Below are 60,948 nucleotides of genomic sequence, written 5' to 3'. Positions count from 1 at the left end.
ATGTCATTAATATCTGATTGAGTTATATCACTTTTGTGCTTTAGAATTTGAATTTATTGCCCCAGCTCTGTGGGGCTCCCTCTTTGATATTAAAGAGCAGCTCTCCTGAGTCATCAAATAGAAACAAGACCCCCTATTCTCCCACCTCCCAACATGTGCTGGTTTGAGGTTGAAGCTGTAAGAACCATCCTCGCCCATGAATCCTAATACTGAAACAAGGAAACCATTCAATCATTCACTCCATCATTCCCCACACAACACCATGACCACATGGTTTAACCTTTTCCATGAGACTGCACCAGATGGCAATGTGGCCGTAAAGTATCATTTTATGCAATGTGGCCTGTTTAGACTCTAACTCTTTTCCTACACATTGTGTTGTCATTAGGAATATCACATACTTCACAAAAAGAATGGCACTTGAAATAGTTTTTTTATTTATTGATACCAAACATAATACTTTTAAAAACAATTAATTCATTTTTCATTAGTTTATAAAAACATACATAGTGATCAGGACATATATCCTGAGGACATGCAGCTTGTTTAATACAGCACATACAGAGAATACTTTACATATTGTGCCTGAAGGGCCAGTTGTTCAGGAGCAGCAGCTACATTTGTCGGAGGTTTTCCCTTTGCACACACAGCTATTGGCGCAGTTAGTGCATCCGGCAGGACAGCAAGAGCAGCAACCTGAGAGAGGAGAGGGAAAAGGCAGAAATCAGTAACAATGAATCATTCACTGAAACACCCCAGACCCTCCCATTACAGCACTGAGCTCCTCCCTAATAAACTAATCTGTGTTACATCTCCAAATAACCCATCTGAAAATGCCCCACCTCAGAAGCCCTACCTGTCAGTCTGTCAGCTGCTGTATTTGTGGTAAGATTTGGGACCTTGTGATATCAGCAGTTTGTCCCACCCACTTTCAGTGATCAACTCTTCAGGGTAGAACTTGCAACCCACGAGTTTCACATGTACCCCATTCCTGTGAGCTCTATTAAGACGCTGTTGGTCCTATGTTCAGTATGCGCCCTCCCTTTCTCCGCTGTGAAGCACCTTGAGATATATTTCTACATTAATAGGTGCTGTATAAATGCAAGCTGCAGTTCCTGCTGTAAATCCTGGGTAAAAATAGCACCGACAGCAATGTAGCAGCAGCAGGGTAAGCGCTGGTAGGTGAAGAGGTTCTGTCCTTATCCAATAAGGGTTTAATCAGAAGCGAAACCGTGACTTTAAGGATTAATTCGTTCAGTGGGGGGAAATATGGGGCACCTCAGTTCCTGCACTGTCCACTGGAACAGCCTGAAGATCGGACAAATAACCCATCCGGGCTCACTGGGGCTCCATCAGTCCAGTGGGCATTTCTTATGTTAGGATTAGAGTTATAGTTAGAACTTCAGTTTGGGTTAGAGTTACAGTTAGGGTTGGGGTAGAGTCAGAGTTGGGGTTAAATTAAGTCCCGACACTGCAGCCAAACTGATTTGAATGAAAACTCGGACACCTTGTAATTTTCCATTCTGTTCCAGTCTGAGTCCTGCCCAGAACCATCAGTCACATAAATACAATGTGAGGGGTTTTAAACAGTCCCACAGTTACTCACTTTTCTGGCAGCGTCCAGCTTTGCTGGTGGGACATCGGCAGTCGGAGCACCTGCAGGTGTTTTCACAGGAGCAGGATCCTGAAAACAGGGAAAACAAACAAATATAAAGACACAGAGTTGGGATTTAAACCCTGAGAAATCCCCACCGTGTGGAGGAGCCCCGGCTCTTTGTCACCCTCTGATCTCCAGTTAATTTAATAAACAGCCTCCCCTCCAATCCTGCTCCACCTCAGTGACACTGAGCGGGGACACTGAGCTGAAAGGACTGACTAGTCTCCACTCACCATCCAGGCAGACACAGGCCTTAGAGTCAGACATTTCACTAACTTCCTCTTCAGTTTGGAGCCGTCACCGAATCAGCGTTTCTCGATCTTGTGCCGTTTGCTGCATCGGAGCCGAATTTTATGGGTTGTGATCGGCGGGGAATCGGGTGCAAAACCGGGGAAGGGGCGGGTCGGTCCGGGCAGAATGCACACGGAGCACCGAAGTGAATCAGCGGCTGAAGGTTGAAATTGCACCCGTCTCCTTCACTCTGAACACGAACCCAAAATATTCCTCAATAACAGCAATTTCCCAACATTTCCTGTGCGATCACCGTGAGTCTGAGCGTCTGCAGCACGTTTCACACCCACGGTCTGGGGGGTCCAGGACTGCATCTTCTGTTTTAGGTTTTATTTACCGTTTGACTCTGGATATCTTTTAGTTCCTGTGTTTAAGATTGCTCTCCCAGGTCAGCCCCAGCTCCCTGTGTCCCAGAGAATTTTTCCAGATGCCTTGATATCAACAACAAGAGTTTGCATTGATATAACGTTTTCAACGTAGAAAAATATTCCCGAGGTTAATAAAAGAATGAGCCCCCAGAGAAGGAAGGAGATATTAGGAGGGCTAACCAAAAGCAAAAATGTAGTCAAAAGTAGGTTTTCTGGAGGGACTTAAAGGAAAGTGTGGTGGAGGGTTTTAGGGAGGTAATTGTCGAGCGTGGGCCATAGATGGCTGAAGGCCGCCAATCGATGAGAAAAGGGACGGGAGATGCACAAGAATCAGAGTCAGAGGATCGGAGAGTTTTTTGGAGGGGATAGGGGGTGTATTAGGACTCGAGGAGATTGTAGCGATATGGAAAGGTGAGGCCATAAAGTGATTTAAACATGAGGATTTTAAATTTGAAGCACTGGGGACCGTGAGCCAATGCAAGTCAGCAAGTGATGAGGACCAGGACCTGGGGCAGGATAGGATACAGGCAGCAGAGTTTTGGAAGAGTTGACATTTACAAAGGATGAAGAATGGGAGACCAGCTGTTAGAGCATTGGAATTGTAGAGTCTCAAGGTGACAAATGCATGGATGAGGGTTTCAGCAATGGATTGGATGAGGTAGAGTAGGAAGCAGGTGATGTTACGGAGGTGGAAGTAGTAAGCAGTGTTTGTAATGACAAGGCTGTGGGGTGGAAAGCTGAGCTTGGGGTCGAATAGTGCATGAGGTTGGGAACAGTCCAGTTCAGCCTGAAACAGTGGGCACAGAAGGGATGGTATTGGAATTGGTGGCAAGAGTACAGGATTTGTGGTGGGGCCAAAGACTTGGATTTGGTCTTCCCAGTGCTTACCTGGAGGAAACTGTGTCGCATCTGAGACTGGATTTTGGACAAGCAGTCTGACAACAAAGGGGCTGTGGAGCGGTTGAGACTGGTGGTAGAGAGATGGAGCTGGGTATCATCAGTATACATGTGGAAACTGACCCCATCTGGTTGATGTCAGCAAGGAGCAGCACGTAGATGAAGAAAGGGGAGTGTGTCAAGGATAGATCCTTGTTGAACTCCAGAAGTAATGGTGCAGGGGTGGGAGGGGAAGCCAGTGCTAAAAATGCTCTGGTACAATCAGATAGGTCAGAGTGGAACGAAGTGAGAGAAAATCCCACTGAGCAAGGCAGTGAAAGAGAGATGTTGGATGAGGAGGTGTGCTTGACCATGTTAAAGGCTGCAGAGGTTGAGGAGGATGAGGAGGGCTAATGGACTATCATTACAGTCATTTGTGACTTTGGTTAGAGCTGTTTCAGTGCTAAAACTGGATTGGAAAGATCCAAACTGGGAATTGTGGAAAAGATGGACATCAATTTGGGAGGTGACAATTCATTCAAGGAATTTGGAGAGGTTAGCGAGGTTGGAGATGGGCACCAGTTTGCAAGGACAGAGAAGTCCAAAGTAGAGATGGTACTGAAAGTGAAATTTGGTGGTGAAGGAAGAGGTGTGGTTCACCATGTTAAAGGCTGTTGCTGTCAGAAGTAACCTTAAAAGTGCATAACTGAGGCTAAACATAAGAATCAAACATTCTTTCAGTACCACAGCTGTAGGAGGGCAGTCAGAGAAGAGGCAAAAATGATAAGAGATGCAACAGATGAGGAAGATGGTAGTGGTTGTTGGAGGCCAATCATCTCACCCCAGACATTGCTGCAGGAGTTCCTCAGGGCAGTGTGCTAGGCCCAACCATCTTCAGCTGCTTCATCAATGACCTTCCCTCCATCATAAGGTCAGAAATGGGGATGTTGGCTGATGATGCAGTGTATTCAGCTTCATTCGCAACCCCTCAAATAATGAAGCAGTCCGAGCCCGCATGCAGCAAGACCTGGACAACATCTAGGCTTGGGCTGATAAGTGGCAAGTAACATTCGCAGCACATAAATGCCAGGCAATGACCATCTCCAACAAGATAGAGTCTAACCACCTCCCCATGACATTCAACGGCATTACCATCGCCGAAATATGCACCATCAACTTCCTGGGGGTCACCATTGACCAAAAACTTAACTGGACCAGCCATATAAATACCGTGGCTACAAGAGCAGGTCAGAGGCTGGGTATTCTGTGGCGAGTGACTCATTTCCTGACTCCTGAAAGCCTTTCCACCATCTACAAGGCACAAGTCAAGAATGTGATGGAATACTCTCCACTTGCCTGGATAAGTGCAACTCCATCAACACTCAAGAAGCTTGACACCATCCAGGACAAAGCAGCCCGCATGATTGGCACCCCATCCACCACCTTAAACATTCACTCCCTCCACCACTGGTGTACCATGGCTGCAGTGAGCACCATCCACAGGATGCACTGCAGCAACTCGTCAAGGCTTCTTCGACAGCACCTCCCACACCGCGACCTCTACCACCTAGAAGGACAAGGGCAGCAGGCACATGGGAATACCACCATCTGCACATTCCCTTCCAAGTCACACACCATCCCGACTTGGAAATATACCACCGTTCCTTCATCATCATTGGGTCAAAATCCTGGAACTACCTACCTAACAGCACTGTGGGAGAACCTTCACCACACGGACTGCAGCGGTTCAAGATGGCGGCTCACCACCACTTTCTCAAGGGCAAGTAGGGATGGGCAATAAATGCTGGCTTTGCCAGCAATGCTCACATCCTATGAATAAATTTTTAGAAAGGGTTCCAAACTGAAGTTGAGTATCAAACAGTAAATCATAACAAAAACATGAAATACTTTGGAAGAGTAGTCACTGTTGTAATGCAGGGTAACAACACTGTCAATTTGCACCCTGCAAGGTCCTATAAATAGTTAAATGACCAAGTAATCTGATTTTACATAAAATAGACAGCACAGAAACAGGCCATTCAGCCCAACTGGTCTATGCCTGTGTTTATGCTCGACATGGGCCTCCACTCTCCCTACTTCATCTAGCCCTATCAGCATATCCTTCTATTCCTTTCTCCCACATATACATATCTAGCTTCCTCTTAAATGCATCCATGCCATTCGCCTCAACTACTCCACGTGGTAGCAAGTTCCATATTTTAACCACTGTCTGGGTCAACAAGTTTCTCCTGAATTCCCTATTAGATTTATTAGTGACTATCTTATACTTGTGTCCCCTAATTTTGGACTTCTCCATAAGGAACAATAGAGGAGCTATTACGCTACTGGGTGTATACCAGAGGCCACCAAATAGTGGGAATGAGATAGAGGAGGAAATTTGCAGGCAAATTACAGAAAGATGCAAGAACTATAGAGTAGTGATAATGGGGGACTTAAATTATCCTAATGTAGACTACACAGGACAGTAAAAGGGCAAAGGGGAGAGGAATTCCTGAAATGTGTACAACAGAACTTTCTGGAACAGTGTGTTTCCAGCCCAACGAGGAAGCAAACAGTGCTGGATCTAGTTCTGGGGAATATATGGGGCAGGTGGAGCATGTTTAAGTAGGGGAGCATTTCGGGAAGAGTGTTCATAATATCATTAGGTTTAGAATAGTTATGGAAAAGGACAAGGAAAAATCAAGCATCAAAATTCTTAACCAGAGGAGGGCTAATTTCAGTGAAATAAAAGGGATCTTGCCCAGGTGGTTTGGAATCAAAAATTGGCAGGCAAAACAGTAATTGAACAATGAGAGGCCTTCAAGGAGTTGGTTTGGGTACAGAGTAGAGACATTCCTACGGGGGAAGGAAGGGCATCCAAAGCTAGAGCTCCCTGGATGACTAAAGATATAGAGATTAAAATGAAACAGAAAAAGGAGGCTTATGACAAATGTAAAGTTCATAATACAGTATAGAACCAAGTTAAATACAGAAAGTACAGAGGAGATTTAAAAAAGGGAATAAGAGGGGCAAAGAGAGAGTATGAGAATAGATTAGTGGCTAAAATAAAAAGGACCCCTAAAGTCTTTTTATAAATATATAATTAGCAAAAGGGAAGTCAAAGGAAGAGTGGGACCGATTAGGGACAAAAAGATCTTCTTGTGGGGGCAGAGGGCATGGCGCGAGGTACTAAATGAATACTTTGCATCCGTCTTCAGTAGAGAAGAGGATGCTGCCATTGTAACAGTAAAGGGGGAGGTAGTAGCGATATTGGATAGGATAAAAATAGATAAAGAGGAGATAGATTAAACAATTTATAGATTAAACAATTGACAGTAATCAAAGTAGAAAGGTCACCCAGTCCAGATGGGATGCATCCTAGGTTACTGGGGGAAGTAAGGATGGTAATTGGGGAGTCTCTGGCCACAATCTTCCAATCCTCCTTAGATATGGGGATGGTGCCGGAGGACTGGAGGATTGCAAATGTTACACCCTTGTTCAAAAAATGGAAAAGGGATAAACCCGGCAATTACAGGCCAGTCAGCCTAACGTCGGTAGTGGTGAAACATTTAGAGACAATAATCCAGGACAAAATTAATTGGCACTTGGAAAAGTATGGGCTAATAAATGAAAGTCAGCATGGATTTGTTAAAGGAAAATCATGTTTTACTAACTTGATTGAGTTCTTTGATGAAGTAACAGAGAGGGTTGATGAGGATAGTGCGGTTGATGTTGTGTACATGAACTTTCCAAAGGCATTTGATAAAGTGCCACATAATAGACTTGTCAGCAAAATTGAAGCCTATGGGATTAAAGGGACAGTGGCAGCATGGATACAAAATTGGCTAAGGGACAGAAAGCAGAGAGTAGTGGTTAATGGTTATTTTTCCTACTGGAGGGAAGTATACAGTGGTGTTACCCTGGGGTCAGTATTAGGACCACTGCTCTTTTTGATATATATTAATGACCCGGACTTGGGTATAGAGGGTGTAATTTCAAAGTTTGCAGATGACATGAAACTCGGAAATGTAGTAAACAATGTGGAAGATAGTAACAAACTTCAGGAGGACATAGACAGACTAGTGAAATGGGCAGACACACAGCAGATGAAATTTAATAGAGAGAAGTGCGAAGTGATACATTTTGGTAGGAAGAATGAGGGGAACAATATAAACTAAATGGTACAATTTTAAAGGGGGTGCAGGAACAGAAAGGCCTGGGGGTGCACACAGACAAATCTTTGAAGGTGGCAGGACAAGTTAAGAAGGCTGTTAAAAAAGCATATGGGATCCTGGGCTTTATTAATAGAAGCATAGAGTATAAAAGCAAGTTATGCTAAACCTTTATAAAATACTGGTTAGGCCTCAGCAGGACTATTGTGTTCAATCCTGGGCACCACACTTTAGGAAGGATGTCAAGGCCTCAGAGAGGGTGCAGAAGAGATTGATGAGACTGGTATCAGAGACTTCAATTATGTGGAGAGACTGGAGAAGCTGGGGTTGTTCTTCTTAGAACAGAGAAGGTTAAGGGGAAATTTGATCGAGGTGTTCAAAATCATGAATGGTTTTGACAAAGTAAATAAGGAGAAACTGTTTCCAGTGGCAGAAGGGTCGATAACCAGAGGACACAGATTTAAGGTGATCGGCAAAAGAGCCAAAGGAGAGATGAGGAAACATTTTTTTTATGAGCGAGTTGTAATGATCTGGAGTGCACCGCCTGAAAGAATAGTGGAAGCAGATTCAATAGTAATTTTCAAAAGGGAACTAGATAAACACTTGAAGGGAAAAAATTTACAGGACTATGGAGAAAGCAGGGGAATGGGACTAATTGCCAGCTCTTTCAAAGAGTCGGCATAGGCACGATGAGCTGAATGGCCTCCTCCTGTGATGTACCTACTATGATATTAAGATCTTCTCTTTGTCTATCCTATCAAATCCTTCATAATTTTAACGATCTCTATTAGATCAACCCTCAGCCTTCTCTTTTCTAGACAAAAGAGCCCCAGCCTGTTCTGTCTTGCCTGATAGATATAACCTCTCAGTTCTGGTATCATGTAAATCAATTTTGCACCTTCTCTAGTGCATCTATATCCTTATTTAATATGGAGACCAGAACCATGCACAGTACTCTAAGTGTGGTCTAACCAAGGTTCTGCACAAGTTTAACATAACTTCTCTGCTTTTCCATTCTATTCCTCTAAAAATGAACCAGGTACTTTGCATTTTTATGACCTTGTTAACCTTTTATTTTGAATGATTTGTCAATATATACCCCAAAATCCGTTTGCTCCTCCACCCATTTAGATTCTTATTTCCCATGGAGTATGTGGTCTCCTTATTCCTCCTACTAAAATGTGTCACCTCACACTTACCTATATTGAAATTCATTCGCCATTAGTGATGTTGGTTGCAGGATTGGTGTTGGTCAGGATGTTGGGAAACTCGAAAGTACCATTTTGGAAAGTTCAATAATTTCCAAGAGTAGGAATCATGCCGGTTTCTCTCTCTCTTTCCCTAACCCAATAAATGTGGTCTCTCAGGCTTATTAGCTGAACGACCGGTGGAGAAAACGAGAAGACCCAGGCACGGAGAGACGAGAGGCAACCGTGTGCAACAGTGAACATTAAACCAACTCAGCGCTAATTAAACTTTAACTAAGCTGAATTGGTGAGAATGAACGGGCACCTGTGCTCGTGTTTGCAGCGTTGAAGCCTGGTGCTAGGGATTGATGGGAGCCGACTCAGAGAAGCAGAGACTCTTTCAAGGGGAGCCAAGATCTGAGATTTGTTATTATAGATCGCCATCAGGGTACTTTCTGATTCTAAATATTTACAGAGTTGCTAAAAACAAACTCCAGTGTAGTTCAATCTTTAAATAACCAGGAAGGTGCACACGGTCCAAAGGTCACCTGAACTCCTCGCTCTGTGAACAGGCTCCTCACACTGACCGGGGGACTGGTCAATTCTCACCTCTCCAAACACGGTGGGTGTGAAACGGGCTGCAGATGAAAACACTTTATGAATGAAAACTCTCGTTGCAGATATTAAGGCAAGTGGGAAAACTCTCTGGGACATAGTGAGCTGGGGCTGACCTGGGAGAGCAATCTGAAACACAGGAACTAAAAGATATCTAGTGAAAACGGTAAATAAAACCTAAATCAGAAGATGCAGTCCTGGACCCCCCAGACCGTGGGTGTGAAACGTGCTGCAGACGCTCAGACTCACGGTGATCGCACAGTAAATGTTGTGAAATTGCTGTTATAAACAAATATTTTGGGGTCGTGTTCAAAGTGAAGGAGACGGGTGCAATTCCAACCAACAACCGCTGATTCACTTCGGTGCTCCGTGTGCATTCTGCCCGGACCGACCCGCCCCTTCCCCGGTTTTGCACCCGATTCCCCGCCGATCACAACCCATAAAATTCGGCTCCGATGCAGCAAACGGCACAAGATCGAGAAACGCTGATTCGGTGACGGCTCCAAACTGAAGAGGAAGTTAGTGAAATGTCTGACTCTAAGGCCTGTGTCTGCCTGGATGGTGAGTGGAGACTAGTCAGTCCTTTCAGCTCAGTGTCCCCGCTCAGTGTCACTGAGGCGGAGCAGGATTGGAGGGGAGGCTGTTTATTAAATTAACTGGAGATCAGAGGGTGACAAAGAGCCGGGGCTCCTCCACACGGTGGGGATTTCTCAGGGTTTAAATCCCAACTCAGTGTCTTTATATTTGTTTGTTTTCCCTGTTTTCAGGATCCTGCTCCTGTGAAAACACCTGCAGGTGCTCCGACTGCCGATGTCCCACCAGCAAAGCTGGACGCTGCCAGAAAAGTGAGTAACTGTGGGACTGTTTAAAACTCCTCACATTGTATTGATGTGACTGATGGTTCTGGGCAGAACTCAGACTGGAACAGAATGGAAAATTACAAAGTTCCCGAGTTTTCATTCAAATCAATTTGTCTCTTGAATTTGACAGAACCTCTTCACCTACCAGCGGTTAACCCGTTGCTGCTACATTCCTGACGATGCAATTTTTACCCAGGATTTATAGCAGCCACCGCAACTTGCATTTATACAGGACCCTTTAATGTAGAAAAATACCTCAGGGTGTTTCACAAAGGAGAAAGGGGGCGGGGGCCGCATCCCAAGTAGGGGAACATTAGTGTTCAATAGAGCTTACAGGAATGGAGTACCAGCCCCTTAACGGTCCACATGTGAGACAAGCTGGTGGGAAGTTCTTCCCTGAAGAGTTGATCACTGAACAGTGGGTGGGACAGACTGCTGATATTACAAGATCCCAAATCTTACCACAAATACAGCAGCTGACAGACTGACAGGTAGGGCTTCTGAAATGGGGCATTTGGAGATATGACACAGATTAGTTTATTAGGGAGGAGCTCAGTGCTGTAATGGTAGGATATGGGCGTGTTTCAGTGAATGATTCATCGTTACTGATTTCTGCCTTTTCCCCCTCCTCTCTCAGGTTGCTGCTCTTGCTGTCCTGCCGGATGCACTAACTGCGCCAATGGCTGTGTGTGCAAAGGGAAAACCTCTGACAAATGTAGCTGCTGCTCCTGAACAACTGGCCCTTCAGGCACAATATATAAAGTATTGTCCATATTTACTATATTAAATAAGTTGCTTGTCCTCTATGTATATAATGATGAGATGTGTGTTTATATAAACTAATGAAAAGTGAATGAATTGTTTTTGAATGTATCATTTTTGGTATCATTAAATAAAAAACTTTTTCAAGGCCTATGATAAGTGCCATTCTCTTTGTTAAATAAGTGACATTCCTAAAGACAACACAATGTGTAGGGAAATATTTATAGCCTAAACATACCACATTGCATAAAATTATGCTTTAAGGCTACATTGCCATCTGGTGTAGCCTTGTGGAAGAGGTTAAACCATGTGGTGAAGGAGCAGTGTGGGGAATGATTGAGTGAATGATTCAATGGTATCCTTGCTTCAGTATTAGGACTTGTGGGTGAGGACAGTTTATACAGTTTCAACCTCAAACCAGCAAAAGATGGGAGGTGACCCAATCGGGTCCTTGTTTCAATTTTGTGATTCAGGGGAGCTGGGGACATAGCCTAACATTTACAGCCAGGACATGCAGAAGTGAAGTTAGGAAATGCTTCTACATTCAAAGGGTGGGAGAAGTTTGGAATGCTCTTCTGCAAGTGGCAGTTGATGCTAGCTCAATTATGAATTCTAAATCTGAGACTGATAGATTTCTGTAAACTAAAGGTATTAAGGGTTATGGGGCTAAGGCGGGTATATGGAGTTAGGTCACAGGTCCACCATGATCTCATTGAATGGCGGAACAGGCTCGAGGGGCTAAATGCCACTGCTACTTGCTGCCTCCTGATATGCGCCACCTTCTCCTGCAAGAAAGTGGGACGTGTGTCTAGGTGATGTGCCTGACATGGTTGAATAGCTGCCAATCTGTGTGGCCTGTGAGTTGTGGGTCGGCGGCTTGAAACAGTGGTAATGTGTAAGGGTGAGAGGAAGCATCTGATTGGAAGAGTTGAGTATTGATGGAAAGAGTTTGTTGGTGGGGGGGTGGAGCAGTGGATGCGGCTAGTAGTGTAGTTGGTAGGAGTCACCACTTGACATTTGACCTCACTCACCTTGACCACTCATGTCAAAGTATTGAACTTCTTCCTGCACTGCATCCATGTTCATGATGCTGTGACCCTGGCATTGACTTTGTCCCCCGCTGCCTCCCACTGCCTTTTGGGTATATGTCTGGAGGGGCTCTTGACCGCCCCACCCTCCCACTCCTGAGGATATAGGATGTCCCTCCTTCTGTCCACCTCTTGCACTAAGGCCTCTAGTTCATCAGCAGAGAACCTTGGTGCACGCACTCTCACAGGCCTAGTACAAACTCAGATGACAGATTGGTGAGGTGTGGCGTGCAGATTGGAGGATATGGGATTTAGTGCTGCGCAACTTTTATTCAATATTTTAACATAACTCATCAGTTTGTAAATGTAGGGACAGGACCTGCATCTGTATTTTTTGTGTGTGATGTCTGATCTCCGTTCAGACTCCGTGCAGACAGCAGACTGTTATTTTCAGCAAATAACAGGTACCAGCTACCTTTGAGAGATTTCTAATAGACGGCCTGCCTTTAAGAGATTGAGCTCCGCCTGCTGGTGGAAAGTGCAAATTGCATGGAATCCTAGTTCAACACTGATTTCCAACACAGGCCTGACAAAAGTCTCCCCCTGCCTGCGCAAGGGCCATCGGGAGTGGGGTACTAGCGCATCATGCTAGCCCCGCCCGAAAACAGCCCATATCCAACTTTTCCCCCATATGATTCTGAGGGGGCTTGTCAGGATAGATGTTGAGAGGTTGTTTCTCCTGGCTAGAGAGTCCAGAACTAGGGAGCATAGTCTCAGGATGAGGGGTCAGCTATTTAAGACTGAGATGAAGAGGAATTTCTTCACTCAGAGGGTTGTGAATCCTTGGAATTCTCTACCCCAGAGGGTTGTGGATGCTGAGTCGTTGAGTATATTCAAGGCTGAGATAGATAGATGTTTGGAATCTAGGGGAATCAAGGGATATGGGGATCGGGCGGGAAAGTGGAGTTGAGGGCGAAGATCAGCCATGATCTTATTGAATGGCGGAGCAGGCTCGAGGGGCCATATGGCCTACTCCTACATCTATTTCTTATGTCTTATCTTAAATGAAGATAATGACCACAGATGACAATGGGCTATGGATATCCCCAGAGGTGAAGCTGAGAATCCCAGAGGAAGAAATAACTTCTATTGCACCAAGTACTGATCTACTAGAAAGCCAAAGTTGTAAGCCTACATGCATATCACAGAGGGATAGCCTTAATATTCATAGCTCGATATTTACCAGTGATGTTTTGAATATAAACTGTAAATGTAACCTTTCTAAGCCATGCTATAACCTTAGACTTTGAACATAACTTTGCTACGCTGTAAACAAGAGAACCCAGCTAGTGCTAATATATTATGATTCACTTAATTCACAATTGTGCCTATAATTATTTAGTCACTTTCATCAACCCACCCTTGACCCCTCTGTCCTTGCAAACTACCGCCCTATCTCCAACCTCCCTTTCCTCTCCGAAATCCTTGAACGTGTTGTCGCCTCCCAAATCCCTGTCCATCTTTCCCGCAACTCCATGTTTGAATCCCTCCAATCAGGTTTTCATCCCTGCCACAGTACTGAAACGGTCCTTATCAAAGTCACAAATGACATCCTATGTGACTGTGACTTGGTAAACTATCCCTCCTCATCCTTCTCGACCTGTCTGCAGCCTTTGACATGGTTGACCACACCATCCTCCTCCAACGCCTCTCCTCTGTCGTCCAGCTGGGTGGGACTGCACTCACCTGGTTCCATTCTTATCTATCCAGCCATAGACAGAGAATCACCTGCAATGGCTTCTCTTCCCCTTTCCCACACCATTACCTCTGGAGTCCCCAAAGGATCTATTTTTTCTCCCTCCTAGTTCTCATTTACATGCTGCCCCTCAGCGACATCATCCGAAAACACATCAGGTTCCACATGTACGCTGACAATACCCAGCTCTACCTCAACACCACCTCCCTCGACCCCCCTCCATTGTCTCCGATTTGGCACACTGCTTGTCCGACATCCAGTACTGGATGAGCAAAAATGTCCTCCAACTAAATATTGGGAAGACCGAAGCCAATGTCTTCAGTCCCCGCCATAAAATCCGTTCCCTAGGCACCAACTCCATCCCTCTCCCTGGCCACTGTCTGAGCTGAACCAGACTGTTCACAACCTTAGCATCCTATTTGACCCTGAGATGAGCTTCTGACCATATATCCACTCTATCACCAAGACCACCTACTTCCACCTCCGTAACATCGCCCGTCTCCACCCCTGCTGCTGGAACCCTCATCCATGCCTTTGTTACCATGACTTGATTATTCCAATGCTCTCCTGGCTGGACTCCCATATTCCACCCCCCATGAACTTGAGCTCATCCAACTGCTGATTTGGTGCCGGCTCTAAGCTGAAGAAGACATTAGTGAAATGTCTGACTCTAAGGCCTGTGTCTGCCTGGATGGTGAGTGGAGACTAGCCAGTCCTTTCAGCTCAGTGTCCCCGCTCAGTGTCACTGAGGCGGATCAGGATTGTAAGAGAGGATGTTTATTAAATTAACCAGGGAACAGAAAGTAGGGATTTCTCAGGGTTTTAATGCCAACTCAACGTCTTTAGCTTTGTTGGTTTCCTCTGTTTTCAGGATCCTGCTCCTGTGAAAACACCTGCTGGTGGTCCGACTGCTAATGTCCCACCAGCAAAACAGAATGGAAAAGTATAAGTTCCTGGGGCTTTCATTAGAATCAGTTTGGCTCCAGTATCAGGACCAAATTTAACCCTAATCCTAATGTTAGCTCTAACCCTAAATCGAATCCAAAACCTAATCCAACCCTAACCCGAAGCTTAATCCTAAACCTAATCCTAGTTCTAACCCGCAGGACTCTGACCCTAATCTGACATGCTAACCTTAAATTACCCGCATCCCCAAACAAACCCCAATGCTAATCCTAATCCTGACCCCCAACCCTGAACCACATTTACCCTATTTCAATGATTCAGGATAGGCCCCAACCCCAACTCCTGATGCTTAAATCAACCCACATTCAAATAAACGCGTCCGCTGAGCAAACAACCCTAATATGGGGAGCCATCATTTGATAGGGAATGGTTACTGACCAGATGGAGCCCAGCGATTCCCGATGGGCTATTGCTCCGATCTTCAGGCTGCTGCAATGGGCAGTACAGTAACTGTGATGCCCCGTATTGTCTGTTATTGAACTAAATTAACTCCGAAAGTCGCTGTTTCACTTCTGAGTGAACCCTTATCAAGTAAGGACGGAACCTCTTCACCTACCAGCAATTAACCCGCTGCTGCTAAATTCCTGTTGGTGCTATTTTTACCCAGGATTTACAGTAGCAACCGTAGCTTGTATTTATACAGTACCTATAATGTAGAAAAACATCTCAAGCTGTTTCACAGAGGAGAAAGGGAGGGCACATCCTGATCAGGGGAACAGCAGCGTTTAATAGAGCTCACAGGAATGGAGTACCAGCCCCTTAACGGTCCACATGTGAAACAAGCTGGTGGGAAGTTTTACTCTGAAGAGTTGATCACTGAACAGTGGGTGGGACAGACTGATGATATTACAAGGTCCCAAATCTTACCACAAATACAGCAGCAGACAAGGGCTTCTGAGGTGGGGCAATTTCAGATGGGTTATTTGGAAATATGACACAGATTAGTTTATTAGGGAGGAGCTCAGTGCTGTGATGGGAGGGTCTGGGGTTTTTTTCAGTGAATGATTCATTGTTACTGATTTCTGCCTTTTCCCTCTCCTCTCTCAGGTTGCTGCTCTTGCTGTCCTGCCGGATGCACTAACTGCGTCAATGGCTGTGTGTGCAAAGGGATAACCTCTGACAAATGCAGCTGCTGCTCCTGAACAACTGGCCCTTCAGGCACAATATATAAAGTATTGTCCACATTTACTGTATTACACAAGCCGCTTGTCCTCAATATGTATGTCCTGATGAGATGTGTGTTGATATAAAGAAATGAAAAGTGAATTAATTGTTTTTGAAAGTATCATTTTTGGTATCATTAAATAAAAAAAACTGTTTCAAGGCCTATGATAAGTGCCATTCTCTTTGTTAAATAAGTGATATTCCTAAAGCCAACACAATGTGTAGGGTAATAGTTATAGCCTAAAGACCACATTGCATAAAATGATACTTTAAGGCCACTTTGCCATCTGGTGCAGTCTTATGGAAGAGAATTAACCTTGTGGTGATAGACCGGTGTGGGGAATGATGGAGTGAATGATTCAATGGTATCCTTGCTTCAGTATTAGGACTCATGTGGGCGAGGAGGGTTCTTACAGCTTCAACCTCAAATCAGCAATTTGTGATTTAGGGGAGCTGCCCTGTCACCATCAAAGATGGAGCCCCACAGAGCAGGGGCAATAATTGCAAATTTTGAGGTATATTGAAGCACAAAAGTGATATAACTCAGTCAGATATTGATGACATGCGCAGGCCTCGTTTGAACTACTGCTAAGTCTAGAGTAGCCTACCCAACCCCTTTCTCTGTGGATCACTTCACTGTGGACATGGTGTCCTGTGGGCCGTATATTAACTATTACAACAGCAAACACTAAAATTATACTGACGCTGTCACTGAACAGCCTGTTAAATTTTTACAATCAGCAGTCATTACTCTTAAAGAATAAATCTTTGACCCTAAATTTATTATAATGAGTATTCACTTTCAACTAGAGGGCTTTCTACACATTTCCTCATTAATATTTTACAGGTTACATTTTACAAATGAGCTCTTCCTATATGGAGCTTCAACTGCCGGGAGTAGTTATTGAGAATTCATCTGTGCAGTGTCCTCCCATGATTTTCGATTCAGCAAAATTAAAAATGCAAAGGAAGCTGGAAGTGATATTCATGTCTTCAAGATCAGAAATCTGCCTAAGCTACAACTCAGATTGTAGGAAATTAACTAACTTATAAGAAATAGGAGCAGGGGTAGGCCATACAGCCCTTCGAGCCTGCTCCGCCATTCAATCAGATCGTGGCTGATCTTCGACCTCAACTCCATTTTCCTGCTCAATCCCCATATCCCTTGAGTCCCCTAGATTCCAAAAATCTATCAATCTCAGCCTTGAATATACTCAATGACTCAGCATCCACAGCCCTCTGGGGTAGAGAATTCCAAAGGCTCACAACCCTTTGAGTGAAGAGATTCCTCATCTCAGTTGTAAATGGCCAACCCCTTATCCTGCGACTATGCCTTCTAGTTCTATACTATCCAGGCTGGGGAAGCAGCCTTTAAGCATCTACCCTGTCAAGCCCCCTCAGAATCTAATATGTTTCAATGAGATCACCTCTCATTCTTCTAAACTCCAGAGAGTATAGGCCCATTCTACTCAACCTCTCATCATAGGACAACCCTCTCATCCCAGGAATCAATATAGTGAACCTTCGTTGCACTGCCTCCAAGGCAAGTATATCCTTCCTTAGGTAAGGAGAGCAAAACTGTACACAGTACTCCAGGTGAGGTCTCACCTAAGCCCTATACAATTGTAGTAAGACTTCTTTACTCTTGTCCTCCAACCCCCTTGCAATAAAGGCCAACATGCCATTTGCTTTCCTAATTGCCTGCTGTACCTGCATGCTAACTTTTTGTGTTTCTTGTACCAGGACAACCAAGTCTCTCTGGATGCCAACATTTAACAGTTTCTCAACATTTAAAAAATATTTTGTTTTTCTATTCTTCCTACCAAAATGAATAACCTCACATTTCCCCACATTATACTCCATCTGCCACCTACTTGCCCACTCATTTTACCTGTCTATATCCCTTTGAAGAGACGTTCTGTCCTCCTCACAGCTTACTTTCCCACCTAGCTTTGTATCGTCAGTAAACTTGGATACATTACGCTCGGTCCCTTCATCCAAGTCATTTAGACTGTAAATAGCTGAGGCCCAAGCACTGATCCTTGCGGTACCCCACCAGTTACACCCTGCCAACCTGAAAATGATCCGTTTATCCCTACTCTCTGTTTTCCGTCTGTTAACCAATCCTCTATCCATGCTAAATATGATACCCCAACCCCATGAGCCCTTTTCTTGCGTAACAACCTTTTATGTGGCGCCTTATCGAATGCGTTTTGAAAATCCAAATATACTACATCCACTGGTTCCCCTTTATCTACCCTACTAGTTACATCCTCAAAAAACTCTAATAAATTTGTCAAACACGATTTCCCTTTCATAAAACCATGACTCTGCCTAATCATATTATGATATTCTAAGTGTCCTGTTACCACTTCCTTAATAATGGATTCCAGCATTTTCCCGATGACTTGATGTCAGGATAACTGGCCTGTTGTTCCCTGTTTTCTCTCTCTATCCTTTCTTGAATAGCGGGGTTACATTTACCAACTTCCGATCCGTTGGGACCGTTCTAGAATCTAGTGAATTTTGGAAGATCATAACCAATGCATCCACTATCTCTGCAGCCACCTCTTTTAGAACCCTTGGATGTAGGCCATCAGGTCCAGGGGATTTATTGGCTTTTAGTCCCATTAGTTTCTCAAGTACTATTTCTCTACTGATAATAATTACTTTAAGTTCCTCACTATCATTAACCCCTCTGATTCCTCACTATCTCTGGTATGCTTTTTGTGTCTTCTGTGAAGACAGCTACAAAATATTTGTTTAACGCATCTGCCATTTCCTGATTCCCCATTATAATTTCTCCTGTCTCAGCCTCTAGGGACCAACACCTACTTTTCACAGCTGACAGCCTTAGTTTAATTTTAGTGTTTGTTGTTGTACTTGTTAATATGCGGCCCACAGGATACCACATTCACAGTGAAGTGTTCCATAGAAAAAGTGGTTTGGACTCCCCTGTGATGAATCGAGAGACATCACTAATTCAGACCACATCTGCACGTCACTAATATCTGACTGAGTTATATCACTTTTGTACTTTAATACATCTCAGAATTTGAATTTAATGCAACCTATTTTGTGGTGCTCTCTCTTTGAGCAGCTCCCTTGAGTCACAAAGTAGAAACATGCCCCTATTCTCCCACCTCCCATCAGAGATTGAAGCTGCGGGAACCCTCCTCGCCCACGAGTCCTAATACAGAAGCAAGGATATCATCGAATCATTCACTCCATCATTCCCCACACCACTCCATAACTTCATGATTTAGCCTCTTCCATGAGTCTGCACCAGATGCAGTGTGGTTTTAAGGCATCATTTCATGCAATATGCCTTGTTTAGGTTCTAACTCTTTCCCCACACATTGTGTTGCCATTAGGAATATTGCATACTTCACAAAGAGAACGGAACTTATCACGGGACTTGAAATTGTTTTTTTTATTTACTGACACCAAAAATGATACGTTCAAAAACAATTAATTCACTTTTCATTAAATACACAATATAAATACACAACTGATCAGGACACACATCCTGAGGACATGCGGCTTGTTTAATACAGTATATATGGACAATAATTTATATATTGTGCCTGAAGGGCCAGTTGTTCAGGAGCAGCAGCTACATTTGTCGGAGGTTTTCCCTTTGCACACACAGCCATTGGCGCAGTTAGTGCATCCGGCAGGACAGCAAGAGCAGCAACCTGAGAGAGGAGAGGGAAAAGGCAGAAATCAGTAACAATGAATCATTCACTGAAACACCCCAGAACCTTCCATTACAGCACTGAGCTCCTCCCTAATAAACTAATCTGTGTCACATCTCCAAGTAACCCGTCTGAAAATGCCTCACCTCAGAAGCCCTACCTGTCAGTCTGTCAGTTGCTGTATTTGTGGTAAGATTTGGGACCTTGTGATATCATCAGTCTGTCCCACCCACTGTTAATTTACTTCAAAAGCAGAAAATAGGGGGCATCACAGTCACTGTACTGCCCATTGCAGCTGCCTGAAGATCAGAGCAATAACCCAACCAGATGCCATGGGTTCCATCTGGTCAGTGACCATTCCCTATAAAATGATGGCTCCCTATATTAGGGTTGTTTGCCATTTATTTGATTGTTGTGGATTAACTTATGCATTAGGAGTTGAGGTATGAATCCTTGAAAGAGGGTAAATCTGGTGCAGGTTTAGAGATAGGATTGGGATTAAGGGTGGGGTTTTTTGGTTGGAGGTGTTTCAGGGATAGCATAGCGGATTAGGGTCAGAGTCCTGCAGGTTAGAGTTAGGGTTGGGTTAGGGTTAAGTAAGAGTTAGGTTTAGGGTTAGTGTTAGGATTAGAGTTTACCTTAGGTTTAGGATTCAGCTTAGAGTTAGGGTTAGGGTTAAATTAAATTAAATCCAGACACTGGGAACAAACTGATTGAAGTGAAATCCCGGGGACCTTGTACCTTCACATTCTGTTCCAGTCTGAGTCCTGCCCAGAACCATCAGTCACATAAATACAATGTGAGGGGTTTTAAACAGTCCCACAGTTACTCACTTTTCCGGCAGCGTCCAGCTTTGCTGGTGGGACATCGGCAGTCGGAGCACCTGCAGGTGTTTTCACAGGAGCAGGATCCTGAAAACAGGGAAAACAAACAAATATAAAGACACAGAGTTGGGATTTAAACCCTGAGAAATCCCCACCGTGTGGAGGAGCCCCGGCTCTTTGTCTTTTCTCTAAGTGGAACAATTCTCTGGGACAGAGGGAGCTGGGGCTGACCTGGGAGAACAATCTGAAACACAGGAACTAAAAGATATCCAGAGTGAAAAGGGTAAATAAAACCTAAAACAGAAGATGCAGTCCTGGACCCCCCAGACCGTGGGTGTGAAACGTGCTGCAGACGCTCAGACTCACGGTGATCGCACAGGAAATGTTGTGAAATTGCTGTTATTGAGGAATATTTTGGGGACGTGTTCTGAGTGAAGGAGACGGGTGCAATTCCCACCTGGAACCGCTGATTCACTTCGGTGCTCCGTGTGCATTCTGCCCGGACCGACCCGCCCCTTCCCCGGTTTTGCACCCGATTCCCCGCCGATCACAACCCATAAAATTCGGCTCCGATGGAGCAAACGGCAGAAGATCGAGAAACGCTGATTCGGTGACGGCTCCAAACTGAAGAGGAAGTTAGTGAAATGTCTGACTCTAAGGCCTGTGTCTGCCTGGATGGTGAGTGGAGACTAGTCAGTCCTTTCAGCTCAGTGTCCCCGCTCAGTGTCACTGAGGTGGAGCAGGATTGGAGGGGAGGCTGTTTATTAAATTAACTGGAGATCAGAGGGTGACAAAGAGCCGGGGCTCCTCCACACGGTGGGGATTTCTCAGGGTTTAAATCCCAACTCAGTGTCTTTATATTTGTTTGTTTTCCCTGTTTTCAGGATCCTGCTCCTGTGAAAACACCTGCAGGTGCTCCGACTGCCGATGTCCCACCAGCAAAGCTGGACGCTGCCAGAAAAGTGAGTAACTGTGGGACTGTTTAAAACCCCTCACATTGTATTGATGTGACTGATGGTTCTGGGCAGGACTCAGACTGGAAAAGAATGGAAAATTACAAGCTCCATGAGCTTTCATTCCGATCAGTTTGGCTCCAGTGTCGGGAATCACCATAAAACAAACTCTAATTCTAACTCCAACCATAACTCTGATCATATTCCCAACCCTAATCCTCACTCTAACTCTGAATCTAACTCTATTCCTAACATAGGGAATTGTCACTGATCCGATGGAACCCCACTGAGTCCCGATGGGTGATTGTCGCGATCTTCACGCTGCTCCAGTTGCCAGTTCAGTACCTGAGATGCCCCGTATTGTCCCTCATTGAATTAAATTAACACAGAACGTCACTGTTTCGCTTGTGGTTAAACCAGAACCTCTTCACCTACCAGCGCTTAACCCGCTGCTGCTACATTCCTGTCGGTGCTGTTTTTACCCAGGATTTAAAGCAGCAACTACAGCTTGTATTTATTCAGCGCATTTTGATGTAGAAAAACATCTCAAGGTGTTTCACAGAGGAGAAAGGGAGGGCGCATCGTGAGCAGGGGAACAGCAGCGTTTAATGGAGCTCACAGGAATGGAGTATCAGCCCCTTAAAGGTCCACATGTGAAACAAGCTGGTGGGAAATTCTACCCTGAAGAGTTGATCACTGAACAGTGGGTGGGACAGACTGATGATATCACAAGGTCCCAAATCTTACCACAAATACAGAAGCTGAGAGACTGACAGGTGGGGCTTCTGAGGGGGGCATTTTCAGACGGATTACTTGGAGATATGACACAGATTAGTTTATTAGGGAGGAGCTCAGTGCTGTAATGGGAGGGTCTGTGGGTGTTTCAGTGAATGATTCATTGTTACTGATTTCTGCCTTTTCCCTCTCCTCTCTCAGGTTGCTGCTCTTGCTGTCCTGCCGGATGCACTAACTGCGCCAATGGCTGTGTGTGCAAAGGGAAAACCTCCGACAAATGTAGCTGCTGCTCCTGAACAACTGGCCCTTCAGGCACAATATATAAAGTGTTCTCCATATGTACTGTATTTTTTAAAAAGCCTCATGTCTTCGGGATGTATGTCCCGATCAGTTGTGTGTTGATGTTATCTCATGAAAAGTGAATTAATTCTTTTTAAAGTATCAGTAAATAAAAAATCTATTTCAAGTCCTGTGATAAGAGCCATTCTTTTTGTGAAGTATGTGATATTCCTAACGACAACATAAGTGTAGGAAAAGAGTTAGAGCCTAAAGACGCCACATTGCATAAAATTATACCTTAAGGCCACATTGCCATCTGGTGCAGTCTCATGGAAGAGGTTGTACCATGTGGTCATGGTGCAGTGTGGGGAATGATGGAGTGAATGATTCAATGGTTTCCTTGTTTCAGTATTAGGATTCATGGGCGAGGACGGTTCTTACAGCTTCAAACTCAAAGCAGCAAATGATGGGAAGTGGGAGAATAGGGGCCTTGTTTCTATTTTGTGACTCGGGGGAGCTGCTCTGTCAAATCAAAGAGGGAGCCCCACAGAGCAGGGGCAGTAAATTCAAATTCTGAAGCACAAAAATTACATAACTCAGTCAGATATTAGTGACATGTGCAGACGTGGTTTGAATTATTGATATCTCCAGTACATGAGAGTCGAAACATTTTCCTTGTGGACCACATCACTGTGGCTGTGGGCCGCATATTAACCATTACAACACCAAACACTAAAATTGAAGTAAAGCCATCAACTGCCAGTTAATTCTCTACAATCAACAGTCATTGCTTTTAAAGAATAAATCTTTGGCCCTAAATTTATTATGAGTATTCTGATTCTTTGTCAAATAGAGAGCTTTCTACACATTTCCTCAATAATATGTTCAGGAAAGATCGGGAAGGAAAGAAAGGAGGGGGCTGGGTGGCAGTTTTGATTAAGGAGAATATTGCAGTGCTGGAGAGAAAGGATGTCCTGGAGGGGTCAAAGACAGAACCTATTTGGTTAGAGTTGAGAAATAATAGAGGTGCCATTACACTACTGGGGGTAGTCTATAGACCACCAACTAGTGGGAAGGGTATAGAGGAGCAAATTTGCAGGGAAATTACAGAGATATGCAAGAACCATAGAGTAGTCATAATGGGGGACTTCAACTATTCTAATATAGACTGGGATAGTAATAGTGTAAGGGACAAAGAGGGGGAGGAATTTTTGAAGTGTATTCAGGAGAACTTCCTTGAATAGTACGTTTCCGGCCCAATGAGGAAGGAGGCATTGCTGGATCTGATCATAATCTTCCAATCATCCTTAAATATGAGAATTACAAATGTTACACCCTTGTCCAAAAAAGGATGTAAGGATAAACCAAGCAACTACAGGCCAGTCACTTTAACCTCGGTGGTGGGGAAACTTCGAGAAATGATAATCCAGGACAAAATTAACAGTCACTTGGAAAAGTGCAGAATAATGCAGGAAAGCCAACATGGATTTGTTAAAGGCAAATTGTGTTTAACTAACTTGATTGAGTTTTTTGATAAGGTAACAGAGAGGGTTGATCAGGGCAATGCGGTTGATGTGTATATGGACTTCCAAAAGGTGTTTGATAAAGTGCCGCATAATAGGCTTGTCATCAAAGTTGAAGCTCATGGAATAAAGGGGGCAGTGGCAGCATGGATACAAAATTGGCTCAGTGACAGGAAACAGAGAGAAGTGATGAACAGTTGTTTTTTGAACTGATGGGAGGTATACAGTGGTGTTCCCCAAGGGTCGGTCCTAGGACCATTGCTTTTTTTGATATATATTAATGATTTGGACTTGGGTGTACAGGGCATAATTTCAAAATTTGCAGATGACACAAAATTTGGAAGTGTAGTGAACAGTGAGGAGAATAGTGATAGACTTCAAGAGGATATAGACAGGCTGGTGGAATTGGCGGACACGTGGCAGATGAAATTCAACGCAGAAAAGTGTGAAGTGATACATTTCGGTAGGAAGAATGAGGAGAGGCAATATAAACTAAAGGGGTACAGGAACAGAGAGATCAAGGGTAATATGTGCACAAATCATTGAAGATGGCAGGGCAGGGTAAGAAAGCCATTAAGAAAGCATACGGGATCCTGGGCTTTATAAATAGAGGCATAGACTACAAAAGCAAAGAGGTTATGATTTGGCCACAGCTGGAGTATTGTGTCAAGTTCTGGGCACCACACTTTATAGGAAGGATGTGAAGGCCTTAGAGAGGGTGCAGAAGAGATTTGTTTCTGTTACGTGCATAGACTGGAGAAGCTGAGGTTGTTCTCCTCAGAGCAGAGAAGGTTGAGAGGAGATTTGATAGAGGTATTCAAAATCGTCAATGGGGCTGGCCGGAGTAGAGAGAGAGAAACTATTCCCATTGGCGGAGAGGTCAGGAACCAGAGGATATAGATTTAAGGTGATTGGCAAAAGAACCAAAGGCGACATGAGAAAAAGCTTTAATGCACAGTGAGTGGTTGTGATCTGGAATTCACTGCCTGAGGGGGTGGTGGACGCAGATACAATCGTGGCTTTCAAAAGTGAACTGGATCAATACTTGAAGGGAAAGAATTTGCAACGCCACGGAGATAGGGTGGGAGAGTGGGACTAGTTGGATTGCTCTTGCAGAGAGCCAGCACAGACTCAACGGGCCGAATAGCCTCCTTCCATGCTGTAACCATTCTATGATTTTATGATTCTAATATTTTATAGGGTACATTTTACAAATTTGCTCTTCCTACATGGAGCTTCACCTGATGGGAGCACTTATTGAGAATTTGGCTGTGCATTGTCCTCCCACAATTTTCCATTCAGTACAATAAAAATACAAAGGAAGCTGGAAGAGATATTTATGTCTTGATATAATTCATGGGGGAGAGCAGAAGATCAGAAATCTCCCCCAGCTAGAGCTCAGAATCTTCCGTGGAACAATGTGGGAAGGCTGGTGGTTTCAAAGTTTCGAACTGATGGGAGAGGGTTGTGACTGCTGCAGATACTTCATGCACCAAATACTCAACACCCACTTAACGGAGTGACCTCTAACTTGTCTGAATATTTGTGTAATGAAAAATGTCCACATGCAAGGCTCTTGTTCAACCACAGCAAAGGCTGCCAAATCAGAATGGTACAGGTTAACATGTCCAGATATAATACACAATGGTGCTGATGGTGTGTGTGTGTGTGTGTGTGTGTGTGTGTGGTGAGGGCAGGGGGGTCAGCTGTTGAGAAAATCATTACTGGGACTCAATGTCCTGTAGGGCATTGAGGTCGAACATATCTGCAGGCACATTTCCAAATAATGGGAGAGAATTATTAGTGGTCAGGATGTATGTCACTAATATTCAGGATTCAGATATTGAATACTAAATCCCACCCCCACTATTTGAGGAATATATTAGCTGAATTTGGAGTATCTAGCTATGTACACTAAAGGGTGTTAGACCAATCTTCACCCTTTTTCTTGACACATATACGTAGAAAGTCGACTAAAATCTACCATTTACTTCAGAGGATGATAAGATTCCTGCGTTAGCGTGCCCTTGAGCCATCTTACGAACACACGAATTAAAAGCAGGAGTAGGCCATTCGGCCCCTCGAGCCTGCTCTGCCATTTGATAAGATCATGGCTGATTTGATTGCGACCTCAACCCTACTTTCCCGTCTACCTACTATAACCTTTGACTCCCTTGTTAATCAGGAATCTATCCAGCTCAGCCTTAAATATACAGTAAGCACCCAGTCCAATCACCAATCCATCACAGCACAATACTAAGTTATATTAGTTAACATCTTTTTTTCAGAGGTTTCAAGGACATAGACAGACACAGAGATGCTTTAACCATTATTACATTATTTAACAAGGTCGGTGAAAGAGAATAGATAATTATAGGCACAATTGTGAATTAAGTGAATCCTAATATTTTAACATTAGCTGCATTCTCTTGTTTATAACTTAGCAACGTTATGTTCAATGTCTAAGGTTACAACATGGCTTAGGAAGGTTACATTTACAGTCTATATTCAACACATCATTGATAAATACCGAGCTTTGAATGTTAATGCTATCCCTCTCTGATATACACACAGGCTTATGACTTTGGCTTTCTAGTAGCTCAGTACTTTGTGCAATGAATGTTATTACTTCCTCTGCGATGCTCAGCTTCACCTTTGGGGATGCCTGTAGCATGTTGCCTCTGTGGTCATTGTCTTCCTTTGTCAGTTGCATTCTTGTCCAATATTAACTAAAACGGTACGTATGTCTTTCTTTATATTGTTATACTGTTATTTTACTCACACACTCAAAGTTATGAGCAATTAAATAATAAGTATGATACATTTTACAAGTTTACTTCTGTCAGGTTAATTAATCAGCCTTCCCTAACCTTGCATTTTTCACTTTCAGCACCATCTCTAGATTAGAGACCATTCTCCAAAATATTTCTCCACAGAACGATTCGGTTTATTCTACTTCTACCAGCTCTCAAAATCTTCCAGTTTAGACTGGCCAAGCATAACTGTTCATATGATTATTTCAGAAAGCAAATGCAACTTATGCGCACATGACTAATAGTGACCAACCATGGTCTCATTCAAATGGGCAGACATGTAAACAGCTCCAATACTCACAATTCAAGTATCTTTGTGCAGACCAGGCCTTTCAATCAGGTGCTCTAAAATCTAACTCTTCCAGCACCTAAATTACATCATGAAAGCCATCTTCTGATAATATTGTCTTCTTAAAATCATCTCTGTTTATTTGATGATTGTTTGCTCCCACATTATGACACAAGAAGTTTTAGATTTTCAGTCTTAACAGATTTAGCACCATGTGGATCCAGGGTTAATTAGCACCATTTAGTGTCTGTCTTTCTGTGTGACTCTGTTGCATCTTCTCTGTGAGAGCTTGCTCCATCTCCCAGAATCCCAGTATTAATCATTTTTGCTGCCAAAAGAGGAACACACTTGCATTGATCTGGAAACCTTTTTATAGTTCAGAAAGCTCTCAAAATGCTTTGCTCTACCAACCATGTCTTATTTTAAAGACCAGTGACTGTTCTTAGTTAAGCAACCACAGGATCCATTATACACACAGCAAGACCGACAAACAGCAATGAGAGGAATGACCAATTAATCTATTTTGGTTGGTTGAGGAACATTGGGCAGGACACCAAAGCAACTGCCTGCTCTTCTGTCAATAGTGCCAAGGAATAGAATCATAGAAAGTTACGGCACAGAAGGAGGCCATTTGGCCCATCATGCCTGTGCCAGCCGAAAAAGAGCTATCTAGGTTAGTCCCACTTTCCAGCACTTGGTTCATAGCCCTGTAGGTTACTGCACTTCAAGTGTACATCCAAGTACTTTGTAAATGTGTTGAGGGTTCCTGCCTCTACTACCCTTTCAGGCAGTGAGTTCCAGGCCCCCACCATCCTCTGGGTGAAAAGATTTCTCCTCAGCTCCCTTCTAATCCTTCTACCAATTACTTTAAATCGATGGCCTCTGGTCACTGACCACTCTAATAAGGGAAATAGGTCCTCCCTATCCACTCTATCTAGTCCCATCATAATTTTACATACCTCACTAAAATGTCCCCTCAGCCTCCTTTGTTCCAAAGAAAACAACCCCAGCCGATCCAATCTTTTCTCATAGCTAAAATTCTCCAGCCCTGGCACCATCCTCGTAAAATTCCTTTGTACCTTCTCTCGTGCAATTTCATCTTTCCTGTAACGTGGTGATCAGAACTGTATGTAGTACTCAAGCTGTGGCCTAACTAGTGTTTTATACAGTTCTAGCATAACCTGCCTGGTCTTATATTCTATGCCTCGGCCAATAAAGGGAAGTATCTCGTATGCCTTCATAACCATCTTATCTACCTGTCCTACTACCTTCAGGGATCTGTGGACATGCACTCCAAGGTCCCTTTGTTCTTCTACACCTCTCAGTATCCTTTCAATTATTTTGTACTCCCTTGCCTTCTTTGCCCTCCCCAAAGCATTACCTCATACTGCTCTGGATTGAATTCCATTTGCCACTTTTCTGCCCATCTGACCAGCCCATTGATATCTTCCTGAAGTCTACAGTTTTCCTCCTCACTATCAACTACATGGCCAATTTTTGTATCATCTGCAAACTTCTTCATCAAGCCCCCTACATTCAAGTCCAAATCATTAATATATACCAAAAAAGCAAGGGACCTAGTACTCAGCTTTGCGGGACCCCACTTGAAACAGCCTTCCATTCGTAAAAACACCCGTCAACCTTTGCTTCTTGCCACTGAGACAATTTTGGATCGAACTAGCCACTTTCCCTTGTATCTCATGGGCTTTTACTCTTTTGACCAGTCTGCCATGTGGCACCTTGTCAAAAGCCCTGCTAAAATCCATATACACTACATCAAACACATTACTCTCATCGACCCTCCTTGTTAACTGCTCAAAGAATTCAATCAAGTTGGTCAGACATGACCTTCCGTTAACAAATCTATGCTGACTGTCCTTGATTAACCCATGCCTTTATAAGTGACGGTTTATACTGTCCCTCAGAATCAATTCCAATGATTTGCCCACCTCCAAGGTTGGACTGACAGGTGTATAATTATTCGGCCTATCTCTTTCTCCCTTTTTAAACAACGGTACAATGTTAGCAGTCCTCCAATCCTCCGGCACCATGCCTGCAGTCAAGGAGGATTGGAAATTGATGGTCAGAGCCTCCGCTATTTCCTCCCTTGCTTCTCTTAACAGCCGAGGATACACTTCATCCGGGCCTGGTAATTTATCTACTTTCAAAGATGCTAATCCCCTTAATACTTCCTCTCTCATCCAATATTTCACACTCCTCCTCTGTAACTACAACCCCTGCATGGTCCCCTACTTTTGTGAAAAAGACGTAAAGTATTCATTAAGAACCATAGCCACGTCGTCCACCTCCACACATAGATTACCTTTTTAGTCTCTAATAGGCTCCACTCTTTCCCTGGTTCTCCTCTTGCTCTTTATGTATTTACCAAACATTTTTGTGTTTTCTTTAATTTTACTTGCCAGTATTTTTTCATGCCCTCTATTTGCTTTACGAATTTCCTTTGTAATTTCACCCTTGTACTTTCTAAACTCCTCTAGGCTTTCTGCAGTATTGAGCTCTTGATGTCTGACATAAGTTTACCTTTTTTGCCTTATCTTACCCTGTATGTTCCTTGTCATTCTGGGGGCTCTAGATTTTTCTTTATGGGAACATGTTCACTCTGAGCCCCTTGAATCTCCCCTTTGATTGCCTCCCACTGCTCTGACACTGATATACCTTCAAGTAGCTGTTTCCAGTCCAATTTTGCTAACTCACATCTCAGCTTAGTAAAATTGGCCTTTGCCCAATTTAGAACTTTTACTCCTATTCTATCTTTTCCTTTTCCATAACTATGCTAAATCTAACTGAATTATGATCACTACCAGCAAAATGCTCTCCCACTGATACTCCTTCCACCTCCCCAGTTTCATTCCCTAAAACTAAATCCAGAACTGCACCCCCCACCCACCGCCCCCCCCAACCCACCCTGTTGGGTTTGCGACATACTGGCTAAAAAAATTCTCCTGATTGCTATTTAAGAATTCTGCACTCCATATACCTTTTGCACTGATTGTATCCCAGTTAATATTAGGGTAGTTAAAACACCTAATGTGACTGCCCTATTGATTTTGCACTTCTCAGAAATTTGCCTACATATTTGCTCTTCTATCTCCCTCTGACTGTTTGGGGGTCTATAGTACACTCCCAGCAGTGTGACTTCCCTCTTTTTTCCTTTAGCTCAAACCATATGGCCTCATTTGATTCTCCTTCTAACACATCAACCCTCCTCACAGCTATAATTGTTTCTTGAAACAATATTGCCCTCCGCCTCCTTTTTTTATCCCCCTTTCTATCTCGTCTGAAAATCCTGTAACCAGGAATGTTGAGCTGCCATTCCTGCCCTGTTTATGCCATATTTTGGTAATAGCAATGATATCATACTTCCACATAACCATTTGTGCCCTTAACTCATCTGCCTTATTCACCATATTCCTTGCCTTGAGGTATACACTGCCAAAATCCTTTGTTGTCTGATTTCTAACCTTTGTTTGCTCTGCCTTCCAAACTCATTTACTAATTTTCTGCCTTCCAATTCCAGCTCTGCTTCTCTCCCTTCTGAATCTACGCTCAGGTTCCCATCCCCCTGTGAAGCTAGTTTAAACCCTCCCCCACAGCACTAGCAAACCTCCCCGCGAGGATATTGGTCCCGGCCCTGTTGAGGTGCAACCCATCCGGCTTGTACAGGTCCCACCTCCCCCTGAACTGGTCCCAATGCCCCAGGAATCTAAAGCCCTCCCTCCTGCACCATTTCTCGAGCCACGCATTCATATTCTCTGTCCTCCTACTTCTATACTCGCCACCGCGTGGCACCGGGAGTAATCCGAAGATTCCGAACATTGAAGTCCTGCTTATTAATCTCTTTCTTAACTCCTTAAAATCTGCCTGCAGGACATCATCCCTCTTTCTACCTGTGTCGTTGGTACCGATGTGGACCACGACCTCTGGCTGTTCACCCTTCCCCTCAAGAATGTTCTGCAGCCGCTCAGTGAAATCCTTGACCCTGGCACCAGGGAGGCAACATACCATCCTGGAATTTTGGCTGTGGCTGCAGAAACGCCGATCTGTTCCCCTAAATATCGAATCCCCTATCACTATTCCTCTCCTGACATTTCTCCTCCCCCCAAGTACAGCTGAGCCACCCATGGTGCTGTGGACTTGGCTCAGGAACCCTCCACCCACATCAGTATTCAGAACTGAACACTGGTTGGAGAGCGAGATGCCCTCAGGGGACTCCTGCTCTACCTGCCTGGTCTTCCTTGTCTGTCTGGCGGTCACTCAGTCCCTCTCTGCCTGCACTCTCTTAAGCTGTGTGGTGACCACCTCCTGAAACGTGCTATCCACGAAAATCTCAGCCTCGAGGAAACCAGCTGTTGTTCAAGCTCTGAAGCCCGGATGCCCTGCTCTTCCAGCTGATGACACTTCCTGCACCTGTGGTTGTCCAGGATACGGGCGCCGTCCTCGAGTTCCCACATGGCAGAGGATGTGCTTTCGACGGGACTGAGGTGCCCTGCCAGGCCTCGATTTATTATATCATTAACTAAACTTAACCAAAATAAACTTAAAGAGTTAAAAAAAACTCACCAAAAAAAGAACACTCACCAGCTACTCACCAATCAGCTCCTTCCCTTGCACTGAAGTCATTTGAGGTGTTTTTTCACCTCTCTCCCCGCTCGTGCTCCACTCTCTACTCTCTCACTCCACCTTTTAGCACTGATCCCGCACTCCACTTTCTCTCTACTCTCTCACTCCTCCTTTTATCACTGATCCCATGCTCCGCTCTCTACTCTCTCGCTCCTCCTTTGATCACTGATATGTTGTTCATATTAATCTTTAATATTAAGCTGTGGATGTGGAATAAGCAGACAGAGAGGACAGCTCTCAGTCAATGAATGGCACCTTTGACAATAGGACATTGCCTCACTACTGCATGGGACTGTCAGCAGGAATTGTGTCCTCAAGTCTGCAAAAGGAATTGAACTCACGATTCTGCAGCAAGAATACTTCTAACTCAGCTGGTACGGTTTGTCTCATTGTTATCTCAAAATGAGAGAATCGGTTCTCGATTTCGGGATTGGAAAATTCCGTTAATCCACTTGCGGCCGATCTGTGGTTTCAAATTGATTTAATGGCAGCAAATACAAATAATCAACCAAATCAGTGCAGACCAGTCATCTAACCTGGGACCACCCTTACCCAGAGAATGGATAGAATGTGGAACTTGCTAACACATGGAGTAGTTCAGACGAATAGTGTAGATGCAATTAAGGGGAAGCTGGATAAGTACATGAGGGAGACAGGAATAGCAGGATATCCTGATAGGCTTAGATGAAATAGGGTAGGAGGAGGTTCCTGTGGAGCATAAACACCAGCACAGACCAGTTGGGATGAATGGCCTGTTTCTGTGCTGTAAATTCAATGTAATTCTATGCAATTCGTGATCTGTGTGGTTCAGAGGCAGCAGCTAACAATGGACACAAGGACTTAGATAAAATCAGAAATAGAAAACCAGTGACAGATCAAATTCAATGTTGACACATGCAAGATACTAAACATTGGAAAAAGGAACGGGTGTCACAATTATCCTGTGGATACTATAGAAAAAAAGCTAAAGTTGAAATGACATCCCAAAGCACATCACAGACAGCAGATTACTTTTCAAGTGCAGCTATGTGGGCCATCACAGCAGCCAATGTGCAGACAGCAAGATGCCGCAAACAACAATGAGCTAAATGACCAGTTAACTTGTTTTGGTGGTGCTGGTTGAGGGATAAATGTTGGCCAGAACAGCTCCTCTGCTCTCCTTTGAATAGTGCCATGTGATCTTATACATCCACATAAACAGGCAGACAGGGCCTCGTCTCATCGGAAAGACAGCACCTTTGACAGTGCAGCACATCCACAGTACAGCTGAGAATATGCCCCCAAGTTCTGCCCACAAGCTTCTGCCTCAGAGGTGAGAGCTGTACTACTGACTAAGCCCTAGACAACATCAGTCTCCAGTGTGACTTTACAGTGTGCCAGGATAGTGGGAGAAAGATCACAGGATACCACGTCCACAGTCAACTAATCCACACCGAAAATATTTGGACATCCCTGTTCCAGAGGCATCGGTAATTCAGACCACGCCTGCACATATCACTAATATCTCACTGAGTTATATCATTTATGTGCTTTAATACACCTCAGAATTTGAGTTTATTGCCCCCAATTTTGTGGGGCTCCCTCTTTGATTTGACAGAGCAGCTCCCCTGAATCACAAAATCGAAACGAGGACCCTATTCTCTCACCTCCCATCATTTGCTGCTTTGAGGTTGAATCTGTAAGAACCGTCCTGGCCCATGAGTCCTAATACTGAAGCAAAGATATCATTGAATCATTCACTCCATCATTCCCCACACTGCTCCATCACCACAAGGTTTAATCTCCGCCATGAGACTGCACCAGATGGCAATGTGATCTCAAAGCATCATTTTATGCAATGTGGCCTGTTTAGACTCTTAACACTTTCCCTACACATTGTGTTGTCTTTAGGAATATCACTTATTTAACAAAGAGAATGGCACTTATCACATGACATGAAATAGCTTTATTTATTTAATGGGGTTGTTATTTTATGCCGAATTTTTTGAGTTGTGATCGGCGGGGAATCGGGTGCAAAACCGGGGAAGGGGCGGGTCGGTCCGGGCAGAATGCACACGGAGCACCGAAGTGAATCAGCGGTTCCAGGTGGGAATTGCACCCGTCTCCTTCACTCTGAACACGTCCCCAAAATATTCCTCAATAACAGCAATTTCCCAACATTTCCTGTGCGATCACCGTGAGTCTGAGCGTCTGCAGCACGTTTCACACCCACGGTCTGGGGGGTCCAGGACTGCATCTTCTGTTTTAGGTTTAATTTGCCCTTTTCACTCTGGATATCTTTTAGTTCCTGTGTTTCAGATTGCTCTCCCAGGTCAGACCCAGCTCCCCATGTCCCAGAGAATTGTTCCACTTGCCTTGATATCTACAAGAGTTTGTATTCATGGCGTTTTTAACGTTGAAAAACGTCCCGAGGTTAATAAAAGGGACCCCCAGAGACGAAAGGTCATCGACCTGAAACGTTAACTCTGTTTCTCTCTCCACAGATGCTGCCTGACCTGCTGAGTGACTCCAGCATTTTCTGTTTTAATTTCAGATTTCCAGCGTCCACAGTATTTTGCTTTTTCAGAGAAGCAGAGACTCTTTCAAGGGGAGCCAAGATCTAAGATTTGTTATTATAGATCGTTTATCAGGGTCCTTTCTGATTCTAAATATTTACAGAGTTACTGAGAACAAACTCCAGTGCAGTTCAATCTTTCAACAGACAGGAAGGTGCACACGGTCCAAAGGTCACCTGAACTCCTCGCTCTGTGAACAGGCTCCTCACACTGACCGGGGGACTGGTCAATTCTCACCTCTCCAAACACGGCGGGTGTGAAACGTGCTGCAGATGAAAACACTTTATGAATGAAATCACTTTATGAATGAAAACTCTTGTAGATATCAAAGCAACTGGGAAAACTCTCTGTGACACAGGGAGCTGGGGTTGACCTGAAGCTGAAACACGGAAACAAAAAAAATTATCCATAAAACGATAAATAAAACCTAAAACAGAAGATGCAGTCCTGGACCCCCCAGACCGTGGGTGTGAAACGTGCTGCAGACGCTCAGACTCACGGTGATCGCACAGTAAATGTTGTGAAATTGCTGTTATTGAGGAATATTTTGGGGTCGTGTTCTGAGTGAAGGAGACGGGTGCAATTCCCACCTGGAACCGCTGATTCACTTCGGTGCTCCGTGTGCATTCTGCCCGGACCGACCCGCCCCTTCCCCGGTTTTGCACCCGATTCCCCGCCGATCACAACCCATAAAATTCGGCTCCGATGCAGCAAACGGCACAAGATCGAGAAACGCTGATTCGGTGACGGCTCCAAACTGAAGAGGAAGTTAGTGAAATGTCTGACTCTAAGGCCTGTGTCTGCCTGGATGGTGAGTGGAGACGAGTCAGTCCTTTCAGCTCAGTGTCCCCGCTCAGTGTCACTGAGGTGGAGCAGGATTGGAGGGGAGGCTGTTTATTAAATTAACTGGAGATCAGAGGGTGACAAAGAGCCGGGGCTCCTCCTCACGGTGGGGATTTCTCAGGGTTTAAATCCCAACTCTGTGTCTTTATATTTGTTTGTTTTCCCTGTTTTCAGGATCCTGCTCCTGTGAAAACACCTGCAGGTGCTCCGACTGCCGATGTCCCACCAGCAAAGCTGGACGCTGCCAGAAAAGTGAGTAACTGTGGGACTGTTTAAAACCCCTCACATTGTATTTATGTGACTGATGGTTCTGGGCAGAACTCAGACTGGAACAGAATGGAAAATTACAAGCTCCATGAGCTTTCATTCCGATCAATTTGTCTCCAGTGTCGGGAATCACCATAAACCAACCTCTAATTCTAACTCCAACCATAACTAATCATATTCCCAACCCTAATCCTCACTCTAACTCTGAATCTAACTCTATTCCTAACATAGGGAATTGTCACTGATCCGATGGAACCCCACTGAGTCCCGATGGGTGATTGTCGCGATCTTCACGCTGCTCCAGTTGCCAGTTCAGTACCTGAGATGCCCCGTATTGTCCCTCATTGAATTAAATTAACACAGAACGTCACTGTTTCGCTTGTGGTTAAACCAGAACCTCTTCACCTACCAGCGCTTAACACGCTGCTGCTACATTCCTGTCGGTGCTATTTTTATCCAGGATTTAAAGCAGCAACTACAGCTTGTATTTATTCAGCGCATTTTAATGTCGAAAAACATCTCAAGGTGTTTCACAGAGGAGAAAGGGAGGGCGCATCGTGAGCAGGGGAACAGCAGCTTTTAATAGAGCTCACAGGAATGGAATACCAACCCCTTAAAGGTCCACATGTGAAACAAGCTGGTGGGAAGTTTTACTCTGAAGATTTGATCACTGAACAGTGGGTGGGACAGACTGATGATATTACATGGTCCCAAATCTTACCACAAATACAGAAGCTGAGAGATTGACAGGTAGGGCTTCTGAGGGGGGCATTTTCAGGCGGGTTACTTGGAGATATGACACAGATTAGTTTATTAGGGAGGAGCTCAGTGCTGTAATGGGAGGGTCTGGGGGTGTTTCAGTGAATGATTCATTGTTACTGATTTCTGCCTTTTCCCTCTCCTCTCTCAGGTTGCTGCTCTTGCTGTCCTGCCGGATGCACTAACTGCGCCAATGGCTGTGTGTGCAAAGGGAAAACCTCCGACAAATGTAGCTGCTGCTCCTGAACAACTGGCCCTTCAGGCACAATATATAAAGTATTCTCCATATGTACTGTATTTTTTAAAAAGCCGCATGTCTTCGGGATGTATGTCCTGATCAGTTGTGTGTTGATATCTCATGAAAAGTGAATTAATTCTTTTTAAAGTATCAGGAAATAAAAAATCTATTTCAAGTCCTGTGATAAGAGCCATTCTTTTTGTGAAGTGTGTGATATTCCTAACGACAACATAAGTGTAGGAAAAGAGTTAGAGCCGAAACAGGCCACATTGCATAAAATTATGCCTCAAGGCCACATTGCCATCTGGTGCAGGCTCATGGAAGAGGTTGTACCATGTGGTCATGGTGTAGTGTGGGGAATGATGGAGTGAATGATTCAATGGTTTCCTTGCTTCAGTATTAGGATTCATGGGCGAGGACGGTTCTTACAGCTTCAACCTCAAAGCAGCAAATGTTGGGAGGTGAGAGAATAGGGGCCTTGTTTCTATTTTGTGACTCGGGGAACGGCTCTGTCAAATCAAAGAGGGAGCCCCACAGAGCAGGGGCAGTAAATTCAAATTCTGAAGCACAAAAATTACGTAACTCAGTCAGATATTAGTGACATGTGCAGACGTGGTTTGAATTACTGATATCTCCAGTACATGAGAGTCGAAACATTTTCCTTGTGGACCACATCACTGTGGCTGTGGGCCGCATATTAACCATTACAACACCAAACACTAAAATTGAAGTAAAGCCATCAGCTGCCAGTTAATTTTCCACACTCAACAGTCATTGCTTTTAAAGAATAAATCTTTGGCCCTAAATTTATAATGAGTATTCTGATTCTTTGTCAAATAGAGAGCTTTCTACACATTTCCTCAATAATATGTTCAGGAAAGATCGGGAAGGAAAGAAAGGAGGGGGCTGGGTGGCAGTTTTGATTAAGGAGAATATTGCAGTGCTGGAGAGAAAGGATGTCCTGGAGGGGTCAAAGACAGAACCTATTTGGTTAGAGTTGAGAAATAATAGAGGTGCCATTACACTACTGGGAGTAGTCTATAGACCACCAACTAGTGGGAAAGGTATAGAGGAGCAAATTTGCAGGGAAATTACAGAGATATGCAAGAACCATAGAGTAGTGATAATGGGGGACTTCAACTATCCTAATATAGACTGGGATAGTAATAGTGCAAGGGGCAAAGAGGGGGAGGAATTTTTGAAGTGTATTCAGGAGAACATCCTTGACTGGTACGTTTCCGGCCCAACGAGGAAGGAGGCATTGCTGGATCTGGTCATAATCTTCCAATCATCCTTAAATATGAGAATTACAAATGTTACACCCTTGTCCAAAAATGGGTGTAAGGATAAACCAAGCAACTACAGGCCAGTCACTTCAACCTCGGTGGTGGGGAAACTTCTAGAAATGATAATCCAGGACAAAATTAACAGTCACTTGGAAAAGTGTAGATTAATTAAGAAAAGCCAGCATGGATTTGTGAAAGGCAAATTGTGTTTAACTAACTTGATTGAGTTTTTTGATAAGGTAACAGAGAGGGTTGATCAGGGGAATGCGGTTGATGTGTATATGGACTTCCAAAAGGTGTTTGATAAAGTGCCGCATAATAGGCTTGTCATCAAAGTTGAAGCTCATGGAATAAAGTTGGCAGTAGCAGCAAGGATACAAAATTGGCTAAGTGACAGGAAACAGAGAGAAGTGATGAACCGTTGTTTTTTGAACTGGTGGGAGGGACACAGTGGTGTTCCCCAAGGGTCGGTACTAGGACCATTGCTTTTTTTGATATATATTAATGACTTGGACTTGGGTGTACAGGGCACAATTTCAAAATTTGCAGATGACATAAAACTTGGAAGTGTAGTGAACAGTGAGGAGGAGAGTGATAGACTTCAAGAGGATATAGACAGGCTGGTGGAATTGGCGGACACGTGGCAGATGAAATTCAACGCAGAAAAGTGTGAAGTGATACATTTCGGTCGGAAGAATGAGGAGAGGCAATATAAACTAAAGGGGTAGAGGAACAGAGAGATCAAGGGTAATGTGTGCACAAATCATTGAAGGTGGCAGGCCAGGTTAAGAAAGCCGTTAAGATAGAGGCATGGACTACAAAAGCAAAGAGGTTATGATGATTTGGCCACAGCTGGAGTATTGTGTCAAGTTCTGGGCACCACATTTTTTGGAAGGATGTGAAGGCCTTAGAGAGGGTGCAGAAGAGATTTGTTTCTGTTACGTGCATAGACTGGAGAAGCTGAGGTTGTTGTCGTCAGAGCAGAGAAAGTTGAGAGGAGATTTGATAGAGGTATTCAAAATCGTGATGGGGCTGGTCATAGTAGAGAGAGAGAAACTATTCCCATTGGCGGAGAGGTCAGGAACCAGAGGATATAGATTTAAGGTGATTGGCAAAAGAACCAAAGGCGACATGAGAAAAAGCTTTTTTACACAGCGAGTGGTTGTGATCTGGAATTCACTGCCTGAGGGGGTGGTGGACGCAGATACAATCGTGACTTTCAAAAGGGAACTGGATCAATACTTGAAGGGAAAAAATTTGCAAGGCCACGGAGATAGGGCGGGAGAGTGGGACTAGTTGGATTGCTCTTGCAGAGAGCCGGCACAGACTCAACGGGCCGAATAGCCTCCTTCCTTGCTGTAACCATTCTATGATTTTATGATTCTAATATTTTATAGGGTACATTTTACAAATTTGCTCTTCCTACATGGAGCTTCACCTGATGGGAGCACTTATTGAGAATTTGGCTGTGCATTGTCCTCCCACAATTTTCCATTCAGTACAATAAAAATACAAAGGAAGCTGGAAGAGATATTTATGTCTTGATATAATTCAGGGGGGGATAGCAGAAGATCAGAAATCTTCCCCAGCTAGAGCTCAGAATCTTCCGTGGAACAACGTGGGAAGGCTGGTGGTTTCAAAGTTTCGAACTGATGGGAGAGGGTTGTGTCTGCTGCAGATACTTCATGCACTAAATACTCAACACCCACTTAACGGAGTGACCTCTAACTTGTCTGAATATTTGTGTAATGAAAAATGTCCACATGCAAGGCTCTTGTTCAACCACAGCAAAGGCTGCCAAATCTGAATGGTACAGGTTAACATGTCCAGATATAATACACAATGGTGCTGATAGTTTGTGTGTGTGTGTGTGTGTGTGTGTGTGTGTGGTGAGGGCAGGGGGCGGGGGGGTCAGCTGTTGAGAAAATCATTACTGGGACTCAATGTCCTGTAGGGCACTGAGGTCGAACATATCTGCAGGCACATTTCCAAATGATGGGAGAGAATTATTAGTGGTCAGGATGTATGTCACTAATATTCAGGATTCAGATATTGAATACTAAATCCCACCCCCACTATTTGAGGAATATATTTGCTGAATTTGGAGTATCTAGCTATGTACACTAAAGGGTGTTAGACCAATCTTCACCCTTTTTCTTGACACATATACGTAGAAAGTCGACTAAAATCTACCATTTACTTCAGAAGATGATAAGATTCCTGCGTTAGCGTGCCTTTGAGCCATCTTACGAACACACGAATTAAAAGCAGGAGTAGGCCATTCGGCCCCTCGAGCCTGCTCTGCCATTTGATAAGATCATGGCTGATTTGATTGCGACCTCAACCCTACTTTCCCGTCTACCTACTATAACCTTTGACTCCCTTGTTAATCAGGAATCTATCCAGCTCAGCCTTAAATATACAGTAAGTACCCAGTCCAATCACCAATCCATCACAGCACAATACTAAGTTATATTAGTTAACATCTTTTTTTCAGAGGTTTCAAGGACATAGACAGACACAGAGATGCTTTAACCATTATTACATTATTTAACAAGGTCGGTGAAAGAGATTAGATAATTATAGGCACAATTGTGAATTAAGTGAATCCTAATATTTTAACATTAGCTGCATTCTCTTGTTTATAACTTAGCAACGTTATGTTCAATGTCTAAGGTTACAACATGGCTTAGGAAGGTTACATTTACAGTCTATATTCAACACATCATTGATAAATACTGAGCTTTGAATGTTAATGCTATCCCTCTCTGATATACACACAGGCTTATGACTTTGGCTTTCTAGTAGCTCAGTACTTTGTGCAAAGAATGTTATTACTTCCTCTGCGATGCTCAGCTTCACCTTTGGGGATGCCTGTAGCACGTTGCCTCTGTGGTCATTGTCTTCCTTTGTCAGTTGCATTCTTGTCCAATATTAACTAAAACGGTACGTATGTCTTTCTTTATATTGTTATACTGTTATTTTACTCACACACTCAAAGTTATGAGCAATTAAATAATAAGTATGATACATTTTACAAGTTTACTTCTGTCAGGTTAATTAATCAGCCTTCCCTCACCTTCCATTTTTCACTTTCAGCACCATCTCTAGATTAGAGACAATTCTCCAAAATATTTCTCCACAGAACGATTCGGTTTATTCTACTTCTACCAGCTCTCAAAATCTTCCAGTTTAGACTGGCCAAGCATAACTGTTCATATGATTATTTCAGAAAGCAAATGCAACTTATGCGCACATGACTAATAGTGACCAACCAAGGTCTCATTCAAATGGGCAGACATGTAAAGCAGCTCGAATACTCACAATTTAAGTATCTTTGTGCAGACCAGGCCTTTCAATCAGGTGCTCTAAAATCTAACTCTTCCAGCACCTAAATTACATCATGAAAGCCATCTTCTGATAATATTGTCTTCTTAAAATCATCTCTGTTTATTTGATGATTGTTTGCTCCCACATTATGACACAAGAAGTTTTAGATTTTCAGTCTTAACAGATTTAGCACCATGTGGATCCAGGGTTAATTAGCACCATTTAGTGTCTGTCTTTCTGTGTGACTCTGTTGCATCTTCTCTGTGAGAGCTTGCTCCATCTCCCAGAATCCCAGTATTAATCATTTTTGCTGCCAAAAGAGGAACACACTTGCATTGATCTGGAAACCTTTTTATAGTTCAGAAAGCTCTCAAAATGCTTTGCTCTACCAACCATGTCTTATTTTAAAGACCAGTGACTGTTCTTAGTTAAGCAACCACAGGATCCATTATACACACAGCAAGACCGACAAACAGCAATGAGAGGAATGACCAATTAATCTATTTTGGTTGGTTGAGGAACATTGGGCAGGACACCAAAGCAACTGCCTGCTCTTCTGTCAATAGTGCCAAGGAATAGAATCATAGAAAGTTACGGCACAGAAGGAGGCCATTTGGCCCATCATGCCTGTGCCAGCCGAAAAAGAGCTATCTCGGTTAGTCCCACTTTCCAGCACTTGGATCATAGCCCTATAGGTTACTGCACTTCAAGTGTACATCCAAGTACTTTTTAAATGTGTTGAGGGTTCCTGCCTCTACTACCCTTTCAGGCAGTGAGTTCCAGGCCCCCACCATCCTCTGGGTGAAAAAATTTCTCCTCAGCTCCCTTCTAATCCTTCTACCAATTACTTTAAATTGATGGCCTCTGGTCACTGACCACTCTAATAAGGGAAATAGGTCCTCCCTATCCACTCTATCTAGTCCCATCATAATTTTACAATCCTCACTAAAATGTCCCCTCAGCCTCCTTTGTTCCAAAGAAAACAACCCCAGCCGATCCAATCTTTTCTCATAGCTAAAATTCTCCAGCCCTGGCACCATCCTCGTAAAATTCCTTTGTACCTTCTCTCGTGCAATTTCATCTTTCCTGTAACGTGGTGATCAGAACTGTATGTAGTACTCAAGCTGTGGCCTAACTAGTGTTTTATACAGTTCTAGCATAACCTGCCTGGTCTTATATTCTATGCCTCGGCCAATAACCATCATAACCATCTTATCTACCTGTCCTACTACCTTCAGGGATCTGTGGACATGCACTCCAAGGTCCCTTTGTTCTTCTACACCTCTCAGTATCCTTTCAATTATTTTGTACTCCCTTGCCTTCTTTGCCCTCCCCAAAGCATTACCTCATACTGCTCTGGATTGAATTCCATTTGCCACTTTTCTGCCCATCTGACCAGCCCATTGATATCTTCCTGAAGTCTACAGTTTTCCTCCTCACTATCAACTACATGGCCAATTTTTGTATCATCTGCAAACTTCTTCATCAAGCCCCCTACATTCAAGTCCAAATCATTAATATATACCAAAAAAGCAAGGGACCTAGTACTCAGCTTTGCGGGACCCCACTTGAAACAGCCTTCCATTCGTAAAAACACCCGTCAACCTTTGCTTCTTGCCACTGAGCCAATTTTGGATCCAACTAGCCACTTTCCCTTGGATCTCATGGGCTTTTACTCTTTTGACCAGTCTGCCATGTGGCACCTTGTCAAAAGCCCTGCTAAAATCCATATACACGACATCAAACACATTACTCTCATCGACCCTCCTTGTTAACTGCTCAAAGAATTCAATCAAGTTGGTCAGACACGACCTTCCGTTAACAAATCTATGCTGACTGTCCTTGATTAACCCGTGCCTTTCTAAGTGACGATTTATACTGTCCCTCAGAATCAATTCCAATGATTTGCCCACCTCCAAGGTTGGACTGACAGGTGTATAATTATTCGGCCTATCTCTTTCTCCCTTTTTAAACAACGGTACAATGTTAGCAGTCCTCCAATCCTCCGGCACCATGCCTGCAGTCAAGGAGGATTGGAAATTGATGGTCAGAGCCTCCGCTATTTCCTCCCTTGCTTCTCTTAACAGCCGAGGATACACTTCATCCGGGCCTGGTAATTTATCTACTTTCAAAGATGCTAATCCCCTTAATACTTCCTCTCTCATCCAATATTTCACACTCCTCCTCTGTAACTACAACCCCTGCATGGTCCCCTACTTTTGTGAAAAAGACGTAAAGTATTCATTAAGAACCATAGCCACGTCGTCCACCTCCACACATAGATTACCTTTTTAGTCTCTAATAGGCTCCACTCTTTCCCTGGTTCTCCTCTTGCTCTTTATGTATTTACCAAACATTTTTGTGTTTTCTTTAATTTTACTTGCCAGTATTTTTTCATGCCCTCTATTTGCTTTACGAATTTCCTTTGTAATTTCACCCTTGTACTTTCTAAACTCCTCTAGGCTTTCTGCAGTATTGAGCTCTTGATGTCTGACATAAGTTTACCTTTTTTGCCTTATCTTACCCTGTATGTTCCTTGTCATTCTGGGGGCTCTAGATTTTTCTTTATGGGAACATGTTCACTCTGAGCCCCTTGAATCTCCCCTTTGATTGCCTCCCACTGCTCTGACACTGATATACCTTCAAGTAGCTGTTTCCAGTCCAATTTTGCTAACTCACATCTCAGCTTAGTAAAATTGGCCTTTGCCCAATTTAGAACTTTTACTCCTATTCTATCTTTTCCTTTTCCATAACTATGCTAAATCTAACTGAATTATGATCACTACCAGCAAAATGCTCTCCCACTGATACTCCTTCCACCTCCCCAGTTTCATTCCCTAAAACTAAATCCAGAACTGCACCCCCCACCCACCGCCCCCCCCAACCCACCCTGTTGGGTTTGCGACATACTGGCTAAAAAAATTCTCCTGATTGCTATTTAAGAATTCTGCACTCCATATACCTTTTGCACTGATTGTATCCCAGTTAATATTAGGGTAGTTAAAACACCTAATGTGACTGCCCTATTGATTTTGCACTTCTCAGAAATTTGCCTACATATTTGCTCTTCTATCTCCCTCTGACTGTTTGGGGGTCTATAGTACACTCCCAGCAGTGTGACTTCCCTCTTTTTTCCTTTAGCTCAAACCATATGGCCTCATTTGATTCTCCTTCTAACACATCAACCCTCCTCACAGCTATAATTGTTTCTTGAAACAATATTGCCCTCCGCCTCCTTTTTTTATCCCCCTTTCTATCTCGTCTGAAAATCCTGTAACCAGGAATGTTGAGCTGCCATTCCTGCCCTGTTTATGCCATATTTTGGTAATAGCAATGATATCATACTTCCACATAACCATTTGTGCCCTTAACTCATCTGCCTTATTCACCATATTCCTTGCCTTGAGGTATACACTGCCAAAATCCTTTGTTGTCTGATTTCTAACCTTTGTTTGCTCTGCCTTCCAAACTCATTTACTAATTTTCTGCCTTCCAATTCCAGCTCTGCTTCTCTCCCTTCTGAATCTACGCTCAGGTTCCCATCCCCCTGTGAAGCTAGTTTAAACCCTCCCCCACAGCACTAGCAAACCTCCCCGCGAGGATATTGGTCCCGGCCCTGTTGAGGTGCAACCCATCCGGCTTGTACAGGTCCCACCTCCCCCTGAACTGGTCCCAATGCCCCAGGAATCTAAAGCCCTCCCTCCTGCACCATTTCTCGAGCCACGCATTCATATTCTCTGTCCTCCTACTTCTATACTCGCCACCGCGTGGCACCGGGAGTAATCCGAAGATTCCGAACATTGAAGTCCTGCTTATTAATCTCTTTCTTAACTCCTTAAAATCTGCCTGCAGGACATCATCCCTCTTTCTACCTGTGTCGTTGGTACCGATGTGGACCACGACCTCTGGCTGTTCACCCTTCCCCTCAAGAATGTTCTGCAGCCGCTCAGTGAAATCCTTGACCCTGGCACCAGGGAGGCAACATACCATCCTGGAATTTTGGCTGTGGCTGCAGAAACGCCGATCTGTTCCCCTAAATATCGAATCCCCTATCACTATTCCTCTCCTGACATTTCTCCTCCCCCCAAGTACAGCTGAGCCACCCATGGTGCTGTGGACTTGGCTCAGGAACCCTCCACCCACATCAGTATTCAGAACTGAACACTGGTTGGAGAGCGAGATGCCCTCAGGGGACTCCTGCTCTACCTGCCTGGTCTTCCTTGTCTGTCTGGCGGTCACTCAGTCCCTCTCTGCCTGCACTCTCTTAAGCTGTGTGGTGACCACCTCCTGAAACGTGCTATCCACGAAAATCTCAGCCTCGAGGAAACCAGCTGTTGTTCAAGCTCTGAAGCCCGGATGCCCTGCTCTTCCAGCTGATGACACTTCCTGCACCTGTGGTTGTCCAGGATACGGGCGCCGTCCTCGAGTTCCCACATGGCAGAGGATGTGCTTTCGACGGGACTGAGGTGCCCTGCCAGGCCTCGATTTATTATATCATTAACTAAACTTAACCAAAATAAACTTAAAGAGTTAAAAAAAACTCACCAAAAAAAGAACACTCACCAGCTACTCACCAATCAGCTCCTTCCCTTGCACTGAAGTCATTTGAGGTGTTTTTTCACCTCTCTCCCCGCTCGTGCTCCACTCTCTACTCTCTCACTCCACCTTTTAGCACTGATCCCGCACTCCACTTTCTCTCTACTCTCTCACTCCTCCTTTTATCACTGATCCCATGCTCCGCTCTCTACTCTCTCGCTCCTCCTTTGATCACTGATATGTTGTTCATATTAATCTTTAATATTAAGCTGTGGATGTGGAATAAGCAGACAGAGAGGACAGCTCTCAGTCAATGAATGGCACCTTTGACAATAGGACATTGCCTCACTACTGCATGGGACTGTCAGCAGGAATTGTGTCCTCAAGTCTGCAAAAGGAATTGAACTCACGATTCTGCAGCAAGAATACTTCTAACTCAGCTGGTACGGTTTGTCTCATTGTTATCTCAAAATGAGAGAATCGGTTCTCGATTTCGGGATTGGAAAATTCCGTTAATCCACTTGCGGCCGATCTGTGGTTTCAAATTGATTTAATGGCAGCAAATACAAATAATCAACCAAATCAGTGCAGACCAGTCATCTAACCTGGGACCACCCTTACCCAGAGAATGGATAGAATGTGGAACTTGCTAACACATGGAGTAGTTCAGACGAATAGTGTAGATGCAATTAAGGGGAAGCTGGATAAGTACATGAGGGAGACAGGAATAGCAGGATATCCTGATAGGCTTAGATGAAATAGGGTAGGAGGAGGTTCCTGTGGAGCATAAACACCAGCACAGACCAGTTGGGATGAATGGCCTGTTTCTGTGCTGTAAATTCAATGTAATTCTATGCAATTCGTGATCTGTGTGGTTCAGAGGCAGCAGCTAACAATGGACACAAGGACTTAGATAAAATCAGAAATAGAAAACCAGTGACAGATCAAATTCAATGTTGACACATGCAAGATACTAAACATTGGAAAAAGGAACGGGTGTCACAATTATCCTGTGGATACTATAGAAAAAAAGCTAAAGTTGAAATGACATCCCAAAGCACATCACAGACAGCAGATTACTTTTCAAGTGCAGCTATGTGGGCCATCACAGCAGCCAATGTGCAGACAGCAAGATGCCGCAAACAACAATGAGCTAAATGACCAGTTAACTTGTTTTGGTGGTGCTGGTTGAGGGATAAATGTTGGCCAGAACAGCTCCTCTGCTCTCCTTTGAATAGTGCCATGTGATCTTATACATCCACATAAACAGGCAGACAGGGCCTCGTCTCATCGGAAAGACAGCACCTTTGACAGTGCAGCACATCCACAGTACAGCTGAGAATATGCCCCCAAGTTCTGCCCACAAGCTTCTGCCTCAGAGGTGAGAGCTGTACTACTGACTAAGCCCTAGACAACATCAGTCTCCAGTGTGACTTTACAGTGTGCCAGGATAGTGGGAGAAAGATCACAGGATACCACGTCCACAGTCAACTAATCCACACCGAAAATATTTGGACATCCCTGTTCCAGAGGCATCGGTAATTCAGACCACGCCTGCACATATCACTAATATCTCACTGAGTTATATCATTTATGTGCTTTAATACACCTCAGAATTTGAGTTTATTGCCCCCAATTTTGTGGGGCTCCCTCTTTGATTTGACAGAGCAGCTCCCCTGAATCACAAAATCGAAACGAGGACCCTATTCTCTCACCTCCCATCATTTGCTGCTTTGAGGTTGAATCTGTAAGAACCGTCCTGGCCCATGAGTCCTAATACTGAAGCAAAGATATCATTGAATCATTCACTCCATCATTCCCCACACTGCTCCATCACCACAAGGTTTAATCTCCGCCATGAGACTGCACCAGATGGCAATGTGATCTCAAAGCATCATTTTATGCAATGTGGCCTGTTTAGACTCTTAACACTTTCCCTACACATTGTGTTGTCTTTAGGAATATCACTTATTTAACAAAGAGAATGGCACTTATCACATGACATGAAATAGCTTTATTTATTTAATGGGGTTGTTATTTTATGCCGAATTTTTTGAGTTGTGATCGGCGGGGAATCGGGTGCAAAACCGGGGAAGGGGCGGGTCGGTCCGGGCAGAATGCACACGGAGCACCGAAGTGAATCAGCGGTTCCAGGTGGGAATTGCACCCGTCTCCTTCACTCTGAACACGTCCCCAAAATATTCCTCAATAACAGCAATTTCCCAACATTTCCTGTGCGATCACCGTGAGTCTGAGCGTCTGCAGCACGTTTCACACCCACGGTCTGGGGGGTCCAGGACTGCATCTTCTGTTTTAGGTTTAATTTGCCCTTTTCACTCTGGATATCTTTTAGTTCCTGTGTTTCAGATTGCTCTCCCAGGTCAGACCCAGCTCCCCATGTCCCAGAGAATTGTTCCACTTGCCTTGATATCTACAAGAGTTTGTATTCATGGCGTTTTTAACGTTGAAAAACGTCCCGAGGTTAATAAAAGGGACCCCCAGAGACGAAAGGTCATCGACCTGAAACGTTAACTCTGTTTCTCTCTCCACAGATGCTGCCTGACCTGCTGAGTGACTCCAGCATTTTCTGTTTTAATTTCAGATTTCCAGCGTCCACAGTATTTTGCTTTTTCAGAGAAGCAGAGACTCTTTCAAGGGGAGCCAAGATCTAAGATTTGTTATTATAGATCGTTTATCAGGGTCCTTTCTGATTCTAAATATTTACAGAGTTACTGAGAACAAACTCCAGTGCAGTTCAATCTTTCAACAGACAGGAAGGTGCACACGGTCCAAAGGTCACCTGAACTCCTCGCTCTGTGAACAGGCTCCTCACACTGACCGGGGGACTGGTCAATTCTCACCTCTCCAAACACGGCGGGTGTGAAACGTGCTGCAGATGAAAACACTTTATGAATGAAATCACTTTATGAATGAAAACTCTTGTAGATATCAAAGCAACTGGGAAAACTCTCTGTGACACAGGGAGCTGGGGTTGACCTGAAGCTGAAACACGGAAACAAAAAAAATTATCCATAAAACGATAAATAAAACCTAAAACAGAAGATGCAGTCCTGGACCCCCCAGACCGTGGGTGTGAAACGTGCTGCAGACGCTCAGACTCACGGTGATCGCACAGTAAATGTTGTGAAATTGCTGTTATTGAGGAATATTTTGGGGTCGTGTTCTGAGTGAAGGAGACGGGTGCAATTCCCACCTGGAACCGCTGATTCACTTCGGTGCTCCGTGTGCATTCTGCCCGGACCGACCCGCCCCTTCCCCGGTTTTGCACCCGATTCCCCGCCGATCACAACCCATAAAATTCGGCTCCGATGCAGCAAACGGCACAAGATCGAGAAACGCTGATTCGGTGACGGCTCCAAACTGAAGAGGAAGTTAGTGAAATGTCTGACTCTAAGGCCTGTGTCTGCCTGGATGGTGAGTGGAGACGAGTCAGTCCTTTCAGCTCAGTGTCCCCGCTCAGTGTCACTGAGGTGGAGCAGGATTGGAGGGGAGGCTGTTTATTAAATTAACTGGAGATCAGAGGGTGACAAAGAGCCGGGGCTCCTCCTCACGGTGGGGATTTCTCAGGGTTTAAATCCCAACTCTGTGTCTTTATATTTGTTTGTTTTCCCTGTTTTCAGGATCCTGCTCCTGTGAAAACACCTGCAGGTGCTCCGACTGCCGATGTCCCACCAGCAAAGCTGGACGCTGCCAGAAAAGTGAGTAACTGTGGGACTGTTTAAAACCCCTCACATTGTATTTATGTGACTGATGGTTCTGGGCAGAACTCAGACTGGAACAGAATGGAAAATTACAAGCTCCATGAGCTTTCATTCCGATCAATTTGTCTCCAGTGTCGGGAATCACCATAAACCAACCTCTAATTCTAACTCCAACCATAACTAATCATATTCCCAACCCTAATCCTCACTCTAACTCTGAATCTAACTCTATTCCTAACATAGGGAATTGTCACTGATCCGATGGAACCCCACTGAGTCCCGATGGGTGATTGTCGCGATCTTCACGCTGCTCCAGTTGCCAGTTCAGTACCTGAGATGCCCCGTATTGTCCCTCATTGAATTAAATTAACACAGAACGTCACTGTTTCGCTTGTGGTTAAACCAGAACCTCTTCACCTACCAGCGCTTAACACGCTGCTGCTACATTCCTGTCGGTGCTATTTTTATCCAGGATTTAAAGCAGCAACTACAGCTTGTATTTATTCAGCGCATTTTAATGTCGAAAAACATCTCAAGGTGTTTCACAGAGGAGAAAGGGAGGGCGCATCGTGAGCAGGGGAACAGCAGCTTTTAATAGAGCTCACAGGAATGGAATACCAACCCCTTAAAGGTCCACATGTGAAACAAGCTGGTGGGAAGTTTTACTCTGAAGATTTGATCACTGAACAGTGGGTGGGACAGACTGATGATATTACATGGTCCCAAATCTTACCACAAATACAGAAGCTGAGAGATTGACAGGTAGGGCTTCTGAGGGGGGCATTTTCAGGCGGGTTACTTGGAGATATGACACAGATTAGTTTATTAGGGAGGAGCTCAGTGCTGTAATGGGAGGGTCTGGGGGTGTTTCAGTGAATGATTCATTGTTACTGATTTCTGCCTTTTCCCTCTCCTCTCTCAGGTTGCTGCTCTTGCTGTCCTGCCGGATGCACTAACTGCGCCAATGGCTGTGTGTGCAAAGGGAAAACCTCCGACAAATGTAGCTGCTGCTCCTGAACAACTGGCCCTTCAGGCACAATATATAAAGTATTCTCCATATGTACTGTATTTTTTAAAAAGCCGCATGTCTTCGGGATGTATGTCCTGATCAGTTGTGTGTTGATATCTCATGAAAAGTGAATTAATTCTTTTTAAAGTATCAGGAAATAAAAAATCTATTTCAAGTCCTGTGATAAGAGCCATTCTTTTTGTGAAGTGTGTGATATTCCTAACGACAACATAAGTGTAGGAAAAGAGTTAGAGCCGAAACAGGCCACATTGCATAAAATTATGCCTCAAGGCCACATTGCCATCTGGTGCAGGCTCATGGAAGAGGTTGTACCATGTGGTCATGGTGTAGTGTGGGGAATGATGGAGTGAATGATTCAATGGTTTCCTTGCTTCAGTATTAGGATTCATGGGCGAGGACGGTTCTTACAGCTTCAACCTCAAAGCAGCAAATGTTGGGAGGTGAGAGAATAGGGGCCTTGTTTCTATTTTGTGACTCGGGGAACGGCTCTGTCAAATCAAAGAGGGAGCCCCACAGAGCAGGGGCAGTAAATTCAAATTCTGAAGCACAAAAATTACGTAACTCAGTCAGATATTAGTGACATGTGCAGACGTGGTTTGAATTACTGATATCTCCAGTACATGAGAGTCGAAACATTTTCCTTGTGGACCACATCACTGTGGCTGTGGGCCGCATATTAACCATTACAACACCAAACACTAAAATTGAAGTAAAGCCATCAGCTGCCAGTTAATTTTCCACACTCAACAGTCATTGCTTTTAAAGAATAAATCTTTGGCCCTAAATTTATAATGAGTATTCTGATTCTTTGTCAAATAGAGAGCTTTCTACACATTTCCTCAATAATATGTTCAGGAAAGATCGGGAAGGAAAGAAAGGAGGGGGCTGGGTGGCAGTTTTGATTAAGGAGAATATTGCAGTGCTGGAGAGAAAGGATGTCCTGGAGGGGTCAAAGACAGAACCTATTTGGTTAGAGTTGAGAAATAATAGAGGTGCCATTACACTACTGGGAGTAGTCTATAGACCACCAACTAGTGGGAAAGGTATAGAGGAGCAAATTTGCAGGGAAATTACAGAGATATGCAAGAACCATAGAGTAGTGATAATGGGGGACTTCAACTATCCTAATATAGACTGGGATAGTAATAGTGCAAGGGGCAAAGAGGGGGAGGAATTTTTGAAGTGTATTCAGGAGAACATCCTTGACTGGTACGTTTCCGGCCCAACGAGGAAGGAGGCATTGCTGGATCTGGTCATAATCTTCCAATCATCCTTAAATATGAGAATTACAAATGTTACACCCTTGTCCAAAAATGGGTGTAAGGATAAACCAAGCAACTACAGGCCAGTCACTTCAACCTCGGTGGTGGGGAAACTTCTAGAAATGATAATCCAGGACAAAATTAACAGTCACTTGGAAAAGTGTAGATTAATTAAGAAAAGCCAGCATGGATTTGTGAAAGGCAAATTGTGTTTAACTAACTTGATTGAGTTTTTTGATAAGGTAACAGAGAGGGTTGATCAGGGGAATGCGGTTGATGTGTATATGGACTTCCAAAAGGTGTTTGATAAAGTGCCGCATAATAGGCTTGTCATCAAAGTTGAAGCTCATGGAATAAAGTTGGCAGTAGCAGCAAGGATACAAAATTGGCTAAGTGACAGGAAACAGAGAGAAGTGATGAACCGTTGTTTTTTGAACTGGTGGGAGGGACACAGTGGTGTTCCCCAAGGGTCGGTACTAGGACCATTGCTTTTTTTGATATATATTAATGACTTGGACTTGGGTGTACAGGGCACAATTTCAAAATTTGCAGATGACATAAAACTTGGAAGTGTAGTGAACAGTGAGGAGGAGAGTGATAGACTTCAAGAGGATATAGACAGGCTGGTGGAATTGGCGGACACGTGGCAGATGAAATTCAACGCAGAAAAGTGTGAAGTGATACATTTCGGTCGGAAGAATGAGGAGAGGCAATATAAACTAAAGGGGTAGAGGAACAGAGAGATCAAGGGTAATGTGTGCACAAATCATTGAAGGTGGCAGGCCAGGTTAAGAAAGCCGTTAAGATAGAGGCATGGACTACAAAAGCAAAGAGGTTATGATGATTTGGCCACAGCTGGAGTATTGTGTCAAGTTCTGGGCACCACATTTTTTGGAAGGATGTGAAGGCCTTAGAGAGGGTGCAGAAGAGATTTGTTTCTGTTACGTGCATAGACTGGAGAAGCTGAGGTTGTTGTCGTCAGAGCAGAGAAAGTTGAGAGGAGATTTGATAGAGGTATTCAAAATCGTGATGGGGCTGGTCATAGTAGAGAGAGAGAAACTATTCCCATTGGCGGAGAGGTCAGGAACCAGAGGATATAGATTTAAGGTGATTGGCAAAAGAACCAAAGGCGACATGAGAAAAAGCTTTTTTACACAGCGAGTGGTTGTGATCTGGAATTCACTGCCTGAGGGGGTGGTGGACGCAGATACAATCGTGACTTTCAAAAGGGAACTGGATCAATACTTGAAGGGAAAAAATTTGCAAGGCCACGGAGATAGGGCGGGAGAGTGGGACTAGTTGGATTGCTCTTGCAGAGAGCCGGCACAGACTCAACGGGCCGAATAGCCTCCTTCCTTGCTGTAACCATTCTATGATTTTATGATTCTAATATTTTATAGGGTACATTTTACAAATTTGCTCTTCCTACATGGAGCTTCACCTGATGGGAGCACTTATTGAGAATTTGGCTGTGCATTGTCCTCCCACAATTTTCCATTCAGTACAATAAAAATACAAAGGAAGCTGGAAGAGATATTTATGTCTTGATATAATTCAGGGGGGGATAGCAGAAGATCAGAAATCTTCCCCAGCTAGAGCTCAGAATCTTCCGTGGAACAACGTGGGAAGGCTGGTGGTTTCAAAGTTTCGAACTGATGGGAGAGGGTTGTGTCTGCTGCAGATACTTCATGCACTAAATACTCAACACCCACTTAACGGAGTGACCTCTAACTTGTCTGAATATTTGTGTAATGAAAAATGTCCACATGCAAGGCTCTTGTTCAACCACAGCAAAGGCTGCCAAATCTGAATGGTACAGGTTAACATGTCCAGATATAATACACAATGGTGCTGATAGTTTGTGTGTGTGTGTGTGTGTGTGTGTGTGTGTGGTGAGGGCAGGGGGCGGGGGGGTCAGCTGTTGAGAAAATCATTACTGGGACTCAATGTCCTGTAGGGCACTGAGGTCGAACATATCTGCAGGCACATTTCCAAATGATGGGAGAGAATTATTAGTGGTCAGGATGTATGTCACTAATATTCAGGATTCAGATATTGAATACTAAATCCCACCCCCACTATTTGAGGAATATATTTGCTGAATTTGGAGTATCTAGCTATGTACACTAAAGGGTGTTAGACCAATCTTCACCCTTTTTCTTGACACATATACGTAGAAAGTCGACTAAAATCTACCATTTACTTCAGAAGATGATAAGATTCCTGCGTTAGCGTGCCTTTGAGCCATCTTACGAACACACGAATTAAAAGCAGGAGTAGGCCATTCGGCCCCTCGAGCCTGCTCTGCCATTTGATAAGATCATGGCTGATTTGATTGCGACCTCAACCCTACTTTCCCGTCTACCTACTATAACCTTTGACTCCCTTGTTAATCAGGAATCTATCCAGCTCAGCCTTAAATATACAGTAAGTACCCAGTCCAATCACCAATCCATCACAGCACAATACTAAGTTATATTAGTTAACATCTTTTTTTCAGAGGTTTCAAGGACATAGACAGACACAGAGATGCTTTAACCATTATTACATTATTTAACAAGGTCGGTGAAAGAGATTAGATAATTATAGGCACAATTGTGAATTAAGTGAATCCTAATATTTTAACATTAGCTGCATTCTCTTGTTTATAACTTAGCAACGTTATGTTCAATGTCTAAGGTTACAACATGGCTTAGGAAGGTTACATTTACAGTCTATATTCAACACATCATTGATAAATACTGAGCTTTGAATGTTAATGCTATCCCTCTCTGATATACACACAGGCTTATGACTTTGGCTTTCTAGTAGCTCAGTACTTTGTGCAAAGAATGTTATTACTTCCTCTGCGATGCTCAGCTTCACCTTTGGGGATGCCTGTAGCACGTTGCCTCTGTGGTCATTGTCTTCCTTTGTCAGTTGCATTCTTGTCCAATATTAACTAAAACGGTACGTATGTCTTTCTTTATATTGTTATACTGTTATTTTACTCACACACTCAAAGTTATGAGCAATTAAATAATAAGTATGATACATTTTACAAGTTTACTTCTGTCAGGTTAATTAATCAGCCTTCCCTCACCTTCCATTTTTCACTTTCAGCACCATCTCTAGATTAGAGACAATTCTCCAAAATATTTCTCCACAGAACGATTCGGTTTATTCTACTTCTACCAGCTCTCAAAATCTTCCAGTTTAGACTGGCCAAGCATAACTGTTCATATGATTATTTCAGAAAGCAAATGCAACTTATGCGCACATGACTAATAGTGACCAACCAAGGTCTCATTCAAATGGGCAGACATGTAAAGCAGCTCGAATACTCACAATTTAAGTATCTTTGTGCAGACCAGGCCTTTCAATCAGGTGCTCTAAAATCTAACTCTTCCAGCACCTAAATTACATCATGAAAGCCATCTTCTGATAATATTGTCTTCTTAAAATCATCTCTGTTTATTTGATGATTGTTTGCTCCCACATTATGACACAAGAAGTTTTAGATTTTCAGTCTTAACAGATTTAGCACCATGTGGATCCAGGGTTAATTAGCACCATTTAGTGTCTGTCTTTCTGTGTGACTCTGTTGCATCTTCTCTGTGAGAGCTTGCTCCATCTCCCAGAATCCCAGTATTAATCATTTTTGCTGCCAAAAGAGGAACACACTTGCATTGATCTGGAAACCTTTTTATAGTTCAGAAAGCTCTCAAAATGCTTTGCTCTACCAACCATGTCTTATTTTAAAGACCAGTGACTGTTCTTAGTTAAGCAACCACAGGATCCATTATACACACAGCAAGACCGACAAACAGCAATGAGAGGAATGACCAATTAATCTATTTTGGTTGGTTGAGGAACATTGGGCAGGACACCAAAGCAACTGCCTGCTCTTCTGTCAATAGTGCCAAGGAATAGAATCATAGAAAGTTACGGCACAGAAGGAGGCCATTTGGCCCATCATGCCTGTGCCAGCCGAAAAAGAGCTATCTCGGTTAGTCCCACTTTCCAGCACTTGGATCATAGCCCTATAGGTTACTGCACTTCAAGTGTACATCCAAGTACTTTTTAAATGTGTTGAGGGTTCCTGCCTCTACTACCCTTTCAGGCAGTGAGTTCCAGGCCCCCACCATCCTCTGGGTGAAAAAATTTCTCCTCAGCTCCCTTCTAATCCTTCTACCAATTACTTTAAATTGATGGCCTCTGGTCACTGACCACTCTAATAAGGGAAATAGGTCCTCCCTATCCACTCTATCTAGTCCCATCATAATTTTACAATCCTCACTAAAATGTCCCCTCAGCCTCCTTTGTTCCAAAGAAAACAACCCCAGCCGATCCAATCTTTTCTCATAGCTAAAATTCTCCAGCCCTGGCACCATCCTCGTAAAATTCCTTTGTACCTTCTCTCGTGCAATTTCATCTTTCCTGTAACGTGGTGATCAGAACTGTATGTAGTACTCAAGCTGTGGCCTAACTAGTGTTTTATACAGTTCTAGCATAACCTGCCTGGTCTTATATTCTATGCCTCGGCCAATAACCATCATAACCATCTTATCTACCTGTCCTACTACCTTCAGGGATCTGTGGACATGCACTCCAAGGTCCCTTTGTTCTTCTACACCTCTCAGTATCCTTTCAATTATTTTGTACTCCCTTGCCTTCTTTGCCCTCCCCAAAGCATTACCTCATACTGCTCTGGATTGAATTCCATTTGCCACTTTTCTGCCCATCTGACCAGCCCATTGATATCTTCCTGAAGTCTACAGTTTTCCTCCTCACTATCAACTACATGGCCAATTTTTGTATCATCTGCAAACTTCTTCATCAAGCCCCCTACATTCAAGTCCAAATCATTAATATATACCAAAAAAGCAAGGGACCTAGTACTCAGCTTTGCGGGACCCCACTTGAAACAGCCTTCCATTCGTAAAAACACCCGTCAACCTTTGCTTCTTGCCACTGAGCCAATTTTGGATCCAACTAGCCACTTTCCCTTGGATCTCATGGGCTTTTACTCTTTTGACCAGTCTGCCATGTGGCACCTTGTCAAAAGCCCTGCTAAAATCCATATACACGACATCAAACACATTACTCTCATCGACCCTCCTTGTTAACTGCTCAAAGAATTCAATCAAGTTGGTCAGACACGACCTTCCGTTAACAAATCTATGCTGACTGTCCTTGATTAACCCGTGCCTTTCTAAGTGACGATTTATACTGTCCCTCAGAATCAATTCCAATGATTTGCCCACCTCCAAGGTTGGACTGACAGGTGTATAATTATTCGGCCTATCTCTTTCTCCCTTTTTAAACAACGGTACAATGTTAGCAGTCCTCCAATCCTCCGGCACCATGCCTGCAGTCAAGGAGGATTGGAAATTGATGGTCAGAGCCTCCGCTATTTCCTCCCTTGCTTCTCTTAACAGCCGAGGATACACTTCATCCGGGCCTGGTAATTTATCTACTTTCAAAGATGCTAATCCCCTTAATACTTCCTCTCTCATCCAATATTTCACACTCCTCCTCTGTAACTACAACCCCTGCATGGTCCCCTACTTTTGTGAAAAAGACGTAAAGTATTCATTAAGAACCATAGCCACGTCGTCCACCTCCACACATAGATTACCTTTTTAGTCTCTAATAGGCTCCACTCTTTCCCTGGTTCTCCTCTTGCTCTTTATGTATTTACCAAACATTTTTGTGTTTTCTTTAATTTTACTTGCCAGTATTTTTTCATGCCCTCTATTTGCTTTACGAATTTCCTTTGTAATTTCACCCTTGTACTTTCTAAACTCCTCTAGGCTTTCTGCAGTATTGAGCTCTTGATGTCTGACATAAGTTTACCTTTTTTGCCTTATCTTACCCTGTATGTTCCTTGTCATTCTGGGGGCTCTAGATTTTTCTTTATGGGAACATGTTCACTCTGAGCCCCTTGAATCTCCCCTTTGATTGCCTCCCACTGCTCTGACACTGATATACCTTCAAGTAGCTGTTTCCAGTCCAATTTTGCTAACTCACATCTCAGCTTAGTAAAATTGGCCTTTGCCCAATTTAGAACTTTTACTCCTATTCTATCTTTTCCTTTTCCATAACTATGCTAAATCTAACTGAATTATGATCACTACCAGCAAAATGCTCTCCCACTGATACTCCTTCCACCTCCCCAGTTTCATTCCCTAAAACTAAATCCAGAACTGCACCCCCCACCCACCGCCCCCCCCCCCCAACCCACCCTGTTGGGTTTGCTACATACTGGCTAAAAACATTCTCCTGATTGCTATTTAAGAATTCTGCACTCCATATACCTTTTGCACTGATTGTATCCCAGTTAATATTAGGGTTGTAAAAATCCCTAATGTTACTGCCCTATTGTTTTTGCACTTCTCAGAAATTTGCCTACATATTTGCTCTTCTATCTCCCTCCGACTGTTTGGGGGTCTATAGTACACTCCCAGCAGTGTGACTTCCCTCTTTTTTTCTTTAGCTCAAACCATATGGCCTCATTTGATTATCCTTCTAACACATCAACCCTCCTCACAGCTATAATTGTTTCTTTAGCCAATATTGCCCCCCGCCTCCTTTTTATATCCCCCTTTCTATCTCGTCTGAAAATCCTGTAAAAAGGAATGTTGAGCTGCCATTCCTGCCCTGTTTATGCCATGTTTTGGTAATAGCTATGATATCATACTTCCACATAACCATTTGTGCCCTTAGCTCATCTGCCTTATTCACCATATTCCTTGCCTTGAGGTAAATACTGCCAAAATCCTTTGTTGTCTGATTTCTAACCTTTCTTTCCAATGCCTTCCAAACACATTTACTAATTTTCTGCCTTCCATTTCCAGCTCTGCTTCTCTCCCTTCTGAATCTACGCTCAGGTTCCCATCCCCCCGTGAAGCTAGTTTAAACCCTCCCCCACAGCACTAGCAAACCTCCCTTCGAGGATATTGGTCCCGGCCCGGTTGAGGTGCAACCCATCCGGCTTGCACAGGTCCCACCTCCCCTGAACTGGTCCCAGTGCCCCAGGAATCTAAAGCCCTCCCTCCTGCACCATTTCTCGAGCCACGCATTCATATTCTCTGTCCTCCTACTTCTATACTCGCCACTGCGTGGCACCGGGAGTAATCCGAAGATTCCGAACATTGAAGTCCTGATTATTAATCTCTTTCTTAACTCCTTAAAATCTGCCTGCAGGACATCATCCCTCTTTCTACCTGTGTCGTTGGTACCGATGTGGACCACGACCTCTGGCTGTTCACCCTTCCCCTCAAGAATGTTCTGCAGCCGCTCAGTGAAATCCTTGACCCTGGCACCAGGGAGGCCACATACCATCCTGGAATTTTGGCTGTGGCTGCAGAAACGCCGATCTGTTCCCCTAAATATCGAATCCCCTATCACTATTCCTCTCCTGACATTTCTCCTCCCCCCCAGTACAGCTGAGCCACCCATGGTGCTGTGGACTTGGCTCAGGAACCCTCCACCCACATCAGTATTCAGAACTGGACACTGGTTAGAGAGCGAGATGCCCTCAGGGGACTCCTGCTCTACCTGCCTGGTCTTCCTTGTCTGTCTGGCGGTCACTCAGTCCCTCTCTGCCTGCACTCTCTTAAGCTGTGTGGTGACCACCTCCTGAAACGTGCTATCCACGAAAATCTCAGCCTCGCGGACGCCAGCTGTTGTTCAAGCTCCGAAGCCCGGATGCTCTGCTCTTCCAGCTGATGACACTTCCTGCACCTGTGGTTGTCCAGGATACGGGCGCCGTCCTTGAGTTCCCATGTGGAACAGGATGTGCTTTCGACGGGACTGAGGTGCCCTGCCAGGCCTCGATTTATTATATTATTAACTAAACTTAACCAAAATAAACTTAAAGACTTAAAAAAAAACTCACCAAAAAAAGAACACTCACCAGCTACTCACCAATCAGCTCCTTCCCTTGCACTGACGTCATTTCAGGTGTTTTTTCACCTCTCTCCCCGCTCGCGCTCCACTCTCTCTCTCCACCTTTTATCACTGATCACACGCTCTGCTCTCTCCTCTCTCTCTCCACCTTTTATCACTGATCACACGCTCTGCTCTCTCCTCTCTCTCTCCACCTTTTATCACTGATCACACGCTCCACTCTCTCCTCTCTCTCTCCACCTTTTATCACTGATCACACGCTCTGCTCTCTCCTCTCTCTCTCCACCTTTTATCACTGATCACACGCTCCACTCTCTCCTCTCTCTCTCCACCTTTTATCACTGATCACACGCTCCGCTCTCTCTCTTTCTCCTCCTTTTATCACTGATCCCATGCTCCGCTCTCTCTCTTTCTCCTCCTTTTATCACTGATCCCATGCTCCGCTCTCTCTCTCACTCCTCTCTCGCTCCTCCTTTTATCACTGATCCCATGCTCCGCTCTCTCTCTCTCCTCTCTTGCTCCTCCTTTTATCACTGTCATGTTGTTCCTATTAATCCTTAATATTAAGCTGTGGATGTGGAATAAGCAGACAGAGAGGACAGCTCTCAGTCAATGAATGGCACCTTTGACAGTAGGACATTGCCTCACTACTGCATGGGACTGTCAGCGGGAATTGTGTCCTCAAGTCTGCAAAAGGAGTTGAACTCACTGATTTGTGATTCTGCAGCAAGAATACTTCTAACTGAGCTGGTACGATTTGTCTCATTGTTATCTCAAAATGAGAGAATCAGTTCTCGATTTCAGGATTGGAAAATTGCCGTTAATCCACTTGCGGCCGATCTGTGGTTTCAAATTGATTCAATGGCAGCAAATACAAATAATCAACCAAATCAGTGCAGACCAGTCATCTAACCTGGGACCACCCTTACCCAGAGAATGGATAGAATGTGGAACTTGCTAACACATGGATGAGTTTAGACGAATAGCGTAGATGCAATTAAGGGGAAGCTGGATAAGTACATGAGGGAGAGAGGAATAGAAGGATATCCTGATAGGCTTAGATGAAATAGGGTCGGAGGAGTTTCCTGTGGAGCATAAACACCAGCACAGACCAGTTGGGATGAATGGCCTGTTTCTGTGCTGTAAATTCAATGTAATTCTATGTAATTCATGATCTGTGTGGTTCAGAGGCAGCAGCTCACAATGAACACAAGGACTGAGATAAAATCAGAAATAGAAAACCAGTGACAGATCAAATTCAATGTTGACACGTGGAAGATACTGAACACTGGAAAAAGGAACGGGTGTCACAATTATCCCGTGGGTACTATAGAAAAAAAGCTAAAGATGAAATGACAAGAGATCTTGGACCATTAACATGTCAAACCACAGCAAAAAGTAAAGTGAACAGAATGATTAATTATGTGGCTGGCTCAGTTGAGAAAAATTCAGAAGATGAGGAGTCTTATAAAGTTGCCAGAAGAAGTAGCAAGCCTGAGGATTGGGAGCAGTTTAGAATTCAGCAAAAAAGGACCAAGAGGAAAAGTAGAGTATGAGAGTAAAGAGGAAAAGATTAGTAAAGACAAATGTAGGTCCCTTACAGTCAGAAACAAGGGAATTTGTAATGGGGAACAAGGAAATGGCAGAACAATTAAACAAATACTTAGGTTCTGTCTTCATGGAAGAGGGGACAAATAACTTCCCAGAAGTGCTAGGGAACCAAGGGTTGAGTGAGAAGGGGAATTAAAGGAAGTTAGTTTTAGTAAAAAA

At 43.9% G+C, this 60,948-nt stretch overlaps 4 long non-coding RNA genes across 4 annotated transcripts; 2 read left to right on the top strand and 2 right to left on the bottom strand.

Moving 5' to 3' along the window:
• Positions 1–414: 414 nt before the first annotated feature.
• LOC137333567 (uncharacterized) lies at positions 415–2,202 on the bottom strand. Its single transcript, XR_010965929.1, has 3 exons — positions 1,891–2,202; positions 1,607–1,684; positions 415–696 (listed from the first exon to the last, which is right to left on the bottom strand). It is a non-coding gene; the product is annotated as an uncharacterized lncRNA (long non-coding RNA).
• A 16,914-nt stretch (positions 2,203–19,116) lies between these two features.
• Positions 19,117–20,449, bottom strand: LOC137333565 (uncharacterized). Its single transcript, XR_010965927.1, has 2 exons — positions 20,234–20,449; positions 19,117–19,400 (listed from the first exon to the last, which is right to left on the bottom strand). It is a non-coding gene; the product is annotated as an uncharacterized lncRNA (long non-coding RNA).
• LOC137333566 (uncharacterized) lies at positions 20,319–22,378 on the top strand. The gene is made up of 3 exons (XR_010965928.1): positions 20,319–20,902; positions 21,109–21,186; positions 22,114–22,378. It is a non-coding gene; the product is annotated as an uncharacterized lncRNA (long non-coding RNA).
• Positions 22,379–47,564: 25,186 nt separating this feature from the next.
• Positions 47,565–50,177, top strand: LOC137333564 (uncharacterized). The gene is made up of 3 exons (XR_010965926.1): positions 47,565–48,706; positions 48,913–48,990; positions 49,916–50,177. It is a non-coding gene; the product is annotated as an uncharacterized lncRNA (long non-coding RNA).
• The last annotated feature ends 10,771 nt before the right edge of the window (positions 50,178–60,948 follow it).

This window comes from Heptranchias perlo, chromosome 16 (assembly GCF_035084215.1).
Source record: "Heptranchias perlo isolate sHepPer1 chromosome 16, sHepPer1.hap1, whole genome shotgun sequence".
NCBI classification, from domain to species: domain Eukaryota; kingdom Metazoa; phylum Chordata; class Chondrichthyes; order Hexanchiformes; family Hexanchidae; genus Heptranchias; species Heptranchias perlo.
The sequence above is the reverse complement of the archived record's forward strand: the minus strand, read 5'-3'. Positions and strand labels throughout refer to the sequence as shown.